This window comes from Carassius carassius, chromosome 7, assembly GCF_963082965.1.
Source record: "Carassius carassius chromosome 7, fCarCar2.1, whole genome shotgun sequence".
Taxonomy (NCBI): Eukaryota; Metazoa; Chordata; class Actinopteri; order Cypriniformes; family Cyprinidae; genus Carassius; species Carassius carassius.
The window spans coordinates 9,634,964-9,707,052 of record NC_081761.1 but is presented as its reverse complement, the minus strand read 5'-3'; the positions used below and the strand labels follow the sequence as shown (position 1 = coordinate 9,707,052).

Genomic DNA, 72,089 nt, shown 5'->3' with positions numbered 1-72,089 from the left:
AATATTTAGAGTATTCATAATATTTTGCATGCAAACATGTTTTATATGTCTAGGACGGGAAGGAAAAACTCTCCTCTTTCTCTCTATATAAAAAAAAATAATAAAAAATAATAATTCATTTCAAAGTTCCCCAAGGCATATTAGATGTTTTTTGGAACACTGCGCGCAAATGAAACAGAACAAGCGAGGTTGCTATGGAAACTAATCCAGACGGGTCCCTAGTGCGTTCTTTCACCGGTTCAGATTAAACAACAAAATGACGAAAAATCGTTTAAGAGGGGGCGTGGTTATGTTTAAATAAAGGCATGGCCGACCGTTCAAATTATGTTTAATTACTAATGTGTGAAATTGGTCGACTGCGTTAAAAAGTAGGAATGAAAACAATGTTATTTGCAAACCTGAAACATTATAACATCAGGGAAACAAAAACAAAAGGTGTTGAAGTGTGACGCCTCTACGTTTGGAGTCAGTTTAATCTGAATACATGTTGATCAAATTATATCCACCTCATATATCTCACCTGGGGATGCCAGATTGTCAGATGATGAGCTGTGTCTGTTTCTCCGCGTCCTTTTCTCTCTTCCAGCCCGAGGTGAGAGATTTCCGGCAGGTCCCGGTAACAGTAGAGTCTCTTCCCCGGACCCGTCCGCTTCCAGCTCCGTCAGCACGCTTTCCGTCGAGTTCGAGATCCGGACCGCTGCCCCGGGGTTCAGCGAGAGTCCTAGGGACGGCGCCGGCCGGGTCTTCTCAAATAACACCGCTGGCATCTCCGACGAGAGAAAGTTCGTCTCCGGTGTTAATGTTAAATCTCCGCCGCCTTTCTCCGGCTCGCCGTCGGTGGGATCGCATTCTGCCATCATCGCGGACTGTGGGTGTATTCTGTCTCTGTCCGGAGAAACCCAGACACCTCTCAAAAACCGCGCTTCATATCTGCGAGTCCGTCTTTTGTTTTCTTTCTTGAAGATGACGCGCAGATGCTCTCAACTGTTTGACGTCCACATCATCCGTCACCATTACAGACTTCCTCTATTCTTCTTCTTCTTCTTCTTTTAGAGTTTAACTGGCGGTTGGCAGACCAACTTAAGGTGCATTTACCGCCACCTACCGGATATGAGTGTGGTCGTCGAGAATAGTCAGAGGGAATTATTCACCTATGCGCATTCCTACGATATAAATATTTACATATTAAATTCGGTAGAACAACCCCGTATTTTTGAGAAACCTCATAACTTGATTTTTAACACTTTTAGATACATCTCCTAATAGATTAACTAAAGTAAGCGCTTTCCCTTCTTTATATAGGACTGATGTTAAACAACTACGCTCTTCCATGTAATTATTACACTCTATTAGGACATGTTCAGCTGTTTCTGGCTGTCCGCAATAATCACAAACTCCTGTCTGATGTTTCCCTATACGGAACAAAGATCTATTGAGACCTGAATGGCCAATCCTTAAACGTGTCAACACTGCCTCTTCTCTCCGACTTCCATCCCTAGATCTACCCCCTCCCACATTTCTTTGCACACAGTAAAGATGTCTGCCAGTGTCATTACTATCCCACTGCTCTTGCCACATCCCAATCACTTTTTCCTGAATAATAGATTTTCCTTCAGCTTTGCACATAGGGACATTGATGTTAACCACATCCAATTTCAAGGCCTGTTTAGCTAGAATATCCACCTCTTCATTTCCATCAACACCTACATGGGCAGGGACCCAAACAAACTGAACACAAACATTCTCACTATGCAGCTGAAACAACATATGGTATATTTTGTATAATAGATCTAGTCTGCATGACTTTCCAGTTTTTATGCTCAATAATGCAGCTTGACTGTCCGAGGCAACTACTGCTCTGTTTATGCCCCCAATACAACTCATAAGCAACCAATTAAGAGCTAAAACAATGGCAGTGAGTTCCACAGTATACACTGAAAGATAGTCAGATGTTCTTCTTTTAATTTTGATGTTATACTGTGGAATACTCACTGCCGCTCCTGTTCTGCCATTGTTGGGATCTTTAGACCCATCAGTATACAGTACAAGGTGTTCTTTAAACTGCTCAAAATAATTTTGAACAACAAGCCATTCTGGGGTACCGCTACTTTCCTTTTTCAATGCCAGTTGTAGCTGCAAGTCCACTACTGGCATAACAAACATCCATGGAGGTATAGATGAACATGGTACAGTCGAACTGAACTTAAATTGCATCAGGCCTACATTCTGGGCTTTAATATCTCCAATCCACCCAAAGCTATAGTAGTTAGACTTCTGATGTTCCCAACAATCCTGCAACACAGCTTTTGCTGGGTGAACACAGCTATGACCCTGGAGATTGACCCAGTACGCATACATTAGCTTAACTCTCCTTAACCGCATCGGAAGTTCTCCAGACTCAACCTGCAAAGCAGCAACAGGAGACGTTCTAAAAGCTCCACAGCAAATACGCAACCCTTGTGATTGTTCTCTGTCCAACCTAATTAAGTGACTTTCAGCTGCTCCCATATATGATAAACAGCCATAATCAAGTGAAGACCTCATGAGAGACTGATAAATCCTCAACAATGCTCCTCTTGCAGCTCCCCAGTTCTGACCAGACAAACACCTCAACAAATTATTAACTTTTTTACACTTACTTTGAACATACTCTATATGCTGCTTCCAGGTAAGTTTCTCGTCAAATATAACTCCCAAAAACCTCACAACACTCACCTGTTCCAACTTTTGTTCATAAAGTTTTAATGTAATGTCTTTATGTCGTCTTGAAAAACAAATAACTTGAGTTTTAGTAACAGACATTCTGAAGCCCCACTTATTAGCCCATTCCTCCACCACCACAATTGCATCCTGCATCTTCTTTCCCAGGTACTTTAGATTACGTCCCCGCACCCAAAGGGCTCCATCATCTGCATATAAAGACTTGCCTATACTTCCGTCAATTCTATCAAAAATGTCATTTATCATTATGTTAAAAAGTACTGGACTGCAGACGCTCCCTTGCGGTGTACCGTTCTCTACAGCATATGTACTAGAATATGCCGTGCCAACTCTAACCTCAATTTCTCTTCCAAATAAAAAATCCAGTACCCAATTATAAAGCTTACCTCCAATACCAAGTTTCTCAAACTTCATCAACAATCCCTCCTTCCACAACATATCGTAAGCTTTCTCTATATCAAAGAGGACAGCAACCACTATTTCTTTGTTTGTCTGGGCTTTTCTCACTTCTGACTCCAAACATAAAATTGCATCCATCGTATTTCTTCCCTTACGAAAACCACTTTGAAAAGGACAGAACAAGTTTTTACTTTCCATATAATATGTCAGCCTATCTGTTACTATTCTCTCCATCGTTTTCCCTAACTGTGAGGTAAGCGCAATGGGCCTGTAATTAGAAGGGTCAGTTGCACTCTTACCAGGCTTCAGCACTGGCACTATAACTGCCTGTTTCCACCCACCAGGAATCCTTCCTGTTTCCCAAACCAGATTGAAAAGCTTCAGGACAACATTAAGAGATCTGTCAGTTAAATGTCCAAGCATAGAGTAGCAAATACCATCCTTGCCAGGTGTAGATTGTTTCACATTATAGACAGCCTTCTTCAATTCAAAAATTGAAAAAGGCATATCAAGATCCCGACTTGTGATTCTTTTCCGAACAATAACTCCTGGATTTTCAGCTAAAGCCTCCTCTCTACAGCACTTTACAGTATCTGACAATTTCTCAGAACTGTGTACTTTAACTAAAGTCTCCACCAACAACTCTGCTTTTTCTTTATTACTAACAGCAGTCTGCCCATTACAAAGCAAAACAGGCATAGAATGATTCCTTTTTACACCATTCATTTTCCTAACAACTCCCCATACATCTGACAACTTAGTTTCTCTCCCAATAGTATTACAATATTCCCTCCAGAAAGCCTTTTTTGCAGCTCTAACAGTCCTTCTAACAACAGCCTGTGCTCTCTTATACTGGACTAAAGCCTTAAGTGTATGATTCTTCCTTACCTGCTTAAATGCCTTACTTCTCTGTTTAATTGCAGCACTACACTGCTCATTCCACCATGGTACAGACTTTTTAACTCCTCTTCCACCAGTCTTTGGGATTGAAACCTCAGCCACCTGAAGAATATTAGACACAAATTCAGAGTTAAATAATTCCACATCCTTCAAACACCTTTCATCTAATTCACCACACTTCCTCTCAGCTAAAACTTGAAATAATTCCCAGTTGGCTTTATCTAACCTCCATCTCGGTACCCGCACTTCGTCTTCTTTAATTACATCAATTCCAACTGTTACAATTATAGGGAAGTGATCACTACCCATAGGTAATTCACTTAACACCTCCCATGATGTAATACCTGCCATTCCACTCGATATAAATGTTAAATCCAAATAACTCTCTGTGTTTCTACAACAATCATATCTTGTACCTCTACCATCATTAATGCAAACAAGCGAATTCAATTCAAGGAACTCCTCAATAATCACACCATTTGCATCTGTATTCAGGCTTCCCCATAATACATTATAAGAATTAAAATCACCGCACCACACTATCTTTCCTTGACTCTGTCCACTTACAGCACCTAGGTCCTCAATACTCAACCTCTTACTAGGATTATAAAAATTAACCACTGAAACTTGATCATTACCTATCCAGATTTTAACAACTACTGATTCATATTCCTGCCCCATATTTTCAACTTTATACCTCAGACCATCTTGAACAAATGTTGCTACTCCCCCACCTTGTCTATCCTTCCTATCATTTCTTATTGCTGTGTAACCTTGAATAATAAAATCTAACTGAGGTTTGAGCCATGTCTCCTGAATACATATTATATGGGGCCTATCTTCCAAATCAGAGATGTACTTCTTAAACTCTTGACCATTACTAATGAGACTTCTTGCATTCCACTGGAGGATAATTATCATGAGACAGACGGTACACCACTCCATGTTTGAGGTTGGGATGAAAATTGACTCTCATTTAATCTCTCTTCCACTAATTCCCAGCTAGTATTTTTAAAACCGAGGTACTTCTGCGCTGCTTTTACAATTATTTGAATTTTTTCCGTCTTCCTTTCAGCTTGAGCAGTACAATTAATAATCTCTACCATGAACAAAACAAAGTTATCTTTTCTCATGAGAAGAGTATCTTCTTTGATCTTACTGCATCCTTGACAAGCTGAACTACATGCCTCTACAGCCATTGTTTTGTTCACCTGTACAATTGGCTGAGCAGGTACTTTCCTAGCCGCTTCCGCAAATGAGACCCCAGTTTGGATTTTAACCTTCTGTACTTCTTCAGCTCTTTTGCTAACTGTACATCCCCTATAAGCTGAGCTATGCTCACCTCCACAGTTACAACATTTCAAGGCAGCTCCTTCCTCACACTTCCCATATTCATGATCCCCGGCACATCTCCCACACCTCTGCTTCCCCTTACATACTGCTGCGACATGTCCAAACTTTTGACATTTAAAACATCGAAGTGGTGGAGGGATAAACGGCCTAACACCATAACTCATGTAACCAACACAGACTTTATCTGGTAGAACCCTCTCTTCAAACTTCAACATGACTGAAAAACTATCACTCCTTTCCCCATTTCTGTTCATTTTTAGTCGTCTAACTTCTACAACCTTCCCTCCCGATACATTGGATTTAATTTCTTCGACTGGGACTTCAGGTGGAATGCCTGTAATGACCCCACGCAAATACTTTCCACTGTCAAGCAATTTTCCACTTACATTTTCACCCAAAACTTTACTCAAACTGAGTGCTCTCTCTTTGTGTTTGGCATCATTACAGATGATTAACAAAGACCCGTCCCGCAAGACTTTTGCACATTTCACTTTTCCAACCAGTGTGTTAATCTCTTTTGTAAGCTTAACCGGATTCAACTTACTAAACGACTCGCCCTCTTTAACCAATTTCACAACTACTTTAAACTCCGTTGCTACTTCTACTTCTCCTGCACTGTGTACCTCAGCTTTATCAGACTGAGACGATTCAGTTAACTTTCTAGTCTTTTTACGTTTTCGCCTAACTTTCTGAGTATGCCATATACCATCTTTTTCATTTTCCCCGCCACCGGCACCTACTTCCATTCCGATTTCACTTCCTGAAACATCACTTCCCTCTGCCATCTCTCCGACCATCCACTCCCTCCAGATGTCGGTTCGATGCCCTGTCTTTTCTGCTAGCACACTAGCTAAGCGGTCCGCATTTGCCTCTGTGCTTGTGGCCCCGTTCGATCAGTTCGTTTCAACGAACCGTTTAAAGGAAACGATTCCTACCGCGACTACCGTCGACTTCCTCTATTCTCAAGCATGCGCACTGTTATATCTCACCGTCGAACAGGTTTCTTAAAGGCGCAGTAACGCTTAATTGATTCAACAAATAACGGTGTGTGTGAAAGGTGAAGGCATTTTTGTTGCAAGCTTTTCGCTATCTTTTTTTTTTTTTTTTTTGAGTATGATAATGTAATTACTTTTTATGTTTTGTACAAAAATGCATTCGGCAAGCATGTATGCAGCAAGCATGCAACTCTGTGGAGTAGTTATAGTCCTTATTAAGCAACTTATTCTTCCCAGCCCTCACAAACAGATGCTTTTAAATTCAAATTTAGGTACCAAAAATTAATGACACAAAGACCGCACTCCTGATCCCATAATCACCTCATCAACGTGTTAGAGAGAGAGAGAGAGAGAGAGAGAGAGAGAGGTTTAATGTAAAAGGGAAAAAAAGTTTTATTTTTACCACATTCCATGTTGATAATTATAAAATAAAGATATACATGAGGAAACAGTTCATATGAGTATAAAATACCCATTACAAAGATGGAACTGATTTTGCGAGCTGGCAGCAGATATGATAGATTAATATTTTCCCTACTCTTGGAACAATTATTTTTTTCAAGCAGCTATATGTATGGGAAATACGTCAGTGATTAGTGTTTTTATTATTATATATATATATATATATATATATATATATATATATATTACATATTATATTTATATATATATATATATATATATATATATTACATATTATATTTATATATATATAAAATTCATGTGGCAGAGGTAAGAATTAAGTCATTGGTAAACTGTAATAAACAAGGACACCATTTGATCTGAGAAACCATAAAGTATTTTTTGAGAAGGTAGAACATACACTTTTTCTCTCACTAACATACATCTTTTTAACGGTAATACTTTCATCTTAAGATATAAAGAATAAAACCACAGTATCAAAGACAGAGAGTCCACTGAAAAAAAAAAGTACAACAACCCAATCCTAGCATTCATTACATTAAAACTTAAACCATAAAATTGTGTAATATTATAGATATTATAGATAATATTGTAGACTTTGATGGAAGACCTTTTATTTGTTGGTAGTCTGGGGTTCTGTTCCCCTTCTCATTTGATTTAATTTCATAATTGCATAAATCAATACCTTCATTAAATTTAAACTGGTCCAGAGACTTTCAGAATTCTTTCATATCATGATTTAGGAAATTCCATAATCAATCATAATCCACCATTGAGCTTCAAAATGTCATTCATTAACCCAAACGAGTTGACTGAATTTAATTTTAGCAGAATCTGGCCTTGGCATTTTAGCATTGATTCTGAGGGCTTTGTTGAGTCCACAGAGTTATCTTGGCACAGTCACATGCTCTTCTTTTTTTCTTCTTTCTGCACTTCACAGATAATAGCCAAGTTCTATTCCTGGATCATGTGTGAGTTTTAGTCTCTGCACAGATGTTCCGAGATCTGCTGATTTTCTACAACTAAAAATATCCAAATAATCTCTTTTTCACAATGAAGACCAGCTCCTAAAATCTGAGTACAGAGATACACATTCATATCTTCCAGAAGATCTTCTTCCTGTAGAGGAGATAGGCTATGATCACCCATATGGAGGTGGCCACGAGGTTCTGTGCCAGGTGCTCTGTGTGTGATTGGTTATTGGCCATTTTCCAACGAAAAGGGAAATATTCCTCAAACACTTCATGACCCACATACACCAAAATGGAATTCATACCTGCCAAACAGAAGGAAAAACTTGAAAGCAAACAAACACAAGTATGCAGATTAGTGTTAGTTAGCATAAACTAGGGCTGCATGATAATGGTTTTTATTAAAAAAGTATAATAAAAATGTATGTATTTTTTAACAGAATTATTACATTTTCACATCAAGAAAATGCACAAATCAAGAGAACGTCAACTTGCACAATTTGCTCATAGATTTAGCTGCATCAATCAGCTGCATAAAAGAAAACCAACTGACTATATTACTCTTTAATTTGAGCAAAATATCAGTGGCTATATCCAACTTACATTTTTTGCTGGTGTTCAGACCATCAGCACTTTTTATGTATTGTAGCAAAAGTGTATGTGCATGGTTGCCAGGTTGGAAAGAGTTTCAGTAAACCACAGGACAGAAAATGCATTAATTTAAAAGAAAAGCTCTGAATGGGGAATGTAAACTCTTTACATCTGGCAACCGTAACAACGAAAGCTTGTAGAGGCTTGTTACCAATGCAACATAAAACAAATCTCAAATTAAACATTTTGAGGATAAATATCCAGCAAAGACTGCAGACGATTATGCTAAAAAATAGAGATAAACAGAAATCACAATTAAATGATCACAATTAAAACAATTTATCATGCACACACAACGTTAAAGGGTTAGTTCATCCAAAAATGAAAATGAGGGGGAACAAAAGCCTCCTGTAGTGAATCAATTGCATTTTTGTAAGAAAAATATCCATATTCAAAACTTAATAATCACTTGAATCTAGCTTGTGCTCACATTTGCAAAACGGAAGCAGTTCCGGGGGGATGATGTATGAGGTCAGTGTTGCGCATGCGCCGGTGAGTCTCGTGGAAACTAGCGTTTGTTTACAGGATCAAAAGAAGCAAAGTTTCCTTACTTAAGCAAAGGAAAACCAGTGTCCTCTTGGCTTATAAATCGAAATCCTCAGAAATTCTTTACAAATCTTCGTATTGTACAGTCGTGGCCAAAAGGTTTGAAAATTACATAAATATTAGTTTTCAAAAAGTTTGCTGCTAAACTGCTTTTAGATCTTTGTTTCAGTTGTTTCTGTGATGTACTTAAATATAATTACAAGCACTTCATACGTTTCAAAGGCTTTTATCGACAATTACATTACATTTTTGCAAAGAGTCAGTATTTGCAGTGTTGGCCCTTCTATTTCAGGACCTCTGCAATTCGACTGGGCATGCTCTCAATCAACTTCTGGGCCAAATCCTGACTGATAGCAACCCATTCTTTCATAATCACTTCTTGGAGATTGTCAGAATTAGTGGGTTTTTGTTTGTCCACCCGCCTCTTGAGGATTGACCACAAGTTCTCAATGGGATTAAGATCTGGGGAGTTTCCAGGCCATGGACCCAAAATTTCAACATTCTGGTCACCGAGCCACTTCGTTATCACTTTTGCCTTATGGCACGGTGCTCCATCGTGCTGGAAAATGCATTGTTCTTCACCAAACTGTTGTTGGATTGTTGGAAGAAGTTGCTGTTGGAGGGTGTTTTGGTACCATTCTTTATTCATGGCTGTGTTTTTGGGCAGAATTGTGAGTGAGCCCACTCCCTTGGATGAGAAGCAACCCCACACATGAATGGTGTCAGGATGCTTTACTGTTGGCACGACACAGGACTGATGGTAGCGCTCACACCTGCCTGCTGCCATTCCTGAGCAAGCTCTGCACTGGTGGCACTCCGATCCCGCAGCTGAATCCTCTTTAGGAGACGATCCTGGCGCTTGCTGGACTTTCTTGGATGCCCTGAAGCCTTCTTTACAAGAATTGAACCTCTTTCCTTGAAGTTCTTGATGATCCTATAAATTGTTGATTTAGGTGCAATCTTAGTAGCCACAATATCCTTGCCTGTGAAGCCATTTTTATGCAACGCAATGATGGCTGCACGCGTTTCTTTGCAGGTCACCATGGTTAACAATGGAAGAACAATGATTTCAAGCATCACCCTCCTTTTAACATGTCAAGTCTGCCATTCTAACCCAATCAGCCTGACATAATGATCTCCAGCCTTGTGCTCGTCAACATTCTCACCTGAGTTAACAAGACGATTACTGAAATGATCTCAGCAGGTCCTTTAATGACAGCAATGAAATGCAGTGGAAAGGTTTTTTTGGGATTAAGTTAATTTTCATGGCAAAGAAGGACTATGCAATTCATCTGATCACTCTTCATAACATTCTGGAGTATATGCAAATTGCTATTATAAAAACTTAAGCAGCAACTTTTCCAATTTCCAATATTTATGTAATTCTCAAAACTGTTGGCCACGACTGTACTTCTAATTAGTGACAGTAGTTTTGTTTTGATCTTTCCCCCGAGTTTCCGCGTGCGTCACTTCTTAGCGGCACATATGCAAAGCTGACCTCATACGTAATTCCCCGGGAACTGCTTCCATTTACAACAGTGAGTGCAACATAGTGATTATTACATTTTGAATATGGACATTTTTCTAACAAAAATGCATCGATTCGCTACAGGAGGCCTTTGTTCACCCCCCGGAGCAGCGTGAGACACTTTTTTTATGAAAGGGCGCTTTTTATTTCACGCCTTTTGGACTGAAGCAATGCAACACCCACTGACTGCAATAATAGAGCTTGAAAGATCAAAAGACAATTTTTAATATAACTCAAACTGGATTCGTCTAAAAGAAGAAAGTCATATACACCTAGGATGCCTTGGGGGTGAGTAAAACGCAGCCTAATTTTAATTTTTGGGTGAACTAACCCTTCAATGCCGTCTCCTTTTTTCACTTTGGTTAAACTGTCAACATGATAATAGTTCGCTACCTGAATAACAACAAATCCAGTTTAACAGCACAGGCATTTTAAGGTAACTCTATCGCCCCCTTGAGTGCTGAAGTTTGTTACTGTCACAATGATAGCTACTAACTTATAAGAGTCAACTCTTAAATGCAAGTTGTGAGTTTAGGTACATTAATTCTGGCTGTGGAACCTCAAGTCTTAAGAGCTTACCAGGGTAGAAGAAGGGAGCACCAGACCACCACTTCTTTACATCCACCAAATAGTAAAAAACTACCAGCGCCACAAAAGCAAAACAGCTGAGAGTCGTAACATAGGACAAAGACCTGAAAGTCACGAGACAGAAGCCATGAATCATACAGCATACAATACATTCCTCTTCTAATCAGTAAGCAAATCTGGTATTATACTTCCTGCTTCTGGAAGTGTTGTCATAAAATTAAGATTTTTCTGACCACAAATGAAAAATAGTATATATCTTTTACAAATTATAATGAATAAGACAACAGATACATGCAAGCAAGACTGAGTTTACCACAAGTTTTTGTTGACAGGGATGAAGCCGTCATTTCTGGAGCACTTGGTCAATACAGCTGAGATGACTCCCTAAATGCAAAGTTAGACAGCATGAGATTCCCACAATTTTAAACCTCTAACAAAGCTTTATTTAAATAATGATTCACGGAGTAAATTACAAATTATATTTGAATTATCAGCCAGTTAATACAGTTTTTGTAAAAGAGAAGTGACTTTAACCAACACTATTACATGACTCTGAATTACCTGATTGTTTTGGTCAATCATGGCTCTCTGTGGTGAATATCTTTTTTTATTTTATTTTTTTGACTGCTAAAGTGCATAACTGACCATTGTGCCAATTGTTTCATGTCGATTTTAGGTCTCTCTAGGGTCTCTTTCGTCTCACATAATAAAGTTATGTATTAGGCAAGTAGCTGTGTAAGAAGTGAACTCGTTATCTCAAAATATATCCCTGATATTACCCTGTTGTATTCTCTATTGTACTAATGACAGGCAATATCATTCTTAATTTATTTCACTTTCGGCATATATTATAATTATTAAAACAGTAATGCTGTGAACTACTATTACAATTTATTTTGTATTTGATATGTATGATTTGATATGTATGATGACAAAACTGAATTTGCAGCAGCCATTTTCTTCAGTCTTCAGTTTCACATGATCCTTCTAATATGCTGATTTGCTGCTAAAGAAACATTCCTTATTATTATCAATGTTGAAAACAGCTGTACTGCTTAATATTGTAGTGGAACCCGGAATGCATTTTCACAGAACCCTTTGAACAATAGATCAGAAGTTCAAAAGAACAGCATTTATTTGAAATAGAAATAGTTTGTAACATTATAAATGTCTTGCTGAATAAAACTATATATGTATATATATATATATATATATATATATATATATATATATATATATATTATTGAACAGTAGTATAATTGTAATTTTTTATGAAGGTTATTATGTAAAGTATTAACAAAAAAAACATACACAAACATACCAGTATGAATCCCCAAATGAGAAATCGTGGGATTATTTGCCTGTGTTGGTCTCTGTAATGCAGCAGAATTTTCCCTGCCTGAAACTCACAAAACAAAAAAATGATGCAATAGGGCAGGACAATTATTAGATGTGATTCCTGTAAGCACTGCAGAACAAAAATAGTTTGCATGAAGCATGTGCCTGCACTGCTGATACTGATACGGTAAGAGCAGGGGGGGAGAAGAATCACTGATGCTGCTATGAGAAACAAGTACTGTACAAGGAAACAAAAGTCTGTCTCACCTGAAGACCCAAAAAGGCCATCAATACAGAGTTGATGCTTCCCAAAACACCCTCAGGGTCAAAGGGCACCACAGACTGGTATACAACCTAGATATAGGCACCCAAAACACAATGAAGTTTATCGGTGAGTGCCAAAGTAAGAGATGAAAATTAGCTGCGGCTAGAAAATAGTGACCACATGTGTCTGACAGAATGACAACCAGTTCTCATTGTTTTGGTCTCTGTTTACCCGTGATGAAGGCGTCTGGTAAATATGGTTATTTCCCAGCAGCCAGCGATCAATGTAACCTGCAGCTCCACCGGTGCAGTTTTGGTACTGGCCAAAGTCACCAATGCCCCCTGGACCCAAATAACCACTGCAGGAGAGAGACAACAAGAGGAAACATATAGCAATTAGATGGACAGGAGTCATGCTATTCAAAACACTTTCATTTGCATATTCATTTTCATGTACATATCCCATATCTAAGCAATATAACCAATTACAACTGACTAATAATATTATGTTGAACATTCTAAATAAGAACAAATGAAAGAAACTGCTTTATAATCAACCAGGAAAAAAGCAGTAACATCTATTCTTCTCATCTTTATGGTTTCCTGTCATTTTAACAAGGCAGAAAATGGGTAGATTCTGCACAGTGTTCCTTTCATGATTGCAAATAAGGCAGGGGGTATGGAGAAAGATATTTAGGCTGGTCTTAATAATTGATAGACTCATGTCATGAGTAGGATTGTACTTACGTTGGGCAGTCTGGGACTGGGAGGAGGAAGGTCAAACACAACCATATTGTCTCTAAGGCAATCACAACCAGCCATGCGGGCCAGTAGAGGCAGACATCATGCACCGAATACCAGCATGTTTCCTGGGGACAAGATGATGGGAAATTTATATTATTATTACAATTAAAAAGAATTACAAGTGGGAGTAAATGCCAGTTTGGGGACATACAGTGAAAGAGTAAAAATAACAAGAACATTTTTCAATTACATTCTTACATTTATCACTTAAAATGGTATATATTGCATTTAAACTGCTGTATAAAGGTTTGGAGTAATTAAGTCCCTTATACCCCACCCCAGTTTTTTTTTTTTTTTTGTTTGTTTGTTTTTTATACAAGTCTCTTATGCTTATTGCAGCTGCATTTAGTTTATCAAAAATATTGTAATATTGTGAAATATTGTTACGTTTTTTAAAAAAATTGCAATTTAGATATATTTTAATGCAGTTTATGTGATGGCAAAGTTGAATTTTCACTAAGATTACTCCAGTCTTCAGTGTCAAATTATCCTTCAGATATCATTCAAGTTATAGTAATTAAAAACAATATTTATTTGAAACACATTTTGTATCACTATAACATTATTAATGACTTTGCTGTCAGTTTTGATAGATGTAATCCATCCTCGCTGAATAAAAGGTTGCTAGTTAATCGGTAGTGTATCACAGTTTTCACAAAAATATTAAGCAGTAAAAACTGCTTACAAAATTGATGCTAATAATAATATGAAATGTTTCTTGAGCAGGAAATCAGCATATAATAATTATTTCTAATGAAATAATGACTGCTGCAAATTCTGCTTTGCCATCAAAGGAATCAAGAACATTTTAAAATAAATTCAAATATATTCAAATTTAATTTAAATTATAGTAATATTTTTTTAATTAATGTCTTATCTATAAATGTCAGTATTCTGTTTATTATTATTATTTATTATTGAATCTTTTTTATCAAATAAATGCAGCCTTGGTAAGCATAAGAAACTTCTTTTAAAAAACATTGGGCAGTGTACAGTAAATTAGAAAAAGGTTACATAATATTGGTCTCAAGACATTTGGACCCCATTGTATATTTTTTACAAATGGATGAATCAAATATTCGGTTATTCATTAACGAGACAAAAGCCCGTAAAGCACATAGAGCTGAGTATGTATGTCTATAAAGTGCGTTTATGATTATGTGTCATGTTACATGCAGAGAAGGATAACTTGACTCACACTTGACAAGTTGGTAAGTCTGTTCCGTGCCACCATAAGATCCAAGATAGCGACAGCGAGATACGTGAAGCCCAGACGCTGCAATACACCAGGTATACGCAGAGAATCCCAAGACACTGTACAGATACATGGAAACATGCATAAATTATCAGCATTTATATTTTTAATAATGCTAGGCAACGATTACATCCAAAATTAGTTTTTGTTTATATAATATATGCATGTGTACCGTATATATTATGTACTCATAAAGACACACACATTCAGTATATATTTAGAAAATATTTACATGTACATAATTATATTCATATAATTTATATTATAAATAAATATATTTAATATATAAAAAAACATTTTTCTTACGCATGTGTGTATTCATATATAGATAAAAAATATATACAGTACACATATATACATTATGTACAGAAAAACTATTTTGGATGCAACTAATCCCATTGGCCAGCACTAATTTTAAACACTGTTAACTTTTAAATTGTCTTTAAAGTATTCTACTTCACATTCCATTAAATTTTACATTATTTTTTGTGAGCAGATTACTAAAAAAAGATTTAAAAGGTGACATGGAAATGCTGAGTTAGAAAATATTATAATATTAACAACCCCATGTTCGTGCAGTTTTAGTTTCTTTGTGGATGTATTCGCTTATTGAAAAAGGAAGCTGGGGTAAGAAATATATTTATATAGCCAAATTTGTACATTATATTTTAGCAAACCGTGATTTTCTACTTACTATTGCTACTTTGGAGGAAGACTGTAATCTTGTAAAATTCTTGATTTAATATGCATGTGTGAGCCAGTCAAGTCAATATTAAATATTTAATAAATGATCAGCATTGTTGATCCATTGTTCTGTACAATGTAAAGTTACAGGAATAGGCCAAAAATTCCTCCAATTTAGATTTCATAGGGAATGGTTATATGCAGGTTATTTAACAGCGACAAACTTACTTTCTTTCAGCTTTCATACTGATGTGTTTCATGACACTGTATTTCGTTTATAAGCTAATGTAGAATTTGTACAGGCATTGGGCTAGAGATTGGGTTTGTCGGTTTTAAGAAGAAACAGGGAAAATGTGTTACCACTCACAGGGTCCTTGGCAGTAGTTAGGATTGACGACGATGACTCCGATAAGAAAGAGTTGTAAGCTCCTCCAGAAAATCTTCCTCAGCAGATGAGTGCGTTTGACACCTCTGCGCAATGAACCGCTCAGGGACAAACCAATAGAAGTACCCATAATAAACACAAACCTGTGAAGACAAGAATTACACAAAGTAAGATAGAATGGGAGAGAGAGAGAAAAGGATACCCATTTCAGAAAGTGTTACATTCTAACATGATTTCCAACACACAGATTAAGAATCATCCACAAACAGAATTGTGTGAAAACCAAGATCTCTTCAACATGTGCAACACACATTTGTCTGCAGTCTTTGTCATGTTACGATCCCATTTCCCACTGGTTTCCTGTCTATATATACCACAGAGGCATATATGCACTCATGAGTAAAACTTGCTAAATGAAAGGTCATTATGGGCCATGCCATATCATAAGAAGGGGGAAAAAACTGAACATAGAACATGTATTTTTTTTTTTAAACAAAAATACATTTAGTTTTAACTATATATATAAAGGTTTACATAATTTATGCGTGTACTTAGTATGTATATATAAATACACACACATGCATGTATATTTTAGAAAAATATGCTGTTTATATATTAAATATATTTATTTATAATATACAATTATATTAGTATTAATATAGACAATGTTTTCAAAATATATACTGTATGAGTGTGTATGTATATATACATAATAAATATACATAAAACACACACGTATATTATGCAAACAAAAACGTTTATTTTGTATGCGGTTAATCATGATTAATCATTTGTAAGCCCTAGAATATATAAGAAATATGACTGAATTTATAAAAAAAATATATATATATATATATATTTTTTTTTTTTTAACTATTAATTTAATACATTTTAATATAATGCATTAAGATACAATGCAACATTTACTTTTAGCAACATTTAAAAGTTAAGGCCTTTGTATTAAAACATTTTGGTTTGTTAATAATAATACACTTTCTTCTAATGTCATCCAAATGTATATGCTATATGCTTTTGTTATATACGGTGTAAAAAATTAAAAATGTTCACAAGCATTCAAATATAGGTTGAAAACTCAGCCTTGCCATCACAGGAATATATTGTATTTTAAAATGTCAAAAATGGTTTAGAGTAATATTCATGTTGGTCATTTCATACAGGCTTGCTAAAACCTCACAAAGGTGTAAACCTGAGTAGTACTGCTGCAGACGCTTTCTTCAGCTGCACAGCAGACAACGTTATTGGGTTTAGTTCAACTGTGAAACCAGTTTATGCTGACTCTGATATGCCACTTTATTAGTGCCACAGTGATAAGAGGCCATGTTTGGCTCAGATATACCTTATGCCAGCGCTGATGTGGCTTGTAGATGTGGCTTGCAAAAGCTATTTTACAATACTGCCCTAAAAAGAAGCCGCTCGAGCAGTGTGTAAAGAAGCTGGTCTATATGCATGCAGTGTGAGGAATCAGTCATCTGTGACATCGGATTGACTTACCAAGGAAACACGAGATCAGCCACCGTGAGCCCTGCAAGAGGAAGAACGCATCAGATATCACTTCCTGCTGTCAGATCACGGTCGATTAAATTCATAACAAGCTATTTTCAGACATATTCTAAATATATACACTGTCAGCCAAAAGTTTGGAATAATTTACACTTTTTAATGTTTTTAAAAGTAGTCTCTCATGCTAACCAAGGCTTTTTTACAATTTTAAATAACTGTTTAAATAAATATTAATATGCAATTTATTCCTGCGATAGCAAAGCGGAATTTTCAACCGTTATCACTCCAGTCTTCAGTGTCAAATGATCCTTCAGAAATCATTCTTATATGCTGATTTGGTGCTTAGAAAACATTTCTTATTACTAATGTTGAAATTAATGTTTGTTTATTTTTCAGCAAAGATGCATTAAATTGATCAATTGATTTATTTATTTTTTATTTTAATTTTTTTTTATCAGTTTTTACAACAATATTAAGCAGCAAAAACTGTTTTCAACATTGATCATAATAACAATCATTACTGAGCACCAATCAGTAATGATAACTGATCAGCATATTAGAATGATTTCTGTAGGATCATGTGACACTGAAGACTGATGTAAAAGCTGCCGGAAATTTAGTTTTGCCATAGAAGAAATAGATTACTTTTAATTATATATTCAACAAGAAAAGTAATTTTACTAATACTACATCACAATGTTACTCTTATTACTGTATATATGAGAAAATAAATGCAGTCTTGGTGAGAATAAACATAAAAAATTAAATCTAAAAACATTTAGTTGGCCAGCTTTGTATTCATATACTAAAATTATTAATGAACACTTTTATGAATAACAGTCACTTCGAGCCCTGATGCTTGAAAACATGCTAGTGGCTACTATAAAGATAAAAATGAGTTTACCATTCCAACTTTCATGCCTAAAGAACCAGTAACGTCCACCTCCGTAGTTGACAAACACCATAATGACCAGTGCAAGGCTGTGGAGAAAACAGAGTGATGGGCATTTCTGTCTTAACAGAGATCTGGAATTAAACCAAACCACTATTAATAATGTGGTTGAATTGCTACAAATCAGACAGAGAGAAATACAACACCAAACATTAAAATAACTGTAATTAATTTCCAATTCTCAGGTGAGGTTACAAGCCACCTTGTTTTAACAAGTTCAAATTTAATCATTCTATTTCAGGATAATGAGAAATAAAATGCAAATGACATTTGACAACCGGCTTCACAGTATGTGAAAGTAGCAGCTTATATGCAAGTTCATTTTCACCTGAATTGTTCAATTCCCATCTCAAGCGTATTGGCCCCAAAACAATTAGTGAAAGAGCACCATACCCACGGAAAGTATCCAAAGAACGAAGCCTCCGTCCTGTAGTGGCAGGAATGATCGATTCCATAGAGGCATCTACCAATCTGTTTGGAGAGCCTAGCTCCTGCAGACAAGAGAGCGAGAGAGTGTAAATTAGTGAGAAAAGAAGAAAGAATGATCATTACATTTTTTTTCCAACACTAAATCAAGCACAATGCTATTTTTGAACTACGACAGAAACTTTATATTTTGTGATTTGCGTTTCTTCTTTGAAGATGTGAAAATCATGCATGGACAATATTAAGACTGCAAAAAAAAAAAAAACGTATAAAATAAGTTAATAGCACTCTTACCGAGTTTATCAGCCTCTCTGTCTCCACTGGTCTCCCCAAGCGAAGAAGTAGATTTGTCACCACATCCAGTCTTAAAAATAGAAAAACTCAATTTTGCAAGCTTTCTTTAAAGAACAGCCGAAACTAACTGTTCTGGAATGTTTTAAATGCCATCAGTACATTTTGAAAATTATATTTGAAAATGTCTGTACCTTTTAACTGTGTTCCAGATAGCAGATAAAGCAGCCAGAAGAGCAAATACCAGAAAAGCAAACAAAATAGCTGGAAAAAAGAATAAATAAACAATAAAAAACCTCACCTTCCAAGCTTAGGTTAATTTCAATACATTAATTACATTTGTATGTGTAGTTGAAATCAACCCCAACTTTGCCTCACAGTGTTTCACAAGAGCTCATAATCTAAAATCAATCAGATATTACTTCCTTGAAGTGACTATTGCATGTAATAGACTTCCAGAAGAGCCCTTCGTGAAGGTATTCTGTTGTTCACTTTTGTTCGTAACATCTCTACAAATGGCACCCTCTAACCAAAATGCCCTTCAAGGATGCAAAAATCCATTTGGAATTTTCCCTGATTAGTATACTGGTTGACCACTAGTAAGAATTATTTTAAATACAAAAAAAAAAAAGGTAAAAAAAAATAATAATAAATAAATAAATAAATAATGCGGTGTGCAAATGCAAACTCGACTCACGCAGGTAGCTGTTAATGGGCTCAGAATCAGTGATCATCGAGCAGTTGACCCGTGATGGCTCATTCAGGTTCTTCACCCACAGAGAATAGTTTCCCTGCTCCCCAAAGTGGAAGTTAACACTGGATAAAAAAAATAAAAATAAAAATTGTCTGATAATAATGCCTTGATAATAATGGCCAAAGCAAATAAACACTGATCATGTTTTGGTCTGAAACTCTCATTGTTCTGTGTTAAATGTATTTTGTCTATTTTAGACAAGTGTCTAACTCACTTGCATTGCTCCAAGTTTGCAGAGGTGCTGTTGAGCTGCAGTGTAAGTGCGTGTTGTGTGCCTACAACAAACCCCACCGTAGTGGGGGTCCCAGAAGCTGGACTTGCAGGTATTACTCCCAACAGCTGAGGCAAACACTAATGCACATGCATGCACAGACAACACAGAGATACAGAGGTCCAGTAGGAACAATACTGCAGCATTTAAGGAACAGTTCATCCAAAAATGAGAATTTGCTGAAAATGTACTTATCTCAGGACATTCAATACGTTTCGTCTTAACGGAACAGATTTGGAGAAATTTTGCACTAAATCACTTGCTTACCACTGGATCCTCTGCAGTGAATGGGTGCTATCAGAATGCGCAAATATCACAATAATCCACATGACTCCAGTCCAATAATTAATGTCTTTTTAAACAATGTCTTTTTTTTTTTCGTAAAAACTATTTCACCATTAAGATGTTTTAACTTCAAACTGTTGTATCCAGCTAAAATTAAAATTTCCTTTGCTTTCTACAGTGAAAATTTCATTAGAATCAGAAAAGAATTATACATAAACCAAGCATCATTTACAAGCAAAAATATTAAAAGCAAATACAGTGTGTTGGTGAATTTTGATGAGAGGACAAAGGGGGTGGTCTTTTCACTGGAGGAAGCATTGTTATGGATTATGGACTTCTATTTTTGCCAGAAACTTAAAGTTAAAATGCTAGATGAAAATGATACATTTGTTTCTTACTTCATTACTTCATCATTTATTTCTTCATTACTTCTATTATTAGTCATTCAAAGCTTAATCTCATGGCCCTAACAGAGACCTGGATCAAACCAGAGGACACTGCTACACCTGCAGCACTCTCCAATAATTTCTCATTTTCCCACTCCCCCCGTTTGACTGGAAGAGGGGGAGGTACTGGTCTGCTCATCTCTAATGATTGGAAATGTAATTCTTTACCATCTTTGGGTATCAACAGCTCCTTTGAATCTCATTCAGTTACTGTTACCTACCCTTTTAAAATACATTTTGTAGTTGTCTATCGACCCCCAGGACCACTGGGTAACATTTTGGATGAATTAGATGTGTTGCTCTCAACCTTTTCTGAGGATGGTACTCCCCTAGTTATGCTTGGAGATTTCAACATCCATCTAGATAAACCTCTGTTTGCTGATTTCCACACTCTGCTTGCCTCTTTTGATCTCAACCGAGTGTCAACTACTGCTACTCACAAATCAGGCAACCAACTGGACCTTATTTATACACGACACTGCTCTACTGATCATGTTCTGTTTACTCCACTGCACATGTCGGATCACTTCCTCCTCACTCTTAACCTCAACATGGTCCCTGCCACATCACTTACCCCTCCACATGTCATCTTTCCACGTAACCTACGCACACTTTCACCCACCCGGCTATCTGCAATGGTTTCATCTTCACTTCCTTCCCCTAAACTGTTTGCATCTTTGGATGCTAACAGTGCTACTGATACTTTCTGCTCCACTCTTACATCTTGTTTAGACACTGTTTGTCCCTTATCTTCCAGGCCAGCCCGTAACACCCCTTCTGCCCCTTGGTTATCTGATGTTCTACGCGAACACCGTTCTAAGCTTAGAGCTGCTGAAAGGGTGTGGTGCAAATCCAAAAATACTACTGACCTTAATGTGTATCAGTCACTCCTATCTTCATTCTCTGCTGATGTCTCTGCTAAAATGACATACTACCATAACAAAATTAACAATTCGTCTAACTCTTGCATGCTTTTTAAAACATTTTCCTCACTTCTTTGTCCTCCTCCTCCACTTCTTGCTTCATCTCTAATGGCTGACGACTTTGCAACTTTTTCATTAATAAAATTAAACACATTAGTGCACAATTTTCCACACCACAATCAGTCAAGCTCATATCACCAGCAAACATACACTCATTTACATCCTTCTCTTCACTCTCTGAGGCAGAAGTCTCAAAACTCATCCTTTCTAATCACCCTACTACTTGCCTGCTTGATCCTATTCCATCTCATCTCCTTCAAGCCATTTCTCCTGCAGTTGTACCTGCACTCACTCACATCATCAACACATCCCTCCACACTGGTGTTTTTCCCTCATCATTTAGACAGGCACGTATAACTCTACTACTTAAGAAACCCAACCTCAAACCATCTCTTTTAGAGAACTACAGACCAGTTTCCCTTCTTCCTTTCATTGCAAATACACTTGAACGAGCTGTGTTCAACCAAGTCTCTACATTTCTCACAAACAACAACCTCCTTGACAGCAACCAATCTGGCTTCAGAAGTGGGCATTTAACTGAGACGGCCTTGCTCTCAGTTGTTGAAGCTCTAAGACTGGCAAGAGCAGAATCCAAATCTTCAGTACTTATCCTGCTTGATCTGTCCGCTGCTTTTGACACGGTTAACCACCAGATCCTCCTATCAACCCTACTGGCAAAAGGCATCTCAGGAACCACACTTCAATGGTTTGAGTCCTACCTATCAGATAGGTCCTTCAAAGTATCTTGGAGAGGTGAGGTGTCCAAGTCACAACATCTAACTACTGGGGTGCCTCAGGGCTCAGTTCTTGGACCACTTCTCTTCTTTGTCTACATGGCATCATTAGGTTCTGTCATTCAGAAACATGGCTTTTCATACCACTGTTATGCTGATGACACTCAACTCTACCTCTCATTCCATCCTGATGATCCAACGGTAGCTATTCGCATCTCAGCTTGTCTAACAGACATTTCTTCCTGGATGATGGACCATCACCTTCAACTCAACCTTGCCAAGACAGAACTGCTTGTGATTCCAGCAAACCCATCGTTTCATCACAATTTCACCATCAAGTTAGGCACATCAACCATAACTCCTTCATAAACAGCTAGAAGCCTTGGAGTTATGATTGATGATCAGCTGACTTTCTCAGACCACATTGCTAAAACTGTCCGATCCTGCAGATTTGCTTTATTCAACATCAAGAAGATCCAGCCCTTTCTTTCGAAACATGCAGCACAACTCCTTGTTCAAGCTCTTGTTCTGTCCAGGCTAAACTATTGCAATGCCCTCTTGGCAGGTCTTCCAGCCAATTCTATCAAACCTTTACAATTAATTCAGAACGCGGCAGCAAGATTAATTTTTAATGAGCCAAAAAGAATACACGTCACACCTCTGTTTATCAATTTGCACTGGCTTCCAATAGCTGCTCGGATAAAATTCAAGGCATTAACGTTTGCCTACAAAACTACCACTGGCTCTGCACCCATTTACCTAAATGTGTTACTTTAGACTTATGTGCCCTCTAGAAGCTTGCGTTCTGCAAGCTAACGTCGCTTGATTGTGCCATCCCAAAGGAGCACAAATTCACTTTTACGGACTTGTAAATTAAATGTTCCCTCCTGGTGGAATTACCTCCCCAACTCAATCCGAGCAGCTGAGTCCTTAGCCATCTTCAAGAATTGGCTGAAAACACATCTCTTCCATCTTTATTTGACCCTATAACTTTAACACTCACTATTCTAATTCTATTCTTTAAAAAATCTACCTACCTTTCTAATCTTTTTGTATTCTATTTTCTTTTCATTTATTATGCAATTGTATGTGTGTGTGTGTGTGTGTGTGTGTGTGTGTATGTGAAAAGATCTCTAACACTAGCTTGCTCTATTCTTTTTTATTCTATCGGTTATTTTTTTATTTTTATTTATTTATTTTTATTATTTAAAATCCCACGCTACGTGTACTGTGTTAACCTAACTGAAACTTGTTATAGCACTTATATATCATTGCTCTTTTTGTTGTTTTTGATTGCTTCCACTGTCCTCATCTGTAAGTCGCTTTGGATAAAAGCGTCTGCTAAATGAATAAATGTAAATGTTTCTTGTACAAACACACAGCTTTTTATTTCACTAAATATGAATTGATGGACTGAAATCATGGATTACAGTGATGTCTTTATCAGCTGTTTGAACTCTCGTTCTGACGGCACCCATTCATTGCAGAGGATGATGTAATGCTAAATTTCTCCAAACCTGTTCTGATAAAGAAACTAACTCATCAACATCTTGTTTGGCCTCAGGATGAGTACATTTTCAGCACATTTTCATTTCTGGGTGAAATATTCCTTTTAGCAGCATTACACATGCACATTAAATGTCATTATCATTATGACAGTATTCAGTATCAATGCTATATTGCATGTATACCCAGAAGATGTATATTTGATACCTTGTAACAGTGATCAGAAACCACATATAACATCATGTCATTCTCAATCTCATTGGTAACTGAAAGGGAGGCCTCATCCATCTTCAGCACAGAGGTTTTTCGGTGGGGATGAGAGGCTGAAAGCAAAGTCACTTCAGTATCACCAATTATGAAGAATTTTCAACATAAATACATTTAACCTCACAATAAGGCATACACAAACACATACACAAACATATGTATATATATATATATATATATATATATATATATATATATATATATATATATATATGATCAAAGACTGAAGTACCTCAAGCGACTCACTCACAAGCAGTCTAACTAGGCATCTTTTGAGTGAAACACACCATTGATGCTAAAAAAAAATGCTCTCTAGAAATGTCGTTCACCAGGTTTTGTGACAAGCCACAGAGATTTTCTTTGAAAAACATATAGAAACATTTCCCGAATATAGGCTACTCACCACTCTGTAGGCTTCAGTTGCTGCCTCTAATTCAATTCAACCTAACTGTAGGTTTGCTAATGAAACAAAATGGTCAGCTGCTTTGGTGCACTCTACTTCTGCAGTTTTACAATAGTGACTCTGTAGCTCCTGCAGTCACATGCTTCCACTAATCTGCCTCACAAGAAGCATCATAAAACTGCCCAGATCTGCCAAACGAGGGAAATTTGAATCCATGAATCCACTAACGTTACATGTATTTGTTCTGGCTGTATAACGTTACAATGGAGCATCATACTATAGATATTCAAAAGCAAGAATACAAAAGGCTAAAATAAAGAATAGGTCTTACACACAGAAAATGTGTATATAATTCAGATTATAAACATACAACGTTATACACCTAGGTAAATCACAATAAGATGCTAAAATATTTTAAATATAAATAACAGTTAGCATAGGCTAAAACAGCTAACGTTATTAGTGGTGCTAGCTGGTTAACGTTAGCTTGGCGAGATAACTAGTATGGCAAACAAAAAAAGGGAACTACGGCATTAAGAAATGTGTTTTATATTTAATATCTATTAGATAGATACAACACTGGTGTTACGGTAAATGACACTCACAGGCAGGTCGATCTGTCATATGAGCTGTACACAGAGCTATGGAAAGCACAATCACTGCACAAACAGTCCATCTGTATTCCCTTTCAGATGCCATAACATCAAATGTCACTGCCTCCTCCTTTCGGTCCTTTCTTAATGTAAAGATCTCCCCTTTTTTCATTACAACATACTTCCGATCCCTCCTTCCTAGTAGCGCAAGTAGTGGAAGAGAGGAGGGTCAAAGTACAAAGAATGATCGTTGGATGTGTTCAGACCATACAGTCTATGGTTCAAACGCTAGCGGTCGCTGCCTACCTAAGAAGCATTTCTGAGGCATCATAAACGCTTTTCAGACGATTTCAAAGACAAAAAAATAAAATAAAAATAAAAAAATCCCTAACCGACCTTGTGAACAAATGTTTGAACGCGTTAATGATGTTCATAAATAGGTTTAAAAGTTTAAACGCACCTATGACGCCCACACATGCTGTCTAGATAGGCAGCTTACTAGGTGTGGAAACGCGACCAATTCATTACATTTGCTCAAAATTCAGCTTTGAAATCACAGGAATACATTTTAAAATATATTCAAATAGTAAGCTGTTTTACAATATTACTGATTTGCTGTATTTTGGATCAATAAATGCAGGCTTGGTGAGCAGAAGATAATTCTTTAAAAAGAAACAAAAAGTAGATCCCACTGCAAATACATTTTTTTATATAAAAGTCCACATTAAAAAAAAATCCACATAGCAAACAAAGCAAAAATACTTTTTTGTTTATTAAGCCACTTTTTGTTTTTGACATTTTGTTCCCTCTTTAAAGCACCCATAGTCTCGCCCCTGGTCAAGATGTTATTTTTCCCTGATTTAACTGGTAGTTTGTGTGTGTTTTATATATATATATATATATATGCTGTAACATATTTCTATTTAATATTTTATATTATATGATTTATTTATTTATTTTTTGTTTTAGATTGTTGCATGTGTCTACAAAGGCAAAATTTTGAGTGCTAAAAAAACACTGTTGGTACATAATTGTACATGCCTTATATTTTATATTTTATAATCTTCTTATATTTTAACGGCAAACACAGAATGTTTCCCTAATGTTAAGGTTCCCATTTAGTTATTTTTTGGGGAACTGAAAACTCTCTGGGAACATTCTAGGAACCAAAAATTGTTAGATGAAAAAAAGTACAGCTTTTTGCATGATCTCTTTAGATGCTCCATATCCATTTGTTGTACCTGTGTTTGCACCAACAACTGCTTGGAAAGCTACCACCATCAATGCAATCCTGAAAAATGCATAAATGTACAACAAGTACCAATAAGGAATAGACATAGGCACAAATGCCAAGTTCTGTCATGGAATCTAGATGGTGCAGGCTATTTTAGGTCTACTAACTGAAATTATTTAGGGTCTACCTGTGATTTGAGAACCACTGCACTAAAAGTAACAGGAATGGAAAGCAAAATATCTAGGCAGATAAATAAAGTTGACAGGAGAATGATCTTGTAATGTGTGATAAGTTACTCAAAATGGTGCAGTGTGCACCAAAACAAACAACAGTAAAATGTCTTTAAATGTGTACAGGGCCTGTGTCTCGTAGAAAGTGCTAGATTTGAGTCTCAAAGACAATTTAACAATGTAAGAGCAAAGAGTAGACATTTTTAAGCCAAGAAGAAATGACCAGATACATGCATTCCTTTGAATTTGGGAAACATTTGTGCTTGGTTTGATATTCATTCTACTTTAGGCATGTTTCCAGATTGCGTAGACACAGAGCAAACAAAATGGTAACATGAGTGAGTGAGAAATGTTTGGACATCCCTGACGTTCTTAAGCTATTGGAAATGAAGGGGACACTGAAAATGGTGGAGAAGTATAAAATTTTAAAAGTGAGATGTTACCATAACTAGAGCAGCATTTCTATATTCCACTGGGACTAAGAAATCCTTGAAAAACATCATCCTCCATGAGCTGCTCTGTTCTTCAAAGAACTCTGGCTCATTGAAACTGCCTTCAGGGGCAAGTTCCTCGATTTTAATTCAGGTTAAGTTTGAGTTCCTCAAAATGTTAGATATTCTATTACATCAACCAGTACCCTGGTATAACTTTAGTGAAGACCATGGGATTTCTAACTGGGGTTCTAGGGGGTCTGTGGAAATTAGAAAATAAAGACTATACAAAATGAATATTAACAGTAAAAAATAATAATTATAATAATAAAAAAATAAAAAATCTGAGATATACAATACCATGGATACATTGTGAAAGTGTCCAGACATAACAACTAGCCGTTGACATCAGATCATAAACTGAACTGAAATAAATAGTGGATGTCTCATTAAATATTACATGCACTTTGCAGATGAAACTTTCACATGCTGTGTTTAACTTTAGTATTTAATGATGCAGTTAAAATGTTAAACAAACTGCAACTAGCATATTTATCTGGCAACATAACCATGGACAAACATTTTATTATGCAATAAATATGCAAATAGCATTGTTAAAGTGTTGGAAAGGTGTGGTCACAATAGCGAAATTTCACAGCCAAAAAACATAAAAAAGTCGGTTGTCAATTACCAGTACTGCAGTAATGTATGAAGCACAGCTGACAGCGGTCACTTTCAAATCAAACAGCTTCTGTTGGCCAGCATGGTGATTTTCTGCGTGACCAACTCGTGCAATATTTTGCCCTCATGTAAAATTCCTTATTGGCTTGATTCCTACTGAAATTACTGCATTTTGCCAGTGAGAATTTTTTCAACCTCGGTAAATGTGACCGCACCTTATTGCAAAAATGAAAATATTGTCATCATTTACTCATGTTGTTCCATACCTATATGCTTTCTTCTGTTGAACAAAAATGTTGGTAACCACCAAACATTTAGCCAATGTCTTCAATAGTATTTTTCCCATACTATAGTCAATGGCTATCATCAACTGTTTGGTTACCAACATTCTTCAAAAAGAAACTTACATAGGAAGGGTGAGTAAATGATGACAGAATTTTAATTTTGGGTGAACTGTCCCTTTAAGGTGAATAGAGTGCTGCAGGAGTGATGGATTTTTTTGTACTGTGTAGGCCAAAACCCTGTTGAGCAGAAGCAAGCTTTGCATCTGCTTTTAAATAGGCCTACATTACTCAGTTTCCTCAGCAATGAAATGCTTTACCTATGTTCATAGTTATCTTGCTTCTTTTATGGCCAATTAATTTAACTCTATCATCTTATTCTTTAAGGACATAAACAATAAAAAAAAATGTCACCTTACAAACTCATGAAAATTACTTCATGCGCATAGCTTCCAGCTTCTCATACTGTATATACCTGCTACGACTGTGCAAAATGATTGATAGGCAGAAATCCTTCTGACTGGCTAACCAAAATTCTGACCCATTGCATATAATTCCCTTAAAAACATATAATTAGTTTTTAACCTAGGAATATATATATATATATATATATATATATATATATATATATATATATATATATATATATACATATATATATATGTGTGTGTGTGTGTGACCCTGGACTACAAAACCAGTCTTAATATTGAAAAAAGAAAAATAGATAATTTTCATCCATACAATGTTTTTTGGCTATTGCTAAAAATACCTATACCTTAGCGACTTAGGACTGGTTTTGTGGTCCAGGGTCACATATATTAAATTCAGGTGACAGTTCACTCAAAAACGCTTGTCCTACGTCATCCACTGGACCACCACTCTCTCGTGATCATGCATACAACAATTATCAGAAGCTACATATTCAGAATTAACAATTCAGAATTATGTTAAATTAAGAAGTGAAAGTGTAAAAAATTTGAGTTTCACATGTGTTTTAATTTAACATGAGAGGACGCTCAGCAGATGTGAAGTGTACAGAACAAAGAATGTAATTTTCTCTCTTACCAGCAGGGCGCAGGAGTGCAAAATAAAACATCCTTATCACTATGTTCAGTAATATGCATCAATATGCGCAAAATGAATCAAATATGAGACTGGGTTGCAACCTAAATTCAAGAGTGAAAAAGAAAGCAGAACACGGTTTAAAGGTGTTTAATGTCAAAAACTATTTTTTTACATGACACATACCAAACGTTCAAACCATCCTAAACCCTTTTGATTTGTTGTCATAATAAATGCAATGAACGCTCCATGAGAGAGAGCTTCAAAAACTCCTCTTTCACATAGCATAAAAACAGAGAAATAAAAAACATTTTCCTCATGGGTGCAGGATTAAAGACCGTCAACATGCCTTTCAGGTTAAAGTTCAGTGGTCATTTCTCTACAGGGTAGCAGTAAAATGGCGGATGTTGGGCAAGTACATGAGTTCAGTGTTTATCTCATAAAAAAGTTCAAGTGAATGTTACGCTTTATACACAATGTTATTTTGCCCTCCCCGTTTTGCAGTGAGTTGAACTGTTAGGTTAACGTGCAGTAAAAAAAAGAAAGAAAGAAAACACACGGTTTCATATACATAGTCTGTTATGCACCCCATACTGTACACTACTTACAGACTGCTGTATAACAGCATATTTAGCCTATAAACCTGGCAAAGGAAACACGGCATCTTTAGAGACAGATTCCTTCCTCTCGAGTCTTCTTGTTTCACAAACCCTGTATAGGCCAGTTCAGCAATTTCCTCTCATCCAGGCACTGAACCGTAGGTTCTGGGCTAATGTTTTTCAGGTTAGTTTGTGCACCAGTGCTTCCAGTAAAACTGGAATAGCTGGACAGATTTTGGCATAGATGGACTGAAGTCCACCAGTCCCGCTCCAGACCCAAGGCTGTTCCGTGAAGTGAAAGAGATGAGTCTGCAATTCTCACTGTGGAAAGCCAAGAAACACACACACTTCGGACAGCGTTGAGAGGTACAGTGTCTGAAAAAGGGAAAGGGTGAGAAAACAGGCTCCCAAAGAGTTTGGAGCACAGACTAAAGCTCAGCGTTGATAATGGGCCGAGAACACACACTGAATCTCAAGTTTCCTGAGAGTTGGTGAAATACATGTCAATTTGTTCTTATCAATCAGATTGTACTTACAATGCATATCAAGAGCTAAAAAAGCCATTCCAAAAGTCAATTTGAAAGTTCCAGCGCCTTGATGAGATGTCAAGACCTGGACTAGGCTGCAGTAAGATTAACAAAGACTCATTAAAATGTCTTGATTTGTTTGAACTGTAATACAGGTATTTGAACAACTACATTGTGTTTGTGTATGTGTGTGTAATTTCTGGCTAAATTAAAGATTTAGCTCTTCACCGACCTCGCTTTGAATTCACACACGCTTGCACCTGCTAAACAGGTTATATCCTCAGAAAAACAACAAAATCTGATTCTTGTTTAACAAAATGAGCATTAGATTATCCTCATGCAGTGTTGCCTTTAAAGAAATTTGGTTTAAATATGAGCTCTACTTAAAAGGGATGAGATACAGTATATTTGTCGTTTATAGTATAGTATAGATGTATCTAAACATTGTTGAATGCCCCTGTGTATGCACTTTACACAGATGAATAGGTATTCAAATACACTTCTGTGTCCTATATACTAGTTGAAGATCAAGCAGGCAAAAATGCTACATCTACTTTCAAAAAACCGTTTCTCAAAAAAGCCTCAGGTATGCCAAAATGTCTGTTTATACAGTACATACACTTTTACACACACATCTGCACTAAATGGATATAGACATGTATCTGTGTGTGTGTGTGTGTGTGTGTGTGTATGTTTGTGCTGTGTACAGAGTATATTTCACATGATTTAATTGGCTGATCTCAACTCTGAGATCTGACGGGATGGTAATTTAACAGTCATTGTGATAATTGCTCCATTACTGAAGTGAAGAAATAGCAAAGAATTCAATCTGAAAGCTTTGAAGCACTACTGAGAGCTGTAGTATATTCCCATATTCGTTAATAAAAGAAAAACAAGTAGCTTTACAAATGATTAAAAATGGATGACCAGACTTATTTCACCCTTTTTGTTTTCTCTAAAAGTCTGTGATGAAAGAATTTACATGTCTAGTGTTTACCATGTGACTGTAATTGAATAACCGTATTGGCTCAGCAACAGGAAACTAGTCAACATTTAGATGCCGCTGTCACCCTATGATTGGTTACTATTTCCTTTTTCCTTATGCTGCATGGTTTTATTGTCATGAAGTGCCACAACTGGATGAAAATAGCATTCATTTATGTGGTTTGTGATTGGATTTTGTCCATAAGTCCCCACATCGCCCCCTGTCTGTGGGAGGCCTAACATGCAAATGTTTGCCATCGACAAAGTCCAAGTTTATGAAAGCATAAAAGATGATTCACTTTTTCTCCTCAACTTTTGATATTTTGCATCTAGAGAAATGGACAGATGATTAATTTTTTGGCAAGGAGAAGATGCCTGTTTTAAACAGGTATGTGCTAGTCTTTCGATGATCCTCCTTGATGCTGTGAAGTTGCTCTTGTCCGTCCCGTGGCGATAGGGCTGCCTGCAGCTCACAGGTACACTTCCCTGCGAGACAGAGTGAGGCACGAGGTGGTCTTATAGTCGCCCCCCGTCCTTGTAAGCGGAATGACCTCTGGGGGGTGTGAGTCTTCTTCATCTGGACGACGGCCAAAGCCGGCGCTGCTGAATGTGTCATAGGATGCCGAGGTCATTTTCCGGTTCAGGAGATTACGGTTGTGGTCGCCCATGTTCCTGTTCCGGTCTCGACGGCTGAGCGTTCCAAGTGGATCTCCATTTGCGAGCGAATCCCGGACTTCCTCGCTTCCTCCGCTGCTCTTATCCGTATCTCCATCTCCATCTTCCTCTCGGTCGCTGTCGTCCTCCGTGTTGTTGTTGTTGTCGCCGGGCGAGGCGAAGGTGGACAGTTGGGGTGGTTCCAGGCGTCTGCGTGGTGATGGTTGCACAGGCATCCAGCAGGTGTCAGAGTGACCAATTTCATCACATTCTCGTGTGCACTTTCCTGTCAGAGCCACGTCAGGGAGCTGCCTGGGGTCTGAGGAACGGAAAAAGAGGCAGTTTTAGGATATCCTGCCAGGGAACTGTCTCTACTGAAATATGCGTTGGTCATAGGTCAAATATTTTTGCTCAGACTGTCAAGTTTTAGACACTCATGATGTCCCTGGAGAATAAATGACTCTGTCTGTCTACAGTGGCGTCTAAAGGTCTGGAACCAGGTTCATGTCAGTTTCATTGCTGCTGTAATATACAACCCGAATTCCGGAAAAGTTGGGACGTTTTTTAAATTTTAATAAAATGAAAACTAAAGGAATTTCAAATCACATGAGCCAATATTTTATTCACAATAGAACATAGATAACGTAGCAAATGTTTAAACTGAGAAATTTTACACTTTTATCCACTTAATTAGCTCATTTAAAATTTAATGCCTGCTACAGGTCTCAAAAAAGTTGGCACGGGGGCAACAAATGGCTAAAAAAGCAAGCAGTTTTGAAAAGATTCAGCTGGGAGAACATCTAGTGATTAATTAAGTTAATTGATATCAGGTCTGTAACATGATTAGCTATAAAAGCTTTGTCTTAGAGAAGCAGAGTCTCTCAGAAGTAAAGATGGGCAGAGGCTCTCCAATCTGTGCAAGACTGCGTAAAAAAATTGTGGAAAACTTTAAAAACAATGTTCCTCAACGTCAAATTGCAAAGGCTTTGCAAATCTCATCATCTACAGTGCATAACATCATCAAAAGATTCAGAGAAACTGGAGAAATCTCTGTGCGTAAGGGACGAGGCCGGAGACCTTTATTGGATGTCCGTGGTCTTCGGGCTCTCAGACGACACTGCATCACTCATCGGCATGATTGTGTCAATGACATTACTAAATGGGCCCAGGAATACTTTCAGAAACCACTGTCGCTAAACACAATCCGCCGTGCCATCAGCAGATGCCAACTAAAGCTCTATCATGCAAAAAGGAAGCCATATGTGAACATGGTCCAGAAGCGCCGTCGTGTCCTGTGGGCCAAGGCTCATTTAAAATGGACTATTTCAAAGTGGAATAGTGTTTTATGGCCAGACGAGTCCAAATTTGACATTCTTGTTGGAAATCACGGACGCCGTGTCCTCCGGGCTAAAGAGGAGGGAGACCTTCCAGCATGTTATCAGCGTTCAGTTCAAAAGCCAGCATCTCTGATGGTATGGGGGTGCATAAGTGCATACGGTATGGGCAGCTTGCATGTTTTGGAAGGCTCTGTGAATGCTGAAAGGTATATAAAGGTTTTAGAGCAACATATGCTTCCCTCCAAACAACGTCTATTTCAGGGAAGGCCTTGTTTATTTCAGCAGGACAATGCAAAACCACATACTGCAGCTATAACAACAGCATGGCTTCGTCGTAGAAGAGTCCGGGTGCTAACCTGGCCTGCCTGCAGTCCAGATCTTTCACCTATAGAGAACATTTGGCGCATCATTAAACGAAAAATACGTCAAAGACGACCACGAACTCTTCAGCAGCTGGAAATCTATATAAGGCAAGAATGGGACAAAATTCCAACAGCAAAACTCCAGCAACTCATAGCCTCAATGCCCAGATGTCTTCAAACTGTTTTGAAAAGAAAAGGAGATGCTACACCATGGTAAACATGCCCCGTCCCAACTATTTTGAGACCTGTAGCAGAAATCAAAATTGAAATGAGCTCATTTTGTGCATAAAATTGTAAACTTTCTCAGTTTATCTATTTATCTATGTTATTTATATTTAACATATTTATCTATGTTCTATTGTGAATAAAATATTGGCTCATGTGATTTGAAAGTCTTTTAGTTTTCATTTTATTAAAATTTTAAAAACGTCCCAACTTTTCCGGAATTCGGGTTGTACCACAAAGGAGAAGGACAAACCAAAACGAGAACAATCTAAATTCTAAGAAAATGTTTAAATTTTAAACATTATATTCCAAAGATTTTAAAATAATATTCCAAAACTTTATGAGTGTCTTTGTTATGTGAAACATAAAAAACGTTAACCAAAACTGTTTAGCTTCCAACATTCTTTAATATATCTTCTTTTTATTTTATTTTTTATTTTGGATGATCTATCCCTTTAAAGCAAAAGAAGAACAAAAAACAACATATGCGCATCATTTTTCACTAGTGGTCTCAGACCTTTCCCACAGCTTTTTACCATTTTCCACATGCTCCTCTTCGCCTACGCTCCCTTCTGGTGTTGTCCTTTCATATCCATCCTCAGGCAACGGTAAAGATCCCAGTCTGGGTCCAGAAGAGCTCTTGCTGCTTGGGGTCTCAGAGTCCTCCACTCCACTATCATAACAGCCTTGATCAGGAGCCTGACTCACCACAGAAAATGTCACTCTTCTGAGGGGCTGCGGAAAGACATGGGATTAAAACGTGATAGGTGACAGTAGGCATTACATCAGTGAAGATTATTTGTATAGGACCTTTGTTTGATCTGATTTCACAATGATCTCACTTAGACAGACAGACAGACATGAAGTTTCAAGTAAGAATAATTAAAAATAACGTGTCATGAGTATATCAGGGCCCCAAGCTGCAGTTTTAACCCTGCAACCATAGCATCAAGTTTTGCATTGGAAAGCTCCACTCACATTTTCTTCAGAAAATATAAAAACATAGTTACCAATTTAATAAGAAACAACACCTTTTATTACACCCAATGGAAAACTTTATGGCATATGTTTTATGGCTTCATCTATAGGTGTGACTCCATCTCCCCAACCTAATCTCACACTAGCAAATCAGCACATTCAGAGTCTCAAACAAAATCATAAAGTCCCATTGTGGCTGCCCGAAACCGAAAGGAGAAATGATGGGAAAGTCTAGCCATCAAAACGAGTCCCACATTGTCCCTTCAGTGTCTACTGGAGCAATGACTGACAGCTGTTAGGAGAACTGCCTTATGAGAAGCACATTTATATGCTCCGGTGTCTGCCTTTCTCAAGACAATGTGAACAGAGAGAGAATGTGAACGAGAGAGCGCGTTAAATGAACAGAGTAATTAACTGATGGTTTCATTTTTCACTGTGGGGAAGTGGAATCGTAACAGAGAGGAGAGAGGGTGATGAATCAGACTTTATGGGTGTCAGGTGTCAGGTGTCAAATGTAGCAAGCGACAAATGAACATTTATAGAACAAATCATCTGTTTTGTCTGCGAGCTGATGTCTGACATGCTTCTGACACTTGAGAGGTTTTGCGGGACAGCGAGCCTGATCTGGAAACTTCTTATAAAGTAGTCATGAATGGAGAATCAAAATGTTTTTTGTTTTTTTTAAATACACATATTAGAGGGTACTCCACAACAAAAACATTTCTGGCATAGAAATGCAATGCATTTTTAATGACGCGCCTGAGTGACTGAAAGATTTTTGTTTGTTCTTCATATTTCACAATGAGCTGTTTTTATGAATTATTCAAAACATGCTTTACACAATACCTTTTATTGAAAGATACAGAAGTGCCAAGCATTTTGTCCTTGGAGGCAACACAGGTAAATACATTTATTATCAATCTTGCATTGTGTTTGTAATAAATGTCAGTGTTTAAGACTCCAAGTGTATCATTGTTTGAGTGTTGCTAATAATATTGTTATAAACCTGGACCAGAAATACTTGAATTGAATATTTATAGTTTGTTTTACCATTGCTATATGTAGCTTGTGTTTTACTGTTGTCATCTTTTAATTTCTTCTGCCTCGCCTTTAAACACACGGCTCTCTCACAGCACTTTCCATCTTGAATATCAAACACAACATGCAGTAAAGGAGGGATACGGAATGATGAAGTTACCCAATCATAGCAATGGTCGTTTACTTCCGATTTTGCAAGTGGTAACACGCCTTAAAATTGTGTGAGTTTCACAGAATGAAAATGAAAATGAGAGAAATTTTTTTTTAAATAAAATAAAAATTATATATATATATATATATATATATATGTATGTATTCCTCATTTTCATTCTGTGAAACTCATATAATTTTAAGGGGTGTTACCATTATATATATATATTATATATATATTTTTTTTCTTTTTTAAATCAGGCCTTCTTCAATGCAAAAACTTTATAAATTAACCTTGAGAAACATATCAGAATCTGAAAGTGCATTTCATTACCCCTTAAAAAAAGACCACACATACTCTACATTACAATCTGCTTTTCATTCCTAAAGTATTCAATATATAGTATCATTTTCAAATGAATCTTTGTTGTATCTGGAGCATAATGCGTGATAATTTGATGCTAATGCTTACAGTCATTCCTAGAAGATTCTTGAATCTTTAATATTTTCTTTTTTTATTCCACTGTTGTCCACTCTCTAGAGGCACATAAAGAGACACAGACAGACTCTCTCTCTCTATCTCTCTCTCTTTCTCTACTCAGTTTTATGTTGAGCCAATCAATGCAGTGCCCTTAACTCTTGCTGTAAGTCTCAGTGGAATGCTGTTTTATTGACCCATAATTCCCCACCATCATTTACTAACTCCACTCCTCACTTTTCTCTGAATTTCTGCCTTTCAATTAAGACTGGGGATCTCGTCAGGTCTAACTCATACATCTAGCGCAGCTCTCCTGGATGCTAGAGAGACAAACATTGTGCAGTTGCAGATACATTATATAAGTGCTTTCTCAACTGGTGCGTAGTGACCCAGAAATGGGTAGCAGGTCTGTTCTGATTATAAACAGCAGCTGAATGGAAATTTAAAAAAATGCAACTATCCATTTAATCATATTCAGTCGGTAAAGAATAATAAACAGCCTTATGAACTTTCACTGGTGACATCAATATTTATTGTTATGCTTTTTGCAGCTACTATTATCTGAAGCGACTTACACTGCATTTCAGGTATACTTTTTTCAGCTCATGCATTCCCTTGGAACTGAACCCATGAGCTCTGTAGGGCCCTATGAAATCCCTTTTTTTTCAATACTAGTACACTATGAAATGCATTTTATTTCTATACTATGATCTGCTGTTTGATCTACAGAAATGCATTTCAAAATCAGTTCTACAAAAAAAAAAACAAAAAAAAAAAAAAAACCTATATACAGTATTTTGGCCCAAAGTCATCATAATTCAGTGAAACCCATTGCTTTCTAAGAGAACTGTACACTGACTCATTTGACTGTATGAGGGTGGGACTATAGCATGGGTGGGAATATAAGCCTGTTTGCTGCATTGTCTTATCGACACGGTGGAACCAATCAGATTACGGCGGATTTCATGTTGAATTGCCAAGCACTGCTGGCTTATGTTTGCCACTGTATACCGATTACCCAAGCCCACTTTACACTAACGCCTTCATTTAATTTGTTTGACAAAGATTAATTAACTTCATATTTAAGAACAATATCAGCATTTAAATCAGTTGCTAAAGAAAGTAGCTCATGAAGAACATTTCAGAACATCGTAGAGCATTTATCCACACAACTGCCTGAAGGGTTTCTAGATATTACCCACTGAATTGAGTTTCACCTACTCACTTTCGAGGTTTCATAAGTAATGTAGCTATACAATACGTTGCTCCAAATAAGCTGCACTGAATCAATTTTAGTTGAATATTTAGCTTCTTTGGCTGAGAAACAGTGTAATAAGCCCTATTATGAGTGTGAGAAAGCAACTAAAGGTTTGTCCCACGGTTTGTTGCAGTCTCCCTGGCAAATAGCGAGCCATTGTTTTAAGTAGTTATCATTAAGCTTAGTTTAAGAGTGATTTTCACTGTCATTGTGTATTATCTATTGAGCAACGCTTTCAATTAAAGCTTTGCTAACCTGTGGGTGAAGGTCTCCTATAAGAAGGGGAACAAATTTACAAATGAGATCTCTATAATATCTTTGTTTCTCTTAAGTGAGTTTAAATGGTGAATAAATGGAGTCTCTTGCTTCTCTGATTTTTTATTTTTCCCCCTGAGAGAAAAAAAGGCCACTGTAATCTCAAGTGTGTATCTTCTAGAATTTCAGAAAAGGAAAGTAAATAGATTTCAACAAGAACTCATATAAGATTTTCTTATATTCTCCCAAGGCCAGATAAGTTCTAGTCAAAAATAGTGTCTAATTTTTATGTCTCTGTATGAAAAAAAACAAAAACACATACTATTCTTAAAAAAAACGAGGTTGTGTGATTTAATAATAATAATAATAATAATATTTAGCAAAGATGCATCACATTTTTTTTAAAGTGACAATAACAATATTACTTTACGTGAATGCTGTTCTTTAGAGTTTTTTATTCAACAAAGAATCCTGGAAAAAATTATCTCAGCTTCCACAGAAATATAATAATAATATAACATAAATATTTAGTATAATATATAATAAAAGTTTTTTTGTTTGTTTGTTTGTTTTTGTTTTTTTTTACACCAAATCAGCATATTAGAATGATTTCTGAAGGATCATGTGACAGTAAAGATTGAAGTAATGACTGCTGAAAATTCTGACCCTGGACCACAAAACCAGTCTTAAGTCACTGGGGTATATTTGTAGCAATAGCCAAAAAAACATTGTATGTGTCAAAATTATCGATTTTTCTTTCATTCCAAAAATTATTAGGATATTAAGTAAAGATCCTGTTTCATGAATATTTTGTAAATTTCCTACCTCTAAATATATAAAAACTTAATTTTTGATTAGTAATGTGCATTGCTGAGAATTCATTTGGACAGCTTCAAAAGGCGATTTTCTCAGTATTTAGAGTTTTTTGCACCCTCAGATTCCAGATAAATCTCAATCTTTCATATGATGTATAAATCTCAAAAATTTACACTTAAGACTGGTTTTGTGGTCCAGGGACACAATGCTGCTTTGCACTACAAGATTCAATTACATGTTAAAATATATTAAAATGGAAAAAAAAAACAAATCAACATAAAAATATTTTTAATTATAAATTTTTAAACATCCTTTCCAACTCCAAATCCAGTGAAGTGAAGAACACAGAATTTCATTCTCTTCATACCATAAAACATCTGATTTAACATTTGAATAAAATGTTCCACTGGGCTCTTTAATATGCATATATAAAGCATATTTAGAAGCTGCACCTGTATATCACATTACACTGCTATCTATGAAAAATAATATGTTTTACAGTATAATCATTTGTATATAATTAGAGTATATAATTTGAGTTTTTGTGGCACACACGCTATTCCATATTGTCGCAATATGATGGGGCATAATGTTTGCGTGGGAGGCAGAAACTGAGAGCGCATCAGTCACAGAGGTTAAGCTTTTGGCTTTGTGGTTGTTTGTGTTTGTGAGAGAAGAGTTTGGCTAAAGACACAGAGGTTTGGCTGTGTGAATGTGTGTGAAAAGCAGACTCTGGCTAAAGTCACAAAGGTTGGGTTTTTGGATGTTTGTGTGTGTTCTTGGGTCTTGGCTGGGGTCCAGTCAGTCCACCAGCAGCAGAAACTGAGCTGATAGAATATTAATGGACTTTGACGGCAAACATTAAAAACCAACCCTTTAATCTGACACAGGCCATTTCCTTTCCCTTTCCAGCATGACATCCAACTGTGTCTGTGTATGTTTACTGATGTGACTGTCTGTTAAACCAGGTGTGCATCACCGCCTGCCCACCTTTGTGTGCACGCGTGTGTGTGTGCACATCTACAGCGGTGTGCATGCACATCTAACAATCTTGTTTGCGAGGTTTCAGGCCTGAGTGTGTGTATGTGTGTCTGCTTTCCACAGTCATCAACATAATTAGAGAGAAACACTCTTACCTGACGGCTCATAGGAAATTAACGAGGCCTGATTAATTAGTGCTTAGCCTCTCCTCTGCGTTCTATGACTCTGCATATTGAAAGGGCATGCCGCATACAATGAATAATTCAAGTGAGCGGATTTGGATATGGATCTATAGTGTGTTCCAACTAAGTACATTCAATTAGTGACATCATTCAAACAGCACAGAAGAGACCCTCAGGCCTCTGCCATTAACTGTAAAATCAGTATTATTCGCGATTAGTGTGCACAAACTGTCCTGTTAACTATCCTGCATATTCCATTGCATTTTTGTCTAAATTATATTTTTTTCTTTTCTATTAATATTCTTTTCTAGTCTATTCTGTTCTCTTTCATTTAGGGAGCAAACGTTTTCAACAAAATCTCAGAGTCTTCAGTGATTTCAATGTAAACTCAAACATTTATCATCCAATTCTTCCAAAACAGAGACCTAAAAGGGTTAGTTCACACAAAAAGGACAACCCTGTCATGTTTCATAAGAGAACCAACAGCGTGATGCATACCCTACTCATAGTTTGTTCATTGTTGAATCATTCTCATTCATGTACTGACTCTCCCTTATGAATCACATGCCTGCTTTATCTCCCCTCAAAGAATGATTCTTGAATAAGCAAGTGACATTCAAGTGTGGGTTGTAAAGGAGAATATCATTGTTTGGACATATGAGAATGATTCTAAACGGTGTAATTCAGGGTCATTATAAATGTCACGATGCAAAATGATATCATCTTGCTTTTGTACTTAGACTAAACCCTAAACCTAAGTGTTAGTGTTAACAAAAGCAAAAATGAATATGATAAAAATGCATTTGCTGAAATATTCATGACATTTTAACTTTTTTCTTGTGACTCATTTTTAACAGGCTCTTACGAGAGCAAGTACAGCTATGTACCAGCTGAGCTACCAAGCAAGTTTACTGTGTCAGAAAAGCCATACATATGTAGCTGGTTATGTGATGCAATTAGTTTACAAACAATGCGCTATGGTAAAAGTGTTTTGAGGACATAGCATAGTATTCTGAAAAAAAGGCTTTATTAGATGACAATTTACACCTGTAATAATACAGTACTTTGTTGTTGTTTTACTGGCACCTGGCACTAGTTGTTATTTCAGCTGGAAAGTGAAGTGATTTGTTTTGTGCAAGTACGTATTTTGTAAAAAAAAAAAACAAAAAAAAAAACTTTCTTTTTTTTTTTTTTTTATATGTGCCTATGCTGAAACGGTTCAAATCTTGTTAGTGTACAAAAAGAACTGGGGCATCTAAATTTGCAAAAAGCTTTGTAGACTTGTTTTAGTAAAAATTTTTTAACAAATCTGTTGTGCTAATGATTCAATGACTCACACACTCCTAATGTACGAAAGTACATGCACTGTTTGCCACCTTCTGCTAATGTATTGCACCTGCTAATGTAATAGCATATCATGCTGGAGGGACAGCTAAACAAATCAATGAAAGAATCAGAATTAATCTTTCTTTGAAAATTGCTCCTAAAAATGTCTTTTCTGTTTAGTGGAAGGAAGACAGTCTTAGGGGTTCAGAACAACATGAGTGTGAACAAAAGGGGTTCAAAACAACATGAGCGTGAAAAAAAAAAGACACAATTTTTTACACAATTTTCTTTTGTCCTGGGCTATAATAAAGAGCCGCTTGTAAGCAGTAAAGTTTTCTTCTGGAATAGCAGTGCTTGCCCAAAAGGCAGCAATACACTACACAAGTATTTACAAATGTGGGGCTTAAAGGCATTAAAGGAGGATGTAAAATTGCACACACACAGAGAGATAATTTGCCGTTGGTGGTTTACTTTAGTTTAGTATTCACTCATATGCCTGTCCTGTGGAAAACAATTTCTCTCGCCTGTGTGTAACCACAGCAAACACTGACAGTTATTAATACAAGCAGGTGGCAACCTGACAAGCGTAAGTTTGTGTAGGATGGAGATAGACGGACAGACGCACACATCATTTACAATTTCCCGTACGTCTCTTGCTCAATGACATGAGAAGGATAAGTGAACGTGTGCACCGGACTGGCGTTTTTGTGGCGGGATAAAGGTCACAGAGATGCGGATGTCTTCTGCAATAGCGTGACAGATATTCCTCATGATCATCCTGCACCACGGCTCGCTCTGACTGCAGCATTTTACATTAACGCTCCCCCCCACTCTTTCTTTCAGCTCTCTTCCTTCTCCCTTGTTTCTCCTCTTTATTCATAACTCTCATTCCTTTTTCTTCCCTCAATTCCCTTGCAGTTTCAACCTCGATCGTTCATTCAGCCCACCTTGAATTCTCTCATCTTTCTCTGTATATCTCCCATCCTCTCTCTCTTTTCTTTTTTTCCTCTCTCTCAGCTCCAGGTGATTTACAGGGCTGCTCAGCAGTATCTGAGTATCAGCACTGAGTCTGTGTGAGGAATAATAATCACCATGCAGTGAAAGAGGCACTGCAGAGAGAGAGAGAGAGAGAGAGAGAGAGAGAGAGACATGGAGGGAGAGTGAGAAAGAGAGAGGTGGAGAGTGTGTTGTGAGATGAGCAGCGAGCAAACAGAGGTAAGAAGTGGTTGCGCTAGAACACACACACACACACTCACACACAAACACACACAGAGATGTACAAGCGTGGATTAGCGCACATTAACTGTTGCAGTAGGGTCATCAGCTGACTGCAATACAAAGTCATGGAGGAAGACGGGCACCAGTGCCCCTTAGTGGACAAAATCAGGCACTGTCAGTTTCTCAAGCATGCTGTGAATGGAATGACATAAGTGCTTTCCTACACACTCTTTAATAATAATATTGTGCCTCAGGTCTGCCGTATATTTTGATTTTAGCGAGATTCATACTATATTTTGACATTTTTATTGATAGTCTAGAGGGGACAGGCTAAGGAGCAGAAAAGGGGTAGGGATTGAAGGCTTGAGAAATTACATTAGCGGAATTTGATATCTTGGATCATGCGCACTCTGGGATAACAATATTAACATTACACTTCTTAAGAAATTGAAAAAGAAAGAGTTTTTAAGATTCAAAATCTGCCATGATGGCAGCATGGTATTTGCATAATGACTCATTAGTCACTTTTTTTCCACACTGACAGCATTTACACTGACAGTAATCAATACAAAATATTTGTATTGATTTAAATGCAACCAACATAATAATAATAACAGTAGTGACAGTAAAGATATTTATAATAAGATTTAAAAAGATTTACTTCACATGAATTATGCTCTTTTGAACTTTCCAATCAACCAATAATCCTAAATTTTTTTTATTAAATGTCTACAATGTATGTGTGTGTGTTTCTTAGAGTAACATTGCCTACTGCCTTTCTCACTGGCTGTTATATATACATAAAATTGTATGTTATATATCACATTTAAAATTTTAGTTTTTGTTTAAGGCTTTTATACACATTGCATGACCTTACGATGAGTTTTCCCCATTATAATTAGTTTAATGAAGCCAGACATCTGACTTCAGTCAAAGCGCCACAGCTGAGTCAAAGTCAAACAAGTGTAAGCACTTAATTCCTAGAGGAACCAAAGTGCATCGTCTGAAGCAAAGCTGTTTAACAAAACCACACGGCGTTTGGGACAGATTAAGCTCTTGAGTGGAGGGCAAACTAATCCATATGTGATTGGGCTTTGACTGAATGAAAGATAATGATTAGGTGCATGTTTGACAGACGTGTCTTGTCTTCCTGGTTCGTTTCATTGAGAACAATGCTCACTTAATGAGGGTGCCCTGATGTTAGCAAGCACTGTATGTGTGAGGAGGTGATATTTATGGCTTTTCCCTCATCATCGTCTCAGACTTCCACATAAAAGTCTCCATTGTGCGTTTCCGAAGTAAACAGGATGCTTCAGCTACAGCCTTGCCTTCATATGTGTGTGTGTTCTGCATAGGAATTTCACATGTGTGTGTCTGGGTATATATCAATGGTGAGACAGAGACATTTAATGAATACCCACTAGTGACAAAAATCTACATCCACACACACGAATGCACACACACACATACACACACACCGTCCCCTATTGTCCATTTTATACTGACCAGTAACCAAACAAAGCAGTTCTGTTACATACACCACAAAACATACATAGTGAATTGAGTAAGGATGTCTTGCTAATTGTATAATGAGCTGTATAAGTATGTCCCGTGCAAGATGACTTATTTTCACGTGCAGATGAGCTCATGCTATGTAAGACTGCATTTTTAATCAGTTATGCTACATGTAGTTTTGCCAACGAACATATGCACGAGAAATCCTGGCTCTGTTTCCTGTCAGAAACTTGTCACTGAGGTGACATTCGGCGAGATGAAAATACATAATCATGTGATTTTCACAGTCTCTGAACGCAAAACAAAAAATTCGTACACACCTACACTAAGCGGCCCAGACAGCGAACACACCCCTGTGACACACACACATTTAAACAGAATGTCTCACGACATGCTGCGGTTGCTGTGACAATAACCTCAGTGTGTGTATGCGTGTGACACAGAGGGGCGTTATTGGGCAGAGCACACTACACTCTTTCAGTCCGCCCCCCATTCTTAGTTCCTCTCAGACGTAATCGCTCATCTCTGTGAAGCCTTCATCATCTAAGTTCATCTCGTGACGTCCACTGTGAGAATAGGCCCTTTCTGTGACAAAGGCATAATTAACATCCAGTGTCGGGGAGCAGCTTAGTAAAAGTAGTGAACATCCGTTAACCTCTGTGCTTCAGAGTGACAGTATTTCTGCTGTTTTCAAAACCGTTTTGCAGTTGCAAGTGAGTTTTTAACAAGTAAAGGTGTAATATACAAAGCAGCAAACAATTTGAGGTACTAATCAAACACTGTGGGGTAAATATCTTCTTTCTCTTTCTCCGTTTTAAAAAACTGATTCTTTTCTGAATGGTTCAATTCAATGCACCGGTTCGATCAAATTATTCAGAGTGATTTGTCTCCATGCAGCTTTTTTGTTCACTACCCATCTAACAAAGTAAATGTTTAGCGTTTTTTTTTCTCAAGACAACAGATGAACAGATGTCTGTGTGGCAATTTCTCATTCATTCATTCATTCATTCTTTCATTGTCATATATACAATTATTTTTTTACATTTATAATAATAATTTATCAATAAAATGTCTTGTTAAATGTCACTTAGTCATTTGTATATATATATATATATATATATATATATATATATATATATATATATATATATATATATATATATATATATATGAAGAGTTCAGATGCAAAAGCCTCTTAGTGCCATCTGAAACTTTCATCTAAAATGAGCATATTTAACAGACTCCTATATTTATGTTCAATTATTTCACTTTAATGGCATAGAAAATGACTTTTACATTGCCATTAAAGTAAAATTACTGAACCTAAACATAGGAGCCTGATAAAAATGCAAATTTCAGATGAAAATTTCAGATGGCACTTAGAGGCTTTTGCATCTGAACTATATATATATAAATTATGCTGTTTTATAGTTTTATTAAGGGCATCAAATGGAAGGGATTTATTTGTTTTATTTTCTAGCCATATAAAATATTAAAATATAATATGTATTAAAAAATAAAAAAAATAATTAGATTTTGTTAAATGTCACTGATGCCAACTACATGTTTAATATAAAGGCTGTTGTTGTCTCTTAATTTGTTGTTTTATGGAATTTTGTGTAAATAAATGGAATTTAGTGTATATTATTATATATATTATTGTAAATATATGAAGTGTAAATGCTGGCCATCATTGTACAAATGAAAAATAAAATAAAATAAATTACACAAAATAAAATAAATGTGTAAAAAGAAGTAGCTAACTACTAGTACAACTCAACAATGTCAAAATACTGTCTAGCTCTCCATGTCTAGCGTTTTTTTTTTTTTTTCTTTTTTTTTCTGCTGGCGTCTTAGGCCATAAAATATTCAGACCATTCAATGCAAACATTAAATCACTCTGCACTTTAATAAATACCAATCCAGCGGAATAACGACCAGCATAAACCATCATAAAGACACCTGACAATATTATGCCCCGCTCTTTAAAGACCAGATTGTTGTAAACAACCATTTCACAAACATCCTGTTCTTTTTATACTTGATAAGTGTGAACTGGTTTGGTTTACTGTCCACAGTGAGGGGGCTTGAGCCCACCCCACCTCGTGGATGTATTTAATTATAGAAATTAAGGTGGAGTCAGGGTGGTGGAGGGATGCCAGGAGAACTATCAAAGGAGTGAGGTTTGCAGCTGTGTATATATCCTTCGTGGCATGATTAGCAGAATCAGCTCCTCCTGAACATCCTTTTAGAACTCAGTTATGATGTCTCATGTATCTACTACATACTGTATATATACAGATGTCAAGTATTATATATATATATATATATATATATATATATATATATATAAATTTTTTTTTTTTTTTTTTTTCAATATATTACTGAGTGGAAAAGAGGACAGATGACCTAAAATGATAAGGGGAACAGAATTGGGACACAACCCCAGATTCGAACACTCATTTCTCACCACAGATCAATGTGTCTGACCACTAGCCTGTGGCTCAAACAAATGTCAAATGTTATGTGAAATATCATACTGTACGCATTATCAGATCCGAATATAACTGATGGCTTACAGGGCTCCTAAGGGAGACTGTTGTTCATGTTTTCTTATGAAATACTAAAACTGTCACAATCACTGTATTACAAGGAATGCTGATATAACCTGAGATCAGGTCAGCGATTGTGGCCTGATGGAAACAAAATGTGATAGTACAAAAAAAAAAAGCTAAAAAGGTTTAATTAAAAAATTTTTACTCACCCTCATGCTGTTTTAAGCCTGTATCACTAACCCTAAAAGCTTAGAACAGAGCAAAGTGGGGGAAAAACAGTTTATAGTCCTGCCTCTGGAAATACCCAACATATGAGAGGAAAAAAAATCAATCCATTTAGCAACAATAAACAACTGCAGCCTACAACTCAGCACTAACAATGTGTGTGTGTGTGTGTGTGTGTGTGTGTGTGTGTGAGAGAGAGAGAGAGAGAGAGAGAGAGAGAGAGAGATAATATATTTTAGAAGAAACAGAACAAAAATCTTCGGATGCTTAATTGCATGTTAATTGGAATTGTAAATACACATATTTAATGATGATTTTACAATTTAGTACATTTACATTATATAAGTTTTAAACGTAATGTTGTATTACACATTACAAGTGCTATTTTTTATATTTTAGTCAACATTTAAATGTAAATATTGAAAGCACACAAAAAAGATGATTAAAACATATTTAACCATGTAATTTGACTATAACAAGGTGCACTTTTAAAAGTGCATTTAAGTGCATTAAGACAATTATAAATCTCTTATGTACACCTACAAGTAAAAGGGTTAATGCTTTAACATATATTCTGTAAGTACAGTTTTTTTTTATTATACTATTAGGATTTAAAGTACACTACAATGCACATTCAATACAATTAAGCGCATTTCTTCTTCACAAGAATGATCAGAGAAAACAGCCAAACAGTGAAGGTTTGAAGTTGTCAACCATCAGTTAAAATTCTGAACCAAAACAAAAGCAAATGTGAAAATTCACTTAGACATTTCCTCTTGTTTGCTTATTTGATCATATCAGTTAATCAGCCATTTCCACTGTGCATGCTGTGAAATATGTGAATTTGTCTGCATTCACTCGTCAGCAAGCGCACGAACACATACAGCAACTGCAACATCTCAGCGGGAGTTGTCTGACCGTGTCATGCGACCGAAGCCTGAGTCACAGCTTGAACGTGTTTGTGTGTGTGCACAGATATCAGACATTTTCTTTCTTCCTAGCTGCTTTTCCAGCACAAACGTTTTTAAAATCCCTTCTATGTTGTGAGAACCCTGAAGAACTACTGTGTGAAAGTTGAACTTCAAAAAAAGCCTCTCCATCTCACGTTCTGCTTTTCGCTTAGCAAAGTGCTTACTATAAATTACAAAGAAAACGGAGCACTTACGGCCCACATAGTTGACAGTCTAACTTATGTTCAACGAATCTCCCAACACGAATGTTCCACACACACACGCACGCACGCACGCATGCACGCACACACACACACACACACACACACACACACACACACACACACACACACACACACACACACACACACACACACACACACAATCTCTTTTTATTGCTGTGTTTCTAAAACGTCCTTCTCAGGTCTGTCTTCTTAGATGTATTGCCCCTTTTTATCCAACCAATTAGGCGTCAGCATTTCATCTCCCAGGAAACGTGTTTGTGGCTTTAATTGGCCATTTGATTTGCATCGCTTTGATTTAATTCTAACCGAGTGAAGAGTTTTATTTTCGCCTAGGCGGCTGTTGTTTCCCCTGGGGCCAAAGCCACGTGTGAGTGTGTGTGGGTTGTGTTCTTGGGTGTTTATGGGTGTTGCTTAATGTGTGCGCATCAAAAAGCAGACCAGAAAGTGTGTGTGTGTGCGCGATCCAGATTGAGGAGGGTGTCGGATTTAGATTCAGGGTTAGAAAGTGTGTTGCCTCGGTTGCTTTCAAACATTTTTAGCATTCTTTGAAGCGTGATGGGTGTTGTTCTGAACACTGTTACACTTGGGCAGTGTGAGGAAAGCATCATGCCTTATCTCTGTGGGCTTCCTGTCGACGTGTACAGGCAGGTGAAAGGGATCACACACACAAACACTAACGCACACACACACAGAGGAACAGGCCCACAGGCCCTGGCTTGCCCACACACTCATTTTCCACCAGTGGGATGAGACGGAGGGGGGCAGACGACTGTATAGTGGTGTATCCAAGAAGAACGACAAGTAGTTTTTCTTCTACATGAAAAGCGCCTTTGCAGCAGAGGCACAGAAGAGCAAAAGATTATGTCTATAGGGCTCCTGTGGTGTGTCTTAAATGGTAAAATATTCAAATAACCAAACAAAACAAAATAAATAAATAAATAAAGCAAGTAAAGAGTACAATATGTGGTTTTATGCATAATAATGTCACAGTAGTATATCTGGCTGCTTTGAAGGCTATAGTTCAATCCCACCCTGACTCGCGATAGTGCTGCATTCAGCCATTATTCTTCCACACCATCATCACGCTGTTCGCACATGGACTGCATCCAATACCGTAAATATGAGGAAATCAATCAAACAAGCAGATTTTATTTGATTGACACTTTCTAACTGCTCATGCATGAACAGATCCCTAGGTTGGACATGTTTCTGTGTAAATGGGCAGTTAGGAATTAGAGAGCAAATGCAGTGATCTGATTCGCAGGCCTAACAATGTGATGAAAGGAGGAGAGAAAACAACATCTCTCTGTTTTAATCTTTTTCCCTTCCTGAGCTTTCTTTGAGCAGGAAAATGTTGATCCAAGGAATAATCCCTAACTACAGTCTTAAAATTAAGTGTGCAAGTCCAAACAGACTAAAATGCTGTGTCATTTATTCTTTGTTATGCATACTGATATATAGTGCATATAAAGTGTCAACGTGACCTCATTAAGCTCCTAAAAATGCGTTTTATTTTTTTAACCCAACTTCTGGGTTGAGACTGTTGGATTGATTCTTTTTCAGTGTTGGATAGTTTTTGTGTTACCAAGTCGTTAGTTTAGTGCAGTGGCATAGCGGATGGGCCCGCACTGTGGGGGGGCCCCGTAATGACCTCCCCGTGCTGAGTTGCGTCGTATCATGTGTCGAGAAAAGCCAGATATTGTCAAAAGCATCAAATACTGGCAATATTAAGAGGATTTGGCATTTCCAATTAATGCAGTCCTGTCACATTCTTCTTCTTCTTCTTCTTCATCTTCTTCTTAGGCCTATTATTATTATAAGGATACTATTATTAAATTACAGTTAATTTGCCTTGCCATCATTCATTGCGCATCATGCAATAAAAAATTTGGCTATTAGCTTACTCCTCATTAAAAATGTTTTTAAAAGTTTTTTTTTTTAATATTAACATTACAGTCATCAATGCATATTAAGAGCAGCTTTATTTCATACACAGATAAAAAAAATAAAATAAATAATAATAATATTAATAAAATTCTTCTGATGTTTTTCACTATACGGGCCACAAAATGAATATTAAGAGAATTATTCAAGACAGTTATAAACCATTATCAGCATATGTTGATCATGTTTAAAACAGAAATATTTCCAATACTGCGACGCAAATGCATTTTGCCTGGTTTTATTCATTATAAAACTGAATTTAAGTTATTTTGATGTTAAAATATGTTCTCTAATCTCAGTACTCTTTGTTTAGGCACAGGTTATGGAGTCAGTCATGGCATCTTTCAGCTATGGGTGAAGCGAAGGTGGTGGTTCTTCCACATAATTACATTTTTCTTATATTTTTGTACATGAGCATTATTTCTTATAAATTAATATTCACCTTTTGATTTTTACTGTTGCCTCTAGTAGTTCTTTGTGTGATTTCTAATACCCAGCCCATTTTAAACCAGCAATATAGTAATTTTTTAAAACATTAACGGAGTTAAATATAACAACCTGGCATGTTGGGTCAAAGATTTAACCCTAAATAAACCAGAAATGTTTTTTTTTTTTTTTTTTTTTTTTTTTTTTTTTTTGTAAATAAAAGTGTAGTGTTTGCATGTAATATGCTGTCCTAGAACACAAATAATGTAGACAAAGTTGGGACAACTTCAATAGGGACAATTCCAGATATACAAATCTTTATGAAAATCATATATATGGATATATAATAAATGGAACTAAAGTTTTAACCAAGACACATTTATTTAATAAATGTATGTAATGCACTGACCTAATTTGTCATCATAGCTGTTTAAAAATTAAGAATACTTGAAAGCATACATACAAATCAATATATACTCATTCAGTCTTTGTTCAAAATGGCAAAATACTTTTTTTTTTTTTTTTTTTTACATGGAAGTCATAAAAAATATATATAATGGTCATTATTTAATGAGTGTTAATGACTGAGTCAACTTATTTATTTAAATCCACAATTTATGCAAGAATGAAAGTGTCTTTATGTATAAGTCTTTGAATCGTTCATTTAACTGACTGAAAAAAAAATGAAATTCTATAACTAAAGACAGACAATAAAGACAGTGACTTGCTTTGTTTCTATGCCAACAAACAATTTTTGTCATTCAGCGTTGTTGAAATGGATTCATCAACAAAAAAATAACTGCCTCTGTGAGTGGCTTACTGACTCCTTAATTTAGCCCAATTGTTCAAAAATGTATTTGTTCAAATTATAAACATTTGTAAGTAAAAACATTTGAATAAAAATTTGACACATCTGCAAAGTTTTACTCTTTCAACCTGCAACTGAAAGATCTGATCTCATCATCATCCAGTCTGTCTGGAATGCCATGAAGAAACAGAACAAACTGAGATAGACTAAATTCAGAAGAACTGTGGCAATGTCTCCAAAACGCTTCAAGAAACCTGCAAAGGTATAGTACTGTGCAAAGTTTTAGGCCCTTGTTTAAAAATGCTGTAAAGTGAGGATGCCATCAAAAATAATGCCATAAATAGATTTTTTTAATTTACTTCTATTAACTTTTGTCGTAGGTGCACTTGCGCATTGTTTTTCAGGTAGCTTTTAAGGCAGGTTTCTTGAAGTGTCTTGGAGACATTGACACAGTTCTTCTGGATTTAGTCTGTCTCAGTTTGTTCTGTTTCTTCATGTTATTCCAGACAGACTGGATGATGGTGAGATCAGATCTCTGTGTGGAGCACTGGCTGCTGTTAGACTCCTTATGCAAACAAAAATCTCAATGGATTACTACAATTGATGGCAAAAATAATGTTTGGAAATGTAAACTGATATTTACTACTGACACACTACAGCCGAAGTCCATTTTTTTGTTGGTGAAAATACTAGTGGCCTAAGACTTTTGCCCAGTACTGGATACACACACACACACACACACACACACACACACACACACACACACACACACACACACACACACACACACACACACACACACACACACACACACACACACACACACACAAATATCTTAATTTGCCACAAATAGCTGCTCTCCCTCTTTTTCTAGTATTTATTTATTACCTATTATATATTTAATATCTTTTATTTCTTTCATTACTCAGGGGTTTAAGTGTGAATCTCTCTCTCTCTTTCTCTGACATGCAGTGACAGAAGCAGCCTGGGGTGTTTAAATAAAAGATGAATACGCAGGCTGGTTCATGACACTGGGGTAACCCTGAACTGTAACTGTAGAACCACAGAGCTACAGTCAGACCACAACAAAAGGATCACCCCTCGAGAACCTTCAGTACCGGGATCCAGGGAATCGGAGAGCCGAGTTAATGCTGGCTCAAATATGAATGCAATTCAGTAAGAGCTGAATAGGAAATGACACTGGGACTCTAAATGCTTGAGCTTTTCCACTCAATGCCAGTAGTGTGCTGAAGACAATACATAGCGCTAACAAAGAGGTGTGTTATTGTGTGGGTTTATTTGTTTAATTGCCTACTCCGGGTGTGTGTTTAATTGTAAGAATATGTCTTTGTGTGTTAGTTTGTATGGAATTGATGCCTTTAGAGTGCTGCCAGAACAGGAATATCTCTAATAATAGCCATCAACAATTTGGCCAGATGATATTTTGGCTGCAGAGCTAGGGTATGGTGTATCATTGAAAGATTATAAAGAATAATTCTGATCCCAGCATTTCCATTAGCATATTTTTTACAAAGGATTCCCAGCCAGTATTTATCTAGTCAACAAAATTACTAACAAAAATGTTTGTTGATAAAGGTTTTTTTTGTTTTTTTAACAAAGGGCTGAAAACTCAAATAAATTAACAAACTGTTGCCTAAATATGACGAGAAAACAGCTACACTGCAAGATATTAACACTGCACTAGCAATGCTTTTGAAAGAAGGAAGATATAGGGAATTATTTAAATAATCCAATCATAGTACACAGGGGATTGACCCGCATGAGCTGGAAGAACTGAATACTGGTAAACTGAACCACTTTGCAGACGGATTAATATGTTCACCCAAATGCATCCTATATACAGTATAAGTATATGAGATTAGTCTGCAGAATCCACAACATAAATGTAATATTACTTTTTACAGACAATGAAGTGACTGCATAAACGACTGTAAACTAAGTTATGTGCTACTGAGAATTTGACTGAATATATTCAACGCAGAGCGCATTGTGCAACATTTTAAACGGTCTTTAAAACACAAAAAAGAAGGCCCGCTCACACCAAGGACAATAATAATGTTAAAGATATAGTTTTAACAATCATTCTAAACTAAACAACTATAATGATAACAACATGGAGGAACAATATCACTGGAATCATTTTAGATTTCTTTTTTTTCAGCTGATGAATAATCAATTGATAGCCAATCAAAATCCATCCTGCTTTAACTCACTTGAGCATGTAAAGGGGCAGACGACAAAACAGGACAAGCTTATAATAAACAGAACTTTACCATGACTTAATATAATATAGTTATCGTTCATGGTGAGAATGGCCTTAACTTTTAAGCATGATGAATTCACAAGATATTAATCAACATTAATACAATACAATACAATACAATATAATATAATATAATATAATATAATATAATATAATATAATATAATATAATATAATATAATATAATATAATATAATATAATATAATATAATATAATATGATATAATATAATATAATATAATGCTATTTTGTTGACTAAAATGATATGTCATTTGATTATAAATGAATCAAGTAAACTGGATGGATATATATTAATATTATAAAATACTCATAACATGAAATGACATGTTGAGGACAAACTAAAACAAACTGAACACTGTTCCCAGTCTGGACACTGAGAAAGAAACAGTTAAAAGTCATGGCCTAGATCTTGTGCTAGAAACTGATGTAAGAGGATGGGAACTTTTCATCTCCTCATGCACCTTTGCTTCTCAGCTTAATTTTTCTTGGTTCTGTTGTTGCTTGTCTGGGAGGATATGGGTAAGGAATATCCTGAATTCCTGTCGTGTCTCATTTTGAGGTTGAAACAGTCAGACGAGCAGGTCTCTGTGTTACAAAACTCTGCATTGCTCAGCCTTGACTTTTATGCAATGTGGCAAACAAAGCCTTAATAGATACTGAAGGAAGATATTTTAATAAAATTACCAGCATTTTTTCCCATATGGCCTACTTGAAAGAAATGAACTTTTCAGTTTTACTTTTCAGAATTACAATTTGGTCTGAAAAGAAATATAGCATGAATGTGGGAGGTAAGCTATTTGCAAAGCTTTATTTATATAGTCCATAAAGCTAAAGTAATATAACCCTGTTTACTTTCTAGATGTACATTTGTGTATAGCATATGCTGAATGATTCATTGTTGCAATTTATTCAAAAGAAAGAATTGACTGAAATTACTTTTCAGTTTATGCTAACATCAAGGAGGCTATGAATAATGTTAACCAATAGTCAAACAGGAATTTATGGTTTATCTTAGCAAATTTGCATTTGGATTGACTGTGTTCTAGTATAAAACATTCCCTTTTCACCAGGCAATTGATTCCCCTCTGCATTGTTTCTCGCTGAATATCTTGTTTCAATTGAAAATATGTCACAATAAGGAAATAAAATAGGTTGCGACCAGGCAGTTCACACTGATTTTCAGTTCTCTGCATGAACAGCTTTTCAATAAAACCGTTGCAATATAACAAAGAACATATCTGATTGTGTTTACATGGATGCTTTACATATATACACTATGTCCTCCACTCTCAATTATCATTCAGTTTCACTTACAGAATATGGATAAACAAGAAGTTAACCTTGCACTAATGACTGTTGTTGCAAAGATATGTGGTGGTCACATGAGAACACTTCCCCCCCATCTGGTCATGGCCATCAGTGTTACTAACCTAATGTGTCATCTATAAATTATTAAGCTCTCATTTTTCAGTACACTTAGCCACTGAAAAGCATCCTCTGTCATTTTTCAGTACACTTGGCCACTGAAAAGCATCCTCTGTCATTTTTATTGCCTTGCGTTTCACAGATGCAGTGCCGGCCCTACCTAATAAGCGATATAAGTGGCTGCATAGAGCCCCCGAACTCTGGCCTGCAAATTCGCATCACGTGTCACCGTGTGACCAAGATCGATATGTCACAGCATGACGTCCTATCAGCATTAAAAGAATGTAAATTTAAAAGTGATGCAAGAAAGTGGAGTAGACTGTATGTTTTTACATTTTAGGTGTATTATTATTATTGTTTATGTGTTGAATTTAAGTTTTTAAAAGATACTGCAGAGCATGACGTCATATCACGATCGTTGCAGCGTCAGAACTGTAGTGTGATGATGATGATGGTGGAGATTGCAACAGCAGAGCTGAGCTGGACAAATACATTTTAAATGACGACAGTATTATTTACATTTGTTTACAATATTATCTACGTTGATTATGGTTGCACTTAATGAGACTAAGAAATAACTGTTCTGGTTGTTTTTATTTATTTATAAATGTTTTATTTCAATTATCACTTTGTGGAAAAAAGTTCAGATAGGAGGTCAAACATTTTAAAAACTCATTGCCTACAACAGTACAGTTCTATAGGTCTGAAAAGACTCGTAAGTCAGATAAGTTTGTGGCAAAATATTTTACAGTGCTTGAGTTTTGTCTGTTATTGCATACTACACAGGTGCATCTCAATAAATTTGAATGTCGTGGAAAAGTTAATTTATTTCAGTAATTCATCTCAAATTGTGAAACTCATGTATTAAATAAATTCAGTGCACACAGACTGAAGTAGTTTAAGTCTTTGGTTCTTTTAATTGTGATGATTTTGGCTCACATTTAACAAAAACCCACCAGTTCACTATATCAACAAATTAGAATATGGTGACATGCCAAACAGTTAATCAACTCAAAACACCTGAAAGGTTCCTGACTCTTCAAAATGGTCTCTCAGTTTGGTTCACTAGGCTACACAATCATGGGGAAGACTGCTGATTTGACAGTTGTCCAGAAGACAATCATTGAAACCCTTCACAAGGAGGATAAGCCACAAACATTCATTGCCAACAAAGCTGGCTGTTCAAAGAGTGCTGTATCCAAGTATGTTAACAGAAAGTTGAGTGGAAGGAAAAAGTGTGGAAGAAAAGAAAGATGCACCACCAACCGAGAGAACCGCAGCCTTATGAGGATAGTCAAGCAAAATTGATTCAAGAATTTGAGTGAACTTCACAAGGAATGGACTGAGGCTGGGGTCAAGGCATCAAGAGCCACAACACAAAAACGTGTCAAGGAATTTGCTGAACCACAGACAACGTCAGAGGAGTCTTACCTGGGCTAAGGAGAAGAAGAACTGGACTGTTGCCCAGTGGTCCAAAGTACTCTTTTCAGATAAGCAAGAGAGCAAGTTTTCAGAGAGCAAGTTTTCAGAGAGCAAGTTTTGTATTTCATTTGGAAACTAAGGTCCTATAGTCTGGAGGAAAGGTGGAGAAGTTCATAGCCCAAGTTGCTTGAAGTCCAATGTTAAGTTTCCACAGTCTGTGATGATTTGGGGTGCAATGTCATCTGCTGGTGTTGGTCCATTGTGTTTTTTTGGTCCATTGGTGTTGCACCCATTTACTAAGAAATTTTGGAGCACTTCATGCTTCCTTCTGCTGACCAGCTTTTTGAAGATGCTGATTTCATTTTCCAGCAGGATTTGGCACCTGCCCACACTGCCAAAAGCACTAAAAGTTGGTTAAATGACCATGGTGTTGGTGTGCTTGACTGGCCAGCAAACTCACCAGACCTGAACCCCATAAAGAATCTATGAGGCATTATCAAGAAGAAAATGAGAAACAAGAGACCAAAAAAATGTAGATGAGCTGAAGGTCACTGTCAAAGAAACCTGGGCTTCCATACCACCTCAGCAGTGCCACAAACTGATTACCTCCACACCACGTCGAATTGAGGCAGTAATTAAAGCAAAAGGAGCCCCTAGTATTGAGTACATGTACAGTAAATTAACATTTAGAGAGGGCAAACAATTCAATAAAACAATTTCTATTTATTTTATTGGTCTTATGAAGTATTTAAATTTGTTGAGATAGTGAATTGGTGGGTTTTTGTTAAATGTGAGCCAAAATCATCACAATTAAAAGAACCAAAAGCTTAAACTACTGTGTGTGTGAACTGAATTTATTTAATAAACAAGTTTCACAATTTTAGTTGAATTACGGAAATAAATGAATTTTTCCAAGACATTGTAATTTATTCAGATGCACCTGTAATTCATACTCAGAAAGCAGTACTGAGATGGCATTAGTTAAAACATTTCAAATGCACCTGCAGCCTATTTTTTTCCAGGCATGCTTTCGTCATTGAAGATTTCTTAAAATAGTGTTAAAATCTTGTCTAGTTTCATTCTAGTTAACCCTATCTTTGTCTGGTCTCAGATTTTTGCCTTAACTTTGATGTTTCAATGTGTGTTTGATTATATAACACTTATATTTTATTATTTTTGCATTTTAATCTGGCCTGTCATGCCAGACCAGAAATTTTATTAGTCTCTTATTATTTTTATTCTGTTCTCTAATTTAATTTTTATAACCAGGTTTTTAACCCTAACCAGGCTATTTTTTTTACTGAATTTTGATGCATTTCTCTTAAGCAATCGTTAGTTTGCTTAAATGGGTTGTTGACATGACATGGCATTTTCAGTGTAACACAAGATAAAAAATTTAAATAATATTGTCATCATTTAAAATGTATTTGTCTTACATGGACCCATTGTTATAAAAACTGCTTTGTTAATAGACTGATTATTATTATTATTTTAAATTTTTGAGTAAAATCTCAAAATTGTACTGGTTTGACTCAATAAATTACAACTTTTATAAATTAAAAAGTAATGCATACAATTGTTCATAAATAACTCAGGCATAATTTTACAAGTGTCTATTTAGGTAATTGGCAATATATTTTTTTTTATCCATATTTTTTTTTTAAAGCATATGAACTTGATACATTATGTCACTGAAAACTTTGTCCTCTGGTGTGACACGATATCCTGTTTTTAAACTCCACAAACAACTTTAATTAGTTGAAGGTCCAGAATAGTGTTTTATACGGTGGCCGGGAGAATTCAACACACTGCAACTTAAGAAAACACATGCAAATTGAAAAAACACCAGCAAATGAAGAAAACATCTTTATCAGTTTGACAACACAAGTGTTGCAAATCATCAAAACACATGCATATAATGAAACGTGCTGCAAATCCTCACAACATGCATATAACGAAACGCGCTGCAAATCATCACAACACATGCACATTAAGAAAAAAATAATGAAGCATTGAAATTTTTTTTTTATTAACCTTGAAATTATATTTAGCTGAGAATATTAAAGTTAGCCATCTTAAGTAACGTTTTACATTTAATCATGTAATTATTCCGCTTATTTAGGCTAATAACATCCAAAAGATAAAGGAATCATGCAATCAGGGTGTTTAAAAAAAAAAAAAAAAAACACTCACTTTTCAGTTCACCAACAACTCCACTGACCAGTAGCCACTGCACGATAAGCAAATCCCTGCCGGGTCTGACACATTTTGGGGTCTCCTTGAAACATTTCCAGTGTGGTCAGTGCTATTTGCATTTGTTAATTTGCGTTTGTTAATTTGCATGTGTTGTGAGGATTTGCAACGCATTTCGTTAATGCATGTGTTGTGAGGATTTGCAGCGCGTTTCGTTATATGCATGTGCTGTGAAGATTTGCAACATTTGTGTTGTCAAACTGTTGAAGATTTTTTTTCTTATTTGCTGGTGTTTTTTCAATTTGCATGTGTTTTCTTAAATTGCAGCCCATTGAGCTCTCTTGGCCACCGTAGTTTAACAAAAAAGGGTTTTTACTGCATATTTGTCAACTACCGAAATATATTTCTTATCTTTATCTTGAAAGATAAATATATTGAGTAAAACAAATTGGTAAGACTTTACAATTAGGTATGGGGCTCCTTCTGAAAATCTGCTTAGGGCCCCCAAAACACTAGGGCTGGCCCTGCACAGATGTCCAACACAATTTTATGGGAAGTACACAGTACTGAGCTTATTTACTGCGAGTATACATGTATTTGCAGTAAATTACTTTTAATTGAGCGGCTGACATAAAAAAGGATCAGAAAGACAAATCAGAAACATGATGATGCAGTAACAGAGAAAGAATCATTATTTTACAGGTTTGTCAAAATGGGGAATTCTAATTACCTTATTTATTCATGATTAATAAATAAGGTATTTTTCCAACAGTTTCCCCCAATAACATTGCTAGGTCAAACACACATGCTTCCACAATCATTCTCAATCTTTTAAAACCATTGCAGTGCACGTCCATGTAAAAGCTTTCATAATGCTTTCCCAATGAAAATCAATACAGCCCTGCAAAAGTGAGGTGAGCATTAGCAATCTCCCTTCATTTCTCTCTCTCTCTCTGTATCCCTCCATGTGTCTCCCACTGTCTCCTGGCCCCTCCATCACTGATCTCCTCCATTAATTTATAATATCTATCTCTGGAGTCGGTCCTCACTAGCAGATGCATGGCCCCCGTTAGCATGCAAGTGTGAGTGTCAAGTATATCGACTATCCATCTGACCTGTTGCCTGATCCTGAGCGTGTGTGTTGAGTTACACAGACTCACCTACTGCCCACCTGTCTGACCGTTAACCCTGCACACCGGAGCAGCACGTCTGCAGGTGTGTGTCGAAGCTTGCAACATTAACAAGCCAAGTATATTGATTGCCACTCTGTCTATTCAAATGATAGGAACTTGGGCCGCCATGGGGACAGAATGCAGTCGGTCGATAGGTGTTGGCGTGAGTGGATGGATGGGGGAGGGGCTATAGAAAAAGTGCACTGCAGCAAAGAGAGAGTTCGGAGTTTCACTTAGGAACATGCTGAGTTGTGCATTTATAGAAGATAGGAGAAATGCGTGATAGAGAGAGAGAGAGAGAGAGAGAGAGAGAGAGAGAGAGAGACATAGATCAAAAGGATTTCCATTTTCATCGGCATTCAATTCAGAGAGTGAGTTTATGTATGCATTCGTGCAGGGGATTTTTTGCAAATTTAGACAGCAGTAGGGTATTGGCTTGCCATCATACTATACCATCCCATCATGGAAGCCAAATGCACACATACACGCACCGTCTACAGCAAGCTCGAGTTAGTCTAGGTCACAAACCTCCACGGTAGAGGAGTTAATTACAGTGTGATCAATAATTGATTAAACCGTCAGAATGAGTCAAACAAACTCACCAGTAAGCATTAACACACTCTCAACCCAAAATTCTTGTCTGAGTATGAACGCACACTTACAAGCACAGAAATACAAATCTGAATACTCTATTAAGCATTTTCCGTGGAAAAAAAAGGTCAGCATATTAAGAGGATTGACTCGGTATTGGATTAAGCCACCCACTGTGGTCAGGATCACACCAGCGTGTATGGATTGATTAGGTCTTGTGAGGTGCACATCTCCATAACGACTGCATCAGCTGTTTTTTTAGGCTCTGGCTAAAGACACTTACAATCCGACTGTCAGTCATGCTAAAAAGACCAAAAATGACATGTCATTTAGGACTCAATATCTCGCGTGTAGACCTCGGCGGATTTGGTTTAAGCTTCCAACACCTGTCAGAAAATGTAATGCGATCCCTGTGTTCAATTTAACCATGTCTCTCTATAGTACGAGGCCACCCTTTGGTTCAGGCTTAGTCCAAAGCGCCTGTCAAAGGGTGCACAGGTAATCTTTTTTTAATGCTTCCGTTAAGTGCTAAGCTAGCATTTTGGATATGCTGCATTAAATCTATGACCTGGATAAAAGTGTAAAGATGACAGATTAAGTAAAAAAAGACAACTCTGCAAGCCTGCGTGGTTTCTCTCTCAAGCGTTCCATGCATATGCTGTCAAACAAACTGGCCAGTTCCGCTCAAAGCAGGTAGACATATATTCCGCTCTATATTTAACACTTCCAAACATGTCTCAGAAAATGAAAGAACGAGGCAAGGAGTGGAAAGAATGTCAAAGACATGGAAATAAGGGGAGTATGATGGAGAGAATGATAGAAAGCAAGAGAGAAAGAGAGAGACTAAGCAAGTGGAAAGAGATCTGTGAGAGAAAATGGGTTACATTTCTCCTCTCTTCGACAGTCTATTTTCAGTAGCTACTCCTGGAAAGGAGAGCAGGCAGTTAGCACCATATAACCTTAAACACTCCACATGCAGTAACACCACAACAGTACAGGCTGACTGCAGTAGTTGTCACATTTGTGCTTGTCTACAACTAGTTTTGCTTTTTCTTTAGTTCTTGATGGGATGGGATTTCAATAAGAGCAGATCAGCTTAATTTCAACCTTGGATCTACAAAATAATCCAAAATCCTTTGACAAGATATGGGCAAAATATTACCCCTAACTGCATAAGATGATGTGTTATATATCCAGAGAAGCCCGTTTTCAACTCTAAAATGTAATTGTGACTTTACATCACACAATTATTATCTCTCATTATTTATATCTCACTATCGTGCAATTATATCTCACAACATGGCTTTATATCTCATAGTTGAGACTTTTTTAATATCACTATTGCAACTTTATATGTTAGAAATGTGACTATATATCTCAGTTGCTACTTTATACGCCACAGTTGTGATTTTTGTCTCACAGTGTGAGTACATCTCACAGGTTGACTTAATTTATTTTAAACATTATCTTTTTTTTTTTTTTTTCTGAGGGGAAACTATGCTTCCATTTATACCAGATTATTTCTTAGAAAACCTAATTACAGTGTACTCAAAGAAACAAAGATTATATGTTGGGTAATCCAATGGCTATCAGCTTTTTTTCTATATTAAAACAGGAATATCCCACAGGACTGAATGAATTTAGGTTAGTTTTGGAATCCAAATCTAGTTCAAGCTTGAAGCTCTTGTCCTGACAAGCCTTGTCACATTTTGGGTAAATGTTACATTTGCTGGCCAAAATGATAGTACAATTCTAGTACAATTCTAAGACACTTGATGAACATGGCCTGCTTGTACTTGTTAAAGGTGCAGTGGTGCAGAGTCATAGATCTTTATGTTCTTACCTGTTTGCTGTACTTGACAGTTTGGCAGCCGTAATCGGAGCATTGGTCTGAGCTGAGTGACATGGCGTCTGCATTACCGGTGCCGTTGCCAGTGAAGGTGTTAGTGGGGGGCAGATCCTGCACAGCTTGGTGCTTCTTGCCTTCCACGGGTGGTGAGTTGGGCTGAAGATGGACTGCGGGCAAAGGTGAGCTGGACTTGTAGTGGCGGGCCAGATCTGGACTTGATTGGTGACGTCTTGAGCCTAGTCTTGGACTGCTTGGGTCTCCGTTAGCTGCTGCACAGTAACGCGCTGCAATCCTCTCGCTGGCACTGCTAGCGTCTTCATCCTCCTCTTCTTCATCACCTCCCCCACGTCTGCAGCCATTCACCGTCATAATTCCACTGTATAAAGAACGCTCAGATTTGGCAGTACCGTTATTACGCTTGTCTCTGCGTGGTTTGCGCCCACGTTCATTTTGGGAGCCCTGGGCTTGCAGAGGGGGAGGTTGTGGACTGAAAAAGTCCTCTTCTGGCTCCTTCTTCCCAGCCTCATAGCCATTCTTACCCTGCGCCCCACACTGTCGTGCTGTCACGACCAGAAGGATCACCAGAATAACAGCAGCAGCACCAGCCAGGACACCGATGGCAACGCTCAGGCGTTGTTTACCCAAAGCTCTCTCGCTGTCTGGGTCACCTGCAATATCCATATAGAGAGGGACTGCAAGACTCCGGGCCACCTGAGTGAGAGGGAGAGAGACATACAGAGAGAGAGAGAGCAAAAATGGAAAGTCATAACTGGTGTGTCTGACCTTTGATAACTGCATCCTCATTTTACAGCTCTGTCTGCTGAATCACACACACGCACACATACACATTCATCCCCACTGCAAGGCCCAGACTTCTCAATTATCCTGTCAAGGCTTCGATATTCAATCATGGTTATTCTGCGCAGGCAAGTGTGACTGTGTATGTGTATGCGAGTGTGTTTGTGTATCTTTCATCTTTCCATCTGTATGTGTTTCCTTCTATCCAATATCCAATGTGGGTCAACAGCAATTTGATGCATGAATATTTATAAATAGCAATATTTAAAAAAAAAAAAGAAGAAGAAGAAAAATGCTATTTCGTGCTAGGATTTCCTAGTTGTGCAAAGTTATGAGTAAGTTTCTGACAAGGACTTCACTTCACTACTCCATCCTCTCATGTCAAATAAAATGACTCTATTCAGTTTAAACCCTTGTCACTTTAATTGTTCCTATTTGGTTATGTTCTATACTATTATTCTTTCTCTATATTGAATTACCCTTTGTATGTGTTTATTTCAAATAGCAATGCTGCACTGATGTGTCTCACCTGTGCATCCACGAGTGTAGCATTGGCCAAGCTCTCATTGATGAAGACATGCACCAGTGCTGTGGCACAAAGGGAAGGCATGCCACTGTCATTGACCCGGACTACCAAGCGGTGCAGACCCCTGTGTCTTCTCTCCAGGGGCTCTGCCAAGGTTATGACCCCACTACTTGAGCCAATCTCAAACAGACGAAAAGGGTTTCCGCCTACCAGAGCGTAGCGGAGATCGGCATTAGATCCTGTGTCGCTATCGGAGGCTGAGACTGTGCGGACTACAGTCCGAGCCGCGCTAGCGGGTGGCAGGAGGGTGTATGATTCATTAGCGGGTGATGTGATGGATGGTGCATTGTCATTTTCATCAGTGACAAACAGGGAGACGGTGGCGGTGGCAGACCGTGGCGGTTCTCCACCATCAACAGCACGCACACTGAATGAGTATGTGCTACAGCGCTCGCGGTCAAAGGATGCTGAAGAGAAAATGGTTCCAGTGTTATTTTCAATGGAGAAAACTTCTTGCTTCCCCTCTTTGCCCTCTTCTCCACCCTCCTCTTCATCGTGCTCTACAAAAAGACTCAACTCTGCATTCTCGCCTTCATCTGCATCGGTAACAGTCACCATGCCGACAGGGCTATTGGTGAGCAGGTTCTCTTTGACGTAGAATGTGAAGACTTCCTGGACAAATTTGGGGGCATTGTCATTCCTGTCTGTGACCTGAACTATGACAGTAGCAGAGCCTTGCAGAGATGGGGTGCCCTTATCTCGAGCTATTACACGGAATTCATAGCGTTCCCTCTGCTCTCTATCTAGTGCCCCAGTGGCACGAATATCACCATTATCGGCATCAATGTAAAAAGCTCCATTAACAGATGGATCAAGTGAGAATGCGATCTCTGCATTCTTACCACTATCTGCATCAGAAGCCACTACTGTGACCACTCGTTCTCCTGGGGCATTATTCTCGGCAAAATGCACTTCCACTAAGCTCTGGGCAAAAGTGGGAGCATGGTCATTGATGTCCACCACACGTACCAGAAGGGAACTGTTACTAGAGAGGCTTGGGCTACCGGAGTCCACTGCCACGATAGTGACACTATACTCACGAATAGCTTCGTAATCCAAAAGTGCTGAGGTGTGGAGAAAATATTTCTTTTTGTTTCGTTCAAAGGCATCATCCGTGGCTGGTGGAGGTGCTAGGGCTGTCTCACCTGCCGGTTTCAATGTGAATGGCACATCCCCAACAACAGTGCAGGTAACCGCACCATTCTCTCCCTGGTCGTGGTCTGACACCTGCACTAATGCTACTGGAGTGTCCACCAACACGTTCTCTGGAACCATTGCAGCGCCATCCCGAACAAGGATTCGTCCAATTTTTCGAATTTCCACTATGGGTACATTGTCATTTTCATCCCTTACGTTCAGAACAACTGTAGTGCGGTCAGTGCGAGGTGGTTGGCCGCGGTCACGAGCTGTGATGGTGAAGCGTAGCTGCGAAACTTCCTCACGGTCTATGCGATGCAGAACACTCAGCCAACCTGATGCTTCATCCAATCTCAGGAGGCGCCTCACTGATTCTGTAGCTGCTCCAAACACATACTCAACCTGCCCATTCACGCCGACATCACGGTCTGTGGCGCGCACTTGCAGGACAGGTGTGCCAGGTGGGGCGTTTTCTGCCATTTCTGCTTCATACACAGCTCTCTCAAAGCGTGGACTGTTGTCGTTGACGTCTGTGATGGACACTCGTAACAGAGCTTGTGAGGAGCGGGGAGGGTTGCCGCCATCACGAACCCGTAGCACGAGTTCATAAGAATCGCGTGCTTCGCGGTCTAGCGGCCCTTTCACGATCAGCTGGGGCTGTTTCTGTCCTTCAGGTGTGTCAGCAACTTGCAGTTCAAACACGCTGCTTCTGCTGGCAGGTCCTGCCCCTGTTTCTGACACTCTCCTTCGGTCACCACCGCTCCCATTGGTCGGTCCGTTCGCAGGCCGCCGCAAAGATGACCCCCCATCTCTACTGTCCTGGATAAGCTCATAGCGATCAATGCCATTGCGACCAAAATCACGGTCTGTGGCTGTGGGAAGGAGATAGAGTGTGCCGATTGGCCGATTCTCCTCAACAGACAGAGTTAGTACTGGTGAAGGGAAGGAGGGGGTGTTGTCATTGATGTCTGTGACTACAATACGGCCATCGAACAGATCCACCCAACTCTGTAGGGGACCTATGACTGACACCTCAAAGTTCAAAAAGCACTCATTTTCATCAAATATCATCTGACACTGCTGCAGCTTCTCTCTGTCAATCCTTTTGCTGCCTGTAGTAAGCTCTCCAGTGACATTGTCAATTTTGAAGTATTCTGAGCCAGATTCCAAAGCGAAAGTGACATCACCAGTCCCGATCCCAGAGGTGGACAGCCCCAGGTCTGAAGCCACATTCCCAATATGCACATCGGTCGGCCCCTCTTCTGCCACGTGGTAGCGCAGCACTGAATTGGTGCTCGGGAGCTGAGTCAGCAGCTGCAGGATAAGCACGAGGTAGCAGCGCGCGGAGTGCACTGCGCCAACGCTCCTGCTCCCCATGACTCTCTCTCTCTCTCTCTATCTATCTCTTTCACTCTCTATCTGCAGCTTCCTCTGGTCCAAGGCAGACTCGCCACCGATTAATCTCTATAAACGCTTCCTTCGGCAAAATCTTATTTTCTCCTGCAGTCTTTTAGTTCCCAGGTCACGTTTTCAACACGATTAAATAAAACATCCACTTTGTGAAGAGGTCGGCATCGGCGATAAGTCTTTACAGCTCTTTTACGGACAAGAATGTTCCTTTGTGCCTTTTAAGAGTAAACGGGAGTCAAATTTGATCAGTTTAAATGACTTTATCCGGCTCATTGAGATGCTGCGGAGCGCGGTCTCCTCTCGCGCTTTCACTGTTTTAAACTGCAATGCAGTAGAACACAAAAGAGATCTGTCTGTGAATTCAGCTCTCACATTCGCATCCCAGAGCTTGCGCTACTGGCTGGGAATAAGCCAAAGTGCTTTCTAAAGTCTTTTCCCGATATTATATGTTATCTTACCTTAAACCACAGCGAGAGGAGAATTGGAAAGCTTTCCCCGCAGTCTTACGCGCGCGTGCCGAGCTCTTATAGATTCCTTTACGCGAACTTGACAAAGAGAAAAGCTGTTCAGTTCGACTTCTCAGAGCACGTAAATTAGCCACTTATGGAAAGATGGTGAGCAGGATAGAGAACTAGCAACAAAAGCCTATAGTAATTCCTCCGGAGTCCGTGGTGGATGTGTGTGAAGTGTTTGAGGAAAAGTCCCGCATTCTCCTCCTCCCCTCACCTGCACGTTCTACTGCACTGCATGTGAACGTCCCTCAAATGATGCTGCAGTCTCTCTCTCTCTATCTCTCTCTCTTTCTCTCTCTCTCAACCTCTCCCTCTCTCTTCCCCCTCCGTTAACTGCTACACTTCCCTCGCTATGTAACTCGACCGTTCAGATGAAACAGGAGACCGAGTGTCTCGAAGGATCTAGCGCTTTCCTTTTATCCAGTCTAAAAGCGCTAATAGAGGGGGCGTGTTTGCTTAAGACCACAAAACAAAATGCATCAGAAGCAAAAATACACTAATACAACTAGACAAGTCCAATGAAGCACTTGTGTAAAAATAGAACAACTAATTAAAACAAAATTCACAACAGTGTCCTATATGAACCGACATTTAAAATGAACAATTTCGTTTGAGTCAGTTTCTTTGACGAATGTGTATCAACACAGCAAAATCAGTAGGCCTACTTGTTGACGGTGAAATGCATTTATCTGTTGAGATAAAAAAAAAGTGGGAGAAAAGCGGGTTGCAATAAAATACAGACCTATAAAACTCTTTAAAATACAGCATTTAAAGTGGTGTGCGCGTGTGCATAGGCCACACACAAAAATAAATAAAGCAATCATAACAACAATTTAAATTGTATACAAATGAGTGGTCTTGTAATTGAGATAGTGGTTATGTGTTTAACAGTTTTATCGCCTGTTAATAACTGTATAATAGGGTCATCGGAGTCTTTTACAGTGGACCTGACATTTCTAAGACATCTCATTATGGCCCTCACGACAATGTTAAGAAATGTCTTGAATGTATTCAGGTGTGTTCAAGTTAGATACTACTTTGTTCATTAAACCATTTAACTATGATCAAGTTGAACACAGTGATACTGAAAAAGGTCGCAGGTTAGTGGTCGAGGTCAAGGTCACTGGCTACAAAAGGTTTCCTTAAATAGAAGAGTAATCAGTGAAACAAATGTAAACGTGCATATACAGATAGATAGATAGATAGATAGATAGATAGATAGATAGATAGATAGATAGATAGATAGATAGATAGATATAGTGTACATTTACCTTTGGCAAAGGTTAGATAGCTAAGGTTATTTCTTTATTTTGATTATTTCCGATCAGGCTATCAATATAATCTTTGTTTGTTTCTTATTTTTTTTTTTTTTTTTTTACATAGTATTGTCACTTTACTGCTTTTGTTGTTGTCTCTGAATCACGAAGAAGTACTCTCATTGTTTGAATGCGGCAGTGCTTTTCGCTCATCCTGTGAACAATGAGCATGTATCGCACACTCTCTCTCTCGGTCCCAGCACGGGCTGCCCCACAGCCACGCGGATGCGCGAGCGCAATGCAGCACTGACTGAACGTAGCCTAATACTACAGTCACACAACAAAAGAAGCAGCCCTTCTCCGTCTACGCTCTCCATCCCGTGTTCTAAGTCACATACACGCGTTTTATTCGTGGGAGGAAATTATTTGAAACTAACGTAGGAGGATTTCCCTGTTCGATCTCAGCTCGATTGGTGATGGCAGAGGAGGTTGCGAGCGGAGGAGCGGCGCGGCGCGGCTGCTGCACCGGGGATGGTTAACATTCCACCGGCGTCACCACATGTGCGTGCTGTATATGCTCTGCGTGTCGCGCCCTCTGTTGTTCCACCGCGCGCGTTTTGATTTCACTTCTGCAATCAATCGCCCAGTCGAAGTGAGTGGGAGAGTGGATTCAGCGATCGTGTGCCGTGAGCACCCTCCATCTTTACCCTATCACGTTAATGCGTAAGTCTAGTTAGCATACAGTCCACCGGTGAAACTTTATCACCTGCAGAACAGACTCGAACACACCCGTGGATACGAGAGAGAATATGTGCATATATCGCCTCTCCTTTAAAGCATGAGGAAAGAAAGCATAAAAATAAGTCTCCAAAATATACAGCGATCATTTATATTTTTCTGCACCTTACCTGATCTGCTTGAGAAGCTGCGAATGCAAATAGCATGTACATTCTTTATCTTCCTCATTCAAAAGAGTAGTCAAAAGCATCACTCAAAAAGCAAGGTACAGGAGATGGTAGATAGATAGATAGATAGATAGATAGATAGATAGATAGATAGATAGATAGATAGATAGATAGATAGATAGATAGATAGACAGATAGATAGACAGATAAGATAGAAAAATAGATTTGTGTAGACAGAAAGACAGATATACAGACAGACAAACAGATATACAGACATAGATAGATAGATTAGATGACACAAAATATGTTAAACAGTCCTTTTCATTGACAAAACAAGTAGTGTTTTTAAGACTATGCATCAAATTTTATCATAGATATGTGTCAAATTTTTTGTCCCACGTATGAATTCTATGGGGTGGAAGTTAGTGATTCGTTTCAGTGTTAAAAAAAGCGCTAGTAGCATATTTAATTTGCATTATTACTCCACTAATGCAGTGGCCATCAAAAAGGCGTTCTCTCAGGTGCATGACTCAAACTCCCACCGCTGTGCAATCTTGCGTCTTCTAACTGATGCGTGGAGTCAGGACATGAATTTTAAACATGCAAAATGAGCTGGGGGAATTGCCTATGTATTGGGAGCACCAATTAGTTTACTGTGTTTTTGTACTTTGTTTTTATGATGATATGTTTGTTTTCAGCATTGTAAAAAGCACGTTTGCATGGAATTTCATTATATTTTTCAGTTTAGCATTTTTTTTACCTCCTCACAGGAGTTTTCTTAAAGCCAATTAATTGAGAACATGCCTAGTTATGAGGCATTTTCACCACTTGCTCTTGAATCTCAGTGCTATAGTTTATTTAAAAACACTTACAATTGCATCTTTTCAATGAACATATTTATATGACTGATTCTAACCAAGGTAATGGAAGGTAACCAGGAATGTAATGCCTAGTATAATGGGGATGTCACAAAGATCCAAAAAGACGCCATCTGTGTCAAAAACCTATAGGGATTCTAGTTTGATATTTTTATCCATTTTGCAAACAACTGGGGAGGAGTGCAATTTTAACTTACTCACTTTTAGAGTTAACATAGTTTCCATAGTTACATTTCAAAATTAAAGCAACAGAACAGGCAATTTACTCACTTACATGCAATGCAAATGCAAAGTGAATTGAGAAACTCTGTTGGAGAAGAAACACCGAACATATAGGAATGATCTCTGATGAGACCCTTGTGTGAAAGCCTATTACTGAGAAATAAAAGTGAATAAAATATTGAGGCCTAAAATGCTCTATAAGTAAAGTCAAGTCAGCTTTATTTATGCTTTAAACAAACAGGATGAACAACATTAATAATGAAAACAGTGTCAATAATGCAAAATTACAGTTAATGGCAGTTCATCATTGAATTCTGTAAATGTCATTATCAAGCTCAGTTCAGTTTAAATAGTATCTTTGTAATCATTTGCAATCAAGTCAATGATACCGCTATAAATGTATTGTCCCCAAACAAGGAACCAAAACTCCATTGGTGACAGAATGGAGAAAAAACCTTGGGAGAAACCAGGCTCAGTCGGGGGGCCAGTTCTCCTCTGACCAGACGAAACCAACATTTAAATTCCAGGCTGCAGCAAAGTCAGATTAACCATAGGTATAACCACCTTTAACATAAAGAAACATGAGAAAAGATGACCAGTGGTTTTTAGAGTGCAGAGGAAAGCAGGGGGATTATGAAAATACAGAAAAGAGCAGAAAATAACCTTAAGACTAGTCCAGTCCGAACTAATTTCACTAACTGAGATTTCTCTTTAAAATTGTGGTGTTAAAATGGACATTTGGACACTGAAGTCAGTATATGAGAAGAAAAAATTTAAATACATTTTGCAGGGAAAAGTGCTTTGACTAAAATTTTTGTTTAACAAAACTAGGTATGCATGCTATTTAAATGAAAAGGCTTAGAGTCAGCAACATTATAATGTACAGGACTGAAGGTTCCTGACAGCACCTCATATTCACTCTTAACATTAAAACACTATTTACCAAACTAAATATTAGCTAATCTAAGCTAAAATGGTTATTTTATAGATTTTCTTTTGGACTGACACTGTCCACCTATAGCCATGGACCTTATTTTACCACAGACAATAATTTTGAAACACCTTTCGGTGTGTATAGATGAATGAGAGAGTACACCTACAATAAAAGCCTAGCAGACAAGCATGCAGCACTATAAAGAAACATTTAAAATATGCAAATAAAACACTTTTTTGAAGGTACAGTATAATCATAATTCTTTATATGCGTTAGTGGGAGACAGAATCACTTATAAACCATGTGGTAGAATCACTTATAAACCCTGCCTGTGAAAAGCTCACACAGAAAAAAATCCCTTTAGCTCATAAATGTATCACGACCAGCTCATAAAATAAACCTGTTTATTTTAGCTTGGTAACTGTGCCAGGTCACCAGGAACTGCACTGCTTATACGGCTTATATTTGTGCTTAATGCACAAAGTTATTTAACAAGAATGCAAGCTTCATATTTCTAAACCATCTGGGCCACTTGTCTGCTAGGCCTCCACTGCAATTGCATTACTATAAATGTGTTCAATTTTGTCTTTTGTGGATGATGAATTCCAGTCTTTGTCACAGAAAGTAACTGTACAGCTTCATAAGATTGCAAATATAACACACAAGCTGTATTAAGTACTTGTATGAAACTTTTATGAGCCTTTCATATCTACTACATTTTTTTTATGAACCCTTGAATTATCAGCTCAATTGTTTTATCAGTTGAAGGTTCGAGAGAAAAGCTAGTTGGTAAAGGTCAAACTGTTTTACTACAGTTTGTTTATGAAGAATAGAAATGAAGTGTGCAAGAAAATATTACTAGTTTTGTAGACATATGAGACAATGGTCTATAAAAGAAAGACATTAAAGGGATAGTTCACCCAAAAATGAAAAAGCTGTCATCATTTACTGTAGTCACTCTTTGACATACTTTCTTTTTACAGCGGAACACAAAAGGAGATGTCTTTAATAACTTTGGGGACTGACAGCCGCAGTTACCATTTTTTAGATTATGTCTGTTTTCCATACAATGAAAGTAAATGGAGACTGAAGCTGTCATTCTGCCTGACATCTCCTGCATTGTACAGAGGAAAGCAACTCATACGGGTTTGGAACAATGTGAAGGTGAGTAAGTGATGATAGAATTGTCATTTTTGGATGAACAGTCCCTTAAAGATGAAAATAACCCAGAAAATCTCTTAAAAAACATTTGAGACCAAACACATTTCCTATCGTTCTCAATTGTGGTACAAAAAATGATCAG

At 37.4% G+C, this 72,089-nt stretch overlaps 4 protein-coding genes across 5 annotated transcripts in view; all 4 read right to left on the bottom strand.

The window, feature by feature from the left end:
• LOC132143508 (phosphatidylinositol 4-kinase type 2-beta-like) overlaps window positions 1-1,025 on the bottom strand; it is a 10,238-nt gene extending 9,213 nt beyond the window's left edge. Inside the window, exon 1 of the mRNA XM_059553775.1 lies at window positions 521-1,025. Within this exon, the coding sequence (XP_059409758.1) occupies window positions 521-860 (340 nt within the window). The 5' untranslated portion in view covers window positions 861-1,025. The remainder of the gene's footprint in view (window positions 1-520) is intronic.
• On the bottom strand, window positions 1,001-6,008 carry LOC132143272 (uncharacterized). The gene is made up of 2 exons (XM_059553395.1): window positions 4,026-6,008; window positions 1,001-1,101 (listed from the first exon to the last, which is right to left on the bottom strand). Exons 1-2 carry the CDS (start codon window positions 4,963-4,965, stop codon window positions 1,001-1,003), a joined length of 1,041 nt encoding a protein of 346 aa, XP_059409378.1. The 5' UTR covers window positions 4,966-6,008.
• Window positions 6,009-7,420: 1,412 nt separating this feature from the next.
• Window positions 7,421-25,478, bottom strand: LOC132143506 (heparan-alpha-glucosaminide N-acetyltransferase-like). 2 transcript variants are annotated; one of them, XM_059553773.1, is made up of 18 exons: window positions 25,250-25,478; window positions 24,182-24,297; window positions 19,964-20,100; window positions 19,693-19,811; window positions 19,190-19,259; window positions 18,999-19,068; window positions 18,672-18,769; window positions 18,231-18,307; window positions 17,318-17,348; window positions 15,788-15,948; window positions 14,680-14,795; window positions 13,425-13,546; window positions 12,910-13,036; window positions 12,681-12,767; window positions 12,397-12,474; window positions 11,389-11,459; window positions 11,067-11,179; window positions 7,421-8,067 (listed from the first exon to the last, which is right to left on the bottom strand). In XM_059553773.1, exons 1-18 carry the CDS (start codon window positions 25,407-25,409, stop codon window positions 7,886-7,888), a joined length of 1,935 nt encoding a protein of 644 aa, XP_059409756.1. In that variant the 5' UTR covers window positions 25,410-25,478; the 3' UTR covers window positions 7,421-7,885. The 2 variants fall into 2 exon arrangements, with proteins under 2 accessions (XP_059409756.1, XP_059409757.1); XM_059553774.1 differs by lacking the exon at window positions 25,250-25,478 and adding an exon at window positions 24,645-24,814.
• Window positions 25,479-31,222: 5,744 nt separating this feature from the next.
• Window positions 31,223-66,990, bottom strand: LOC132143505 (protocadherin-7-like). The gene is made up of 4 exons (XM_059553772.1): window positions 63,476-66,990; window positions 62,143-62,859; window positions 34,381-34,579; window positions 31,223-32,239 (listed from the first exon to the last, which is right to left on the bottom strand). The coding sequence occupies exons 1-4, from the start codon at window positions 66,044-66,046 to the stop codon at window positions 31,737-31,739; spliced, it is 3,990 nt and encodes a 1,329-aa protein (XP_059409755.1). The 5' UTR covers window positions 66,047-66,990; the 3' UTR covers window positions 31,223-31,736.
• Window positions 66,991-72,089: the final 5,099 nt, after the last annotated feature.

Bases quoted from the DNA above. Each gene is read 5' to 3' on its own strand.
- LOC132143272 (XM_059553395.1), bottom strand. From the start codon at position 4,965: ATGGAGTGGTGTACCGTCTGTCTCATGATAATTATCCTCCAGTGGAAT. The intron at 1,102-4,025 runs GTAAGGCATTTA...CATATCCGGTAG, and splicing joins TGCTGCAATTAAACAGAGAA to GTGGCGGTAAATGCACCTTA.
- LOC132143506 (XM_059553773.1), bottom strand. From the start codon at position 25,409: ATGAAAAAAGGGGAGATCTTTACATTAAGAAAGGACCGAAAGGAGGAG. The intron at 18,308-18,671 runs GTATGGTGCTCT...TTTTCTCCACAG, and splicing joins TCTTTGGATACTTTCCGTGG to CCTTGCACTGGTCATTATGG. The intron at 17,349-18,230 runs GTAAACTCATTT...TTCCTCTTGCAG, and splicing joins TAGGCATGAAAGTTGGAATG to GGCTCACGGTGGCTGATCTC.
- LOC132143505 (XM_059553772.1), bottom strand. From the start codon at position 66,046: ATGGGGAGCAGGAGCGTTGGCGCAGTGCACTCCGCGCGCTGCTACCTC. The intron at 62,860-63,475 runs GTGAGACACATC...CCTCTCACTCAG, and splicing joins CTACACTCGTGGATGCACAG to GTGGCCCGGAGTCTTGCAGT. The intron at 32,240-34,380 runs GTAAAAAGCTGT...TCCGTTCCTCAG, and splicing joins AGAGGAGCATGTGGAAAATG to ACCCCAGGCAGCTCCCTGAC.